The sequence below is a fragment of the Malania oleifera genome, chromosome 10 (assembly GCF_029873635.1).
Source record: "Malania oleifera isolate guangnan ecotype guangnan chromosome 10, ASM2987363v1, whole genome shotgun sequence".
NCBI lineage: Eukaryota > Viridiplantae > Streptophyta > Magnoliopsida > Santalales > Ximeniaceae > Malania > Malania oleifera.
In genome coordinates, this window is record NC_080426.1 from 5,591,976 (window position 1) to 5,650,739 (window position 58,764).

The 58,764-nt window shown below is 35.9% G+C and overlaps 3 protein-coding genes and 1 non-coding gene across 8 annotated transcripts; 1 reads left to right on the plus strand and 3 right to left on the minus strand.

Annotated features, from left to right (window-relative positions):
• Positions 1 to 3,867: 3,867 nt before the first annotated feature.
• Positions 3,868 to 6,917, minus strand: LOC131167013 (transcription factor DIVARICATA-like). Its single transcript, XM_058125734.1, has 2 exons — positions 5,629 to 6,917; positions 3,868 to 4,811 (listed from the first exon to the last, which is right to left on the minus strand). The coding sequence occupies exons 1-2, from the start codon at positions 6,000 to 6,002 to the stop codon at positions 4,316 to 4,318; spliced, it is 870 nt and encodes a 289-aa protein (XP_057981717.1). The 5' UTR covers positions 6,003 to 6,917; the 3' UTR covers positions 3,868 to 4,315.
• Positions 6,918 to 23,259: 16,342 nt separating this feature from the next.
• On the plus strand, positions 23,260 to 23,332 carry TRNAR-CCU (transfer RNA arginine (anticodon CCU)). Its single transcript has one exon. It is a non-coding gene; the product is annotated as a tRNA-Arg (tRNA).
• Positions 23,333 to 24,361: 1,029 nt separating this feature from the next.
• Positions 24,362 to 29,141, minus strand: LOC131167015 (laccase-4-like). 2 transcript variants are annotated; one of them, XM_058125737.1, is made up of 4 exons: positions 28,837 to 29,141; positions 28,507 to 28,635; positions 26,606 to 27,526; positions 24,362 to 24,650 (listed from the first exon to the last, which is right to left on the minus strand). In XM_058125737.1, the coding sequence occupies exons 1-4, from the start codon at positions 29,111 to 29,113 to the stop codon at positions 24,637 to 24,639; spliced, it is 1,341 nt and encodes a 446-aa protein (XP_057981720.1). In that variant the 5' UTR covers positions 29,114 to 29,141; the 3' UTR covers positions 24,362 to 24,636. The 2 variants fall into 2 exon arrangements, with proteins under 2 accessions (XP_057981720.1, XP_057981719.1); XM_058125736.1 differs by lacking the exon at positions 24,362 to 24,650 and adding an exon at positions 25,762 to 26,163.
• An 8,138-nt stretch (positions 29,142 to 37,279) lies between these two features.
• Positions 37,280 to 41,604, minus strand: LOC131167016 (sedoheptulose-1,7-bisphosphatase, chloroplastic). 4 transcript variants are annotated; one of them, XM_058125738.1, is made up of 9 exons: positions 41,145 to 41,604; positions 39,926 to 40,041; positions 39,637 to 39,759; positions 39,324 to 39,509; positions 38,999 to 39,080; positions 38,645 to 38,866; positions 38,337 to 38,437; positions 38,092 to 38,163; positions 37,280 to 37,733 (listed from the first exon to the last, which is right to left on the minus strand). In XM_058125738.1, exons 1-9 carry the CDS (start codon positions 41,290 to 41,292, stop codon positions 37,452 to 37,454), a joined length of 1,332 nt encoding a protein of 443 aa, XP_057981721.1. In that variant the 5' UTR covers positions 41,293 to 41,604; the 3' UTR covers positions 37,280 to 37,451. The 4 variants fall into 4 exon arrangements, with proteins under 4 accessions (XP_057981721.1, XP_057981724.1, XP_057981723.1 ...); XM_058125741.1 differs by having other exon boundaries at positions 41,149 to 41,285; XM_058125740.1 differs by having other exon boundaries at positions 41,135 to 41,271.
• Positions 41,605 to 58,764: the final 17,160 nt, after the last annotated feature.

Here is a 58,764-nt window from a genome sequence, read left to right on the forward strand (position 1 = left end):
CTGTGAGACGAGGTGACCTTGTGTAGTTGCGTACTAGTGTGACGACACTAACCGTATGTTATGGGTATCATATGTACTGAAATGGTTTTTGTGAAAATACTGGAACTGTATAGAACTGTATGTATATGTATGAAACTGTATGTAAATGTTTCGAACTGTATCGTATTTTATAGTGTTGTGAAGTATGTAAAATAACACTGGTATGCCACACACTGATATAACCTACTTTCTTCCTTACTGAGAGGTGTCTCACCCCGAATGTACATACAATGTTTTTCAGGTCCCTCAAGTAGCCATAAGTAGCATCCTAGCATCTGGGAGCAAGGGTGTCGTAGCTACTGCTAGTACCTACTAGGTACGAGTTTTGGTATCCAAGTTGTCGGGATAGTTTTGTGGACAACTGGGGTATGTGTTGTAATTATGGAAATGTATATCTTAGTTTGTATAGACTCTGGTATGATACTATTTATGTATAAAAGACCGTTTTCTACTGCATATCTGATGAGTATAGATTGGTATGTGTATGTATATAGGTGTACCCCACGGGGTCGGACCCTCTTATTTGTATTGTATCATGTACGTTTAAATTGATACAGAGACGTGTTAGGTTACTTAAATTCACTCCTAGGACCCACCTGCGGGTTCAGGGTGTGACAGAGAGAGAGAGAGATATATGACTTTTACCATATTATGACAGTGATTTTTATAAAGCTACAGTGTAACCGAGTTTATACAGAGTTTTATATAGATTTTATACAAAAATATAGTGTTTTATATAAAACTACAATACATAGTTTTATACAGGTATTTTATACAGCAATATAGTGTCCTATATAGAACTATAGTGTTCCTTAAGGAACTACAGTACAGATATTTATACAAAGACACAGCGTTACCTAAGTGGAACTACAACATTTCCTAAGTTGAACTACAACACAACTATTTTATACAAAGATACTGCATTCCTTATGGAACTACAATAAGTTATTTTTATACAAAGTTACAATGACTTTATATAGATATATAGTATGACAGTTTTAACAGAGACGTGTTTATGATATCATGTTATATATATTGTTTTGGAAATCAGATTATATGGTTTAAGAACCTTGATGGACCATAACTAGGCACGGTACCGCAGCCCCATAGTTGCCAATGCAGCCACACTTCTTTAAGAGGGTGTTGGTGGCATAGTCGATTCTGCCATTGAAGTGTAGAGTAACCCCTTGGAGTCTGGGCCAGTTGGGTAGGCGAATCGTACTCATAATTACAGATACATTTACAGATACAGACATAGTTGATCTAGTCTAATTAGGCCAACCAAGGCTAGGTCTAGCCTTCGGGCCGCACAACTCAGATCATGCGAGGTTAATTCATGACGTTACAGTATTATCCACCCAGGACAGTTCTCTTTTCATATATGCGCATTTACTTGTACAGAGATTCTTATTTTATACAAAATATGAATTGAGATGCTTATTTTATATACAGAGTATGAATTAAAATACAGATTTTTATACAGAGTATGATTTGAGATACTAGTTTATACAGAGAATGATTTGAGATATTATTTTACTCATAGCATGATTTGAAAGAAAGGTATGTAATATGAAAAGCATTTTTATGGGCATGTATACAGTTCTATATGAGTTCACAGAGTAGAAAAAAAAAAGATAAACTATTAAAGTGTATTTGAAACATTAAAACTCATGTTGCCACACACTGATAATAATATATTTTGTCTTATTGAGAAGTGTCTCACTTTTATAATTTCATCATTTCAGGAAACTCAGGTAGACAGGCTTAGAGTTCTTCAAAGCAAAGATTAAGAATACTGTTCATAGTAAGTAATGGTGAGACACTATGTTGTATAGGAAAGTATTGTGTATTTTTAAAATGGTTATGGATGAACAGACTTTGGAAAATTATGTATAGTTAGGGTGATGAATAGAACTCTGGTATTACTATTGGATGTGTATGTATACAGATGCTTCCACTGAGTTTTATGACTGTTTGATGACTGTTATACCTGGTGCCACTTTAGGAAACATAGGTTACTATAGTGCATTTGCTACATGAATTAAGTATAGAATTTACACAGGTTATTACAGTCTAGTATCAAAGTTGTCATGATGACAGTATTATTCTTGTATTAGAGCAGGTTTATTTTTTAAATATATATACAAATGGAAAAAAAAGGATAGAAAATCGGGGCATTACATAACGGATTAGTTTCAGAATGACTTACAAGAAGTGAGTACTAAGCTAAATGCAGTCGCCCAGATGTCTCAAAGGCCAATCCCCGATACTTGTGGGGGAACTCGGATTAAGGTGCCAAGACCTAAATGTTTTGGGGGTGCTCAAGATGCGAAGGAGTTAGACAACTTCGTCTTCAATCTAGAACACTACTTTAAGTGCTCAAAGATAGACTTAGAGGAGGACTGAGTTAACATTGCAACAATATATCTTATTGATGATGCAAAGTTATGGTGGAGAACCAAATGTGAAGACATGCAAAACAACCGGCATACCATCAATACTTAGGAAGAGTTGAAACATGCCTTGAAAGAACAATTTTACCCAGGAAATACATAGTACATGGTGCATTGCAAGGTATATGAGTTACAGCAGACAAGCTCGATAGGGAGTTATATACGGGAGTTCCAAGCCCTAATGTTCAACATTAAGGATATGGCGGATTCTGACAGAATTCCAATTCCTTCAAGGACTCAAAACATGGCCAAAGAATAAGCTACAAAGGCAGGGGATTCGTGACCTTCCCTCGACTATCACAACAGTTGAACGGTTGGAGGATTTCTCAGGCCAGACCCTTGCAACAAGTGGACAGTTAAATGACTACCTAAATGGTTCTTAGAAAAAGAAATACTCAACATCTGGCAATCATGAACAAAGATCTTGCCGAGTGTATAGATCTACAGGCAAGGGGAGCGACAAGGGATCTAATAGCTTCTTGAGCGATAGGGACCCAGAACAATGAGAGAGTGGAATGACAAAGATGAAAGGAACGGGGTGCATCGACCGCCACTTGCTTCTTTTCTATGCATGGGGCCCCATTGTGTAGCATAATGCCCTAAGCGGAAGGCCTTGAATGCCTCAAAAACAATCCAAGAGGGAATAGAAATCTTGAACACCGATGTGGGAGAAAAGAAGTGTATGGTGAAGATCCTTACAAATAGAGTCAACAACGATAAAGGTCGTTAACAACAACACTTGGTTAGGAGAAAAATGGTGATGACACAACAGAAGACTTTCAGCATCCCACACAGAAGGTCCAAAAACTCATGAACTTTAAGATAACAACAATAGGACCTGAAAATTGAAGACTCCTTACAATAGATTGACGAGGCTGTCGATAGAATGAGCAGGGGAGAATGTTAAGGGGTGACAATGTAATGGGGATTTAATGAGGGAGAGAGATGACTTTACATGTATTCTCCAAGGATTTGTAAATGAATATCAACTTACTTGTGTTATGACTTGTATAGTGTTCTCTCACTTGAATAAAATAAGTAGTCTCTATTTTATCATTGAACATGAATGTCTCTTGCCTTCTTGATCCATCTATGTCTATATTGATGATTCATGATTATGAATGGTTGCCGAGATTTATGTGATGCTCATGTGTGCATATTTGAACAGGTGATTATTGGCTAACTTTGTTGGGGAGAGCCTCAACGAGTGCCGCGCAGCCCCCTAGTTGAGTCTAATCTGGGGTCGTGACACAGCTTGAAAGTTCTGATTGCAGTGAAATAGAAACTAACGGTATGTCCTAGAAAACATTCCCAATACTTATATGTTGATAGTTTTGAGATCAAATCCTGAAAGGAATAGGAATAAGTATGGAAGGGGAGAAAGCAGATGAATAAAACAATGCAACTCTAAGATAATTGTTTACAATACGCATTTAGCTGAAGCTTCACAATGCTGCTAATAAAATGCACTGAGGTTTCACACTCCCACCACATACTTAAATTAGCCCATCTCGTTGATGAATTGTTTTATTCATCAAAGTGGCACTCTTTTCCCCTTGGTAAATCAAATCACTCCACTAAGGCTCGAAACAAAGCCAATCGAATCATCGGCGGAACAGGAGAAATAAAGAAATTTATGTGTTTCACTCAGTTTCCCAATTCATATGACACTCAAAAGCAAGTCTAATCCTACATTCCTTCATACTAAATTCAACTCCCAATTTCAGTCATATAAGCCACTAACCAAGCATATATCTTGCAATTCTACTCAACAAAATCGAATTGGCATCTCAAACCCATTTTGAACGACAAGAATCGGTCCCTCATCCACGAACTGGATGTCTTGTTGATTGGATTTGAAAATCCGAATCATAGGCTCCAATGTGATCTCCATGAAGAGTACCGCCATTTGGTTTTTTCCCCTGCATTTTAAGCCCATGTGAGGCAACCTCAAACTGAGATGGCACAAACAGGTTTCCATGAGCTGAATCAAAAACCATGAGTGCTTGATCATTAGACTGATCCCAGTTGAGTAGACCTTCCGGTGTACTGGTGGACCTCTGCTGTGGTGGAAGCACAGTGTGCTGGTATTGTAGGTGAGGCTTACTACTGTCCGATGGAGTAGTTTCTGCAAGATTAAGAGTCGTGATGTCGTGGATGCTGGGTCTCTTCTTGTCTTTCCCTCCTGAAGCCTGCTGCCTCAAGAAGTACTTCTGAGCATGGCTTGCAACTTGAGTTGGTGTCTTAGATATGACGAAATTGCGTGAGATGTTTCTCCAATCCCCTTTCCCATACTTCAAAAGACCCTTCAGGAAACGCCTGTATTTTGCCATTTAAGATTGAACCCTCGTCAAAAAAAAATCAAGAAAACAAAACAGGAAAAATTTTGAGTTGCAGGGTGCAAAAGTTAGAAAGGTATTAGAACAACAGGATCAAGACATGCAAATCAACAAAACATACTCTAAGACCATTCCTTACAGCCAACCTCCCCATAAATCATATTCCAAACTATCATGAAATCAAACTTCAGACTCCCATCAGGAACAAACTAGTCCGAAAAAAATAAATAATCCGCAGCAAATATACATATTCCTTAGTAAGTTTGCAAGTAAAACAGATTATGGAATTGAAATCTTAACAAATCATCCAATTGGGTTCTCTTATTGCAAATACGATCAATAGTGATAGGATTTGCAAATGAAGTCCATGATATGGAGATCAAACACATTTTTGATAGTGAATCATGTTTCAAAAGCGAGAACGCAGTTGAATTCTACAGTTCAACCACACAAACTCAGGCCTTGGATTTGGAATTGCATGAATTTGGATAAAATTCACACAATTTGTATTTCATTTTTCTTCTTTTAAAATCCATCCAAATTCAGTTTAAACTCCAGGCTCCAAACATGCGGTTAAAAACAAGAAACGGTTTCCATCAAAGAGCTATTTGCAATTTTTTTTTTCTCTTCAAAAAAACAATCTTTTTTTATTTGCATTCTAAACGAAGTACTAGATTCTGTTTTTACATGAGATGAACTAGCAGGAAAACACAGCCAAAATTGTACTAAACTACGAAGAAGCTGATGAAAATTGAAACTCAAGTAAGACACGATGATTTTAAAGAGGGACTTTATACCTGTGCTCATCTTCAGTCCACGGAACACCTTTCTTCCTTTCTTGGGTTGTCTTCTTTCTAAATGCATCGAAACTATGATTATCAATGAGTTCCATAGTGAAAGATGCAGTGAGGTCACCAGGAAAAGGGACCAGCCCTGCTTCTATATCACGAACATCGTCCTCAAGTACTTGGTACTGCTTCATCACATCAAACACGGACTTTCCAGGGATCATGTCTGCAATCTTAAACCATCGGTCCGGCGTGTTCTGATCATATATTGCAAGAGCACTCTCGAACTGCTTGTTCTCTTCTCTTGTCCATTCTGTGTTGATGCAATGATGGACCAACCAATTCGAGTTCGCCATATAGGAAGCTGAACGCAGAGTTTCCATCCCCACAAGCTAGTGTGAACAATATAAGTTAAGAAATCATAACTTTTAATGATTGAATTGAGCAGTGGAAGTAATAAAGGGAGAGAAATTTAGGACAGGGGTCACTGATAAGAAGGAAAGGAGAGTCTCCGTGCAGAGAATAGGAGGATTTACAATGAACAAAAGGAAATCGTTTTGCAGGGGAATCGGAATACTCTTTTCGCAATAGCATAACCTGAAGAATCTAGAAAAGACCCATGTCTCAGAATCGAAGAGAATCTTTACAAAAGGCTGACCTTTCCTGTTGCTAGCATAAACCCTAGACCCCCCCCCCCCCCCGGGTGGGTCCGCAGAAAGAAAGACAGAGATCGAGAAAACGCAAAAACCCAGATCAAATTTCGGGATTTGAAACTCGAACTGAAGAATTGAAGCCTAAACGTAACTAATTTAAGCTTGTTTTTGAAATTTGAACCACCCTCGGTTACAGCAGGAGACCTTACAGGACAACAGAACCGAAGTGGGAAAGAAAATCAAGAAAAGCAAAAGCACCACAACATGAAAATCGAAAGCTCCATAAGCTAGCGGATCGCAAAACGGCGGCAGCAGACCAAGACCCAGTTGAGAAAAGAAAAGATTCTTAAAGAATCAAGAAGGAAAAAGCGGAAAATATTTTCCTTTCTCCTACTCTGGAGGTCGGGAGAGAGAAAAGTGAACGAAAATGGAAAACACGAATAAAAAAGACGAATCTGAAGCAGCTCAGCTTTTACAAATCAGTCGTGGTCGTGGATAAATCCGAAGGACAGAAGAATAAGAGTGAGAAAAGCAGACATTTATGGGAAAAACTCTGGTGAGTGGATTGCAACTCGCTAATGGCGGTATGGTTTTTGCAGCACTGCCCACTAAACCTCAAGTATTATATAGGAAAATGAGAGACGTGGGGCTTAAGGTTTACGAAGATGGTTTATGGATTTAATTATTTGAATTAACCAGTGGATGTCACAGTCACTGAATAGATGCAATAAATTTATTGTTTTTTTTATTTAAAGATTAAGCGTACTTAAAATTGGTGAAGATAAGAAAGACTAGTGCGAATTTCGTTAAGTACCCAACATAAGAAAAATTAGTGCTCTTTATTTTATTTCTTTTGGTTGAAATAGCAAATTTTAAAATAAAGGTTAAAAGTATTTTTAAACAAGAAAAATAAGTTGACTTGGTATGGAAATTTTTCTTATATACGTTTTTATGATGGGATAAAGGTCTAAAAGTATTATAACTTTTTTTCTAACCTTCCAATCAGCAGAAAAACTTACAAGAAATTGAAGAAATAATTAATTTCCTTATAAAATTTGAAATTCATGATGTTTCATTAATTTTTAATGGTATGAGACATGTATTATTTTAATCGATATCAAAGCCCAATATGTCACTTTATACATTAAATTATTATATTAGAATTGAATTTAAATCATATAAATCTGTTTGAATCAAACCAACTCATTTAATAAGTTTCATTTCGATTCAATCTCAAACAGTAGTTTCAAAAATAAATTTTCTCTTATGCTAACTTGTTTATACTTTATAAGCATGACTAAGTTAATATAATTTAGTTTGTATAGATTAGATAAGATGGATACGACTTATATGAGATATGTTTAGTTGGTTTCCTTTTAATATTTGTATAGGTTTGTTTTCTTCTTTTATTTGGTTTGATGCGTGAGGTATTTTAATTGGTTATTATGTAAGTCATAAGTTTTCATGATATTTCTCTACAATAAGTGAAGGTTATTAATAAACTTGAGACATGGTCGCTATGTGAGTGGCTTCCGATTCTTTTCAAAAAAAAATATTAGTATAATTTAAATTATTTAATTTTGTTATGATTTAAAATTATTTCTTCTAATATTGTGAAAATTTTATTATATATATTTGTATTTCTTCATTCTTGTAGTGATTCACATTAGATAGAGAGGGAAGAGATTAATCAAAAGTAAAATGAAAATCTAGGAAAAAATTGATCCTTTTTTTTTTCTTTCTTTTTTATAGGAATGAAACGACATAAAAAATGTTATTTTTATAACACCTCAAAAAATTTATTGAAGTTCCTTTTCATATTTTCTTGTCCTTACAATAATTTACTTTAGATAGAAAGGGAAAAGATGAACCAAAAATAAAGTAAAAATCTAAGAAAAGATTAATCATTTCTTTTTTCACATTAATGGCATGATATAAAAATATATTTTATTTAGTGGTGATGGTATGATAGTAATTAGGTAGGATCAAGACTTTTAATTCAATCAAAAGTACTTTAAAATGGTTTTTTTTTTTTGGTAAAAATATTAAAATTTCAAAAGCATTTGCTACTATTGCGCATTAGCATGATATTAATTTAGACTAATCAATTGTGATAAAAATGAAAATTCATTTGGTAATAAAATCATTCTTTGTGCAAAATTTTCAAAATAACTGTATATAATTCATAATTATTGTCAACTAGTTTTCATATTGTGGAATAGTTTCATTAATTTGTTACAGTATTATTAAATACATTTTTCCTTTAATATGCATGACTAAATAATAATTGATTCAACTATCTCTCATTCATTATGCAAATGGGCTTTAAAACCTTTTATAACAAAATATATTATTTCTGTTGTATATTTTTTGCACTAACATAACGATTAAGATCAATCATAATTTCACAGGTAAATAAACTATTAGGTCAAACATTTCATAATCTCTACAAAACAAATGAAGCTTTTAAATTTCACATTAACCCTATAAATATAAATTTGAGGTTGAGCAAAGAAAAAAAAATATAGAACAAATATATGTTAAAGACAGTAGATTATATTAGTAGAGAGAATCTATTATGTCCAACAAGAATGCATTGACTTTTTATTATTTAAAAAGCTTGTTGCTCTAATCTACATTTGGAGAGTAACTCATTTCCCATTTCAATTTTTTTTTTTCTTTTTAAAATTTTAGTTTGAAATTTACAGCATAAAAAGGTTTAATACTTTAAATAAAATGTCTATATGATGATGATAAAGTCAAAATTTGGTTTATTTTTTGGGATAGCGTGCATAAATCTTTGACCAAGCAAATGAAACATTATATTATGACCACAAAAAGTACAATGATCAAATGTAACTCTGTTGGATGGCACGTGTCAGGCGTGCAGTGTTAGATAGAAATTGTTGTATCCACAAGTAGCATCGTAGCAGCTGCTGCCATGGTGCTATATATTCTTATTCTATGTGTAATAAGTCTATCGGGTTGGTAATTAAGCTATGTGTTGTGTTGGTTCCATCATCCATCCTAGATTCCAAATCACCGGCCCACTTCATCTGTTTCCTTTTGCTACTTTTCCCACTTTCATTTCTTTTATTAATATATATATATATGTTTTGGTGATCAAAATATATTTACAAATTGCTTCATAATGAAGAGAATTACTTTAAAATACTCTTTAGTCTGTATAATATTTAATATATATAAAACTGAAAGAGTTTAATAAAACAAAAGATAATACAAAATTCAAAGATATCTAATTTGTAATTGTTGTTACCAAATATCAAATAGCTTTTATTAAATCGTCCTTCGACCGTGATTACCTAAAAGGAAACAAAATAATAACGGCTTGGACAACTGGGGTGTACTCCAACGTATCACTTTGATGTCTAAGTTAGGGAATGAGAGGTTTAGATTGCAACAATAAATAAAGAGTGAGTGAGAATGAAATCCTTAACTCCTCTTAAGATTCCTTTTTATAGTGGCGGAGGCAAATCCTCATTCAGCTTGACATTTATGAGTGTATCATTTAGAGCTGGTAAAGTGGGTCCAGACCCAACGGGTCACCCGTGACTCTCCTGGTTAAAACAAGTCTAAGTCTATGAAAGTCAACCCGTTTATAAATGAGTCAACTCATGACCCATCCGTTTACAAACAAATCAACTCAAGTTCGGGTTGGGTCACCCGCTAGGTGACCCGTTTACTTGGCTCCTATTCAATAAAACCCAAACCCAAAAATGAGAAAACCCTAAACTATTCCTAATTCCTTGTCACGGCTGCCTCATCCATACTCTACTCCTCCTACTGCTCCAGCTCCTCGAGTCGTCGTCCCCTCCTCAATCTCTCCCTCCATGATGACCCTCGAAAGCTCAAAGATCTGCAGGAAGATTATTCCAACTTCAGTAAAGAACCCCAGTTGCCATATCAATTGAAAATTGAAATGGGTTCTGCTATAGAAATTACATAGTTTTGGTAAACTAGGGAAAAGTACCGAGCGCAAAGCACTAAACCAGGGGGGGTGGAGGGGAGGAGAAGAGGATGAGGGTGCCATTTCTAGGCTCATACCGACGCAGGTGGGGTTGTCCCACAACCTGCTCTTCCAAGATGACAATGTGAAAGGCCATCAAAATTCAAATCCTTAAAAATGGGGAATGGATTAACGTGCAGCCATCGCCAACCGAGAGAGACTAATTGAGAGATGAGAGATTCTTGATAATTTTTTTTTTTTTTGCTTTAAAATTTTAAAATAATTAATTTTTTTTAACGGATAACCTGTGACCCACTTGTTTAATAAACAGGTGGCTTAGGGTTTATAGGACTGTGACCCGTTTACGACGCAACCCATTTATGACATGCTCGGACCGGGCCCATGAACCCTTTTTGCCATCCCTTGTCACGGCCCAAAAATTTTGCTATATATATATTTTACATGCTGTTAAAAATTTAAAATTACTCTGATACCAATAATAACATCCACAATGTCATCCCGTACCCAAAGTGGGTACCAGGGATACCTATCCATGATTACATACTATCTATGCAGCGAAAAACATAATATACCTGAACCTCATATACAATACCAGAGTTCTACTATCTGTATAATTATACATGTAAATTCCCCCAAAATCCATAAAATGTCCTTAAGATTACACAAAAACATATCTCATAACTCAAACACTTACCCTGAAACTAGGGCAGTATCACAACCTCATCTACCTCGGAGCTCGCTCCGCCTGTCTGTCTTGATCTCTTGAAATGTTTAAATTCTTGGGGTGAGACACCTCTCAATAAGTGGGAATAGGTTATTATCAGTGTGTGACAATATGAGTTTTAGTGTTTCAAATATACAACTATTATTTACCTTCCATTTCACTGTGAAATCATGTAAAGTTGTATCAACACACACACACACACACACATATAAATATATATATATATTTCAAAATACATACTTCCATTTCACATCATACTTTGAATAAAATAATAACTCTCTATCAGTAAATGCGCATATATGCATAAAAGAATTACCCTAGATGGATAAACAATAACGTCATGTATTAACTCCACATGATCTGGGTAGGCTGGATGTAGAGACCTAAAAAATGTAATAATAAAATAAATTGGAAAAAAATGAATTTCTCGCTGAGAGAGGAAGAAACCAGCGACGGTTTTCTGGAGAGGATAGAAAATCGTCGACAATTATAGGAAATTACAGCGGGTCAATAACAGGTAAACAGTAACTTTTTGGGCCGGTTAAATAGAAAACCAGCGACAATTTTCTGATAACCCGAGAAAATCGACAATGGTTTTCTCGGTAATGCTAAAAATTATAAAGACCCGCGAGCTTCATTTGTTGCATAAATTATTTCTTTCCTCTCTCTCTCTCTATAAACCCACGAGCAACTTCTCCCTTCTCTCTATAATTCTACTCTGATTTAAGCCCGAATAGACGATCAGAAACCACCACGACGATCAGGGGTCGATTCTCTACAAGTTTACTAGAGTAGAATTTTGGTTTGAGAAGTTCAGACACCATCCAAACGCCATATCTCGGCTAAATACCGTGAGCGAGAGTGTCCGGCTCTATATCCAAGGGTGTGAAATATCACCTGTTTTTTTCGGTTGGTCACCGAAGGGTGTGAGTTGACACCGTATTAGCAACGATATCTTTGTGGGGCTTCGGCTAATGTCAGGTTATCAGGTGCTCGTACTAGAAGCGATATCAATGTGGGGCTTCGGCTAATGCCAGGTTATCGGGTGCTTCGTGTAATGCAGCCAGTTTCGGCTGAAGAGTGTGAAGATACTGACCATATGTTTTGTATCGTATGTACTGGAACTAAATTGTGAAAATACTGAAACTGTATCGTGTTATGCTTTATGTCGAAATAACACTTGTATGTCACACACTGATATAACATGTTTCTTCCTTACTGAGAGGTGTCTCACCCCGATTATGCAAATGTTTTTCAGGTCCTTCGAGTAGCCGAAACTAGCGTCCTAACATAACGGGAGCGTGGTTGTCGGTTAACTGCGTATAGTACTTGTGTAAGTATGGATTTTGTAACCGGATTGTCATTGTTGGGTTTTGTAGACACCTGGGGTACGTATGGTACTTTGGAGCGTAACCTCTAGCTATGTATAGACTCTGGTATGGTACGTTATATGTATTAGAAAGAACATTTCTGCTACGTATGTGATGTGTATGTATATGTATGTGAATGTGTATAGGGTATACGTGTATCCCACAGGATTAAACCCTCATTCAATGTACTATCATGTATATTTTAATTGATACAGAGACAAGTTAGGGTTACTAAATTCACCCCTGGGGCCCATCCGCGGGTTCGGGGCGTGACAATTACTATACAGTTATAGTAGTACAACCACACTTTCAGATAAAGTGTTGGTAAATCAATCGATTGGGCCATAGGAGAGTAGAGGATCCCCCTGGAGTCTAGACCAGGTTGGGTAGGCCAATTGTACTCAGAGTTACAGTTACAGATACAGACACGAATATAGTTTGACTTAACCTTAACTTGGTAGGCTAGCCACGGTTAAATCTAACCTACGGACTGCACAACTCGATCATGCGGGGTTAATTCATTATTATAGTTATCCATCCAAGGAAGTTTTCACAATTATATATATACATAGATTTACGAAAGCAGAATTATTTATCATAATTAAAAGTATGTTCAAATAGAAAATGTGTATCTTAAATTATATAGGTGTGAGTTATATTATATATATATATATATATATATATATATATATATATAGAGAGAGAGAGAGAGAGAGATGTCTTTTCGATTACAGTGGAATTTATAGCCATGTTTTGATTATAAAACTCATCTTCCACATAGTAATATTAACTTATTCCCACTTACTGAGAGGTGTCTCACCCAAGAATTCAAATATTTCAGGAGATCTAGACAGACAGGCGGAGCGAGCTCCAAGGTAGAGGAGGTTATGGTACTGCCCTAGTTTCAGGGTAAGTGTTTAAGCTGGAAGATATGTTTTGTGTAACCCTGAGGATGTTCTGTGACTTTTGGGGGTATATGTATAGTTATGTATTAATGGATGATTAGAACTCTGGTATTATATGTGAGATTCAAGTACTTTACGTTTTCCGCTGCATAGATAGTTTGTATTTAGGAAAGGCATATCACCGGTACCCCACTTTGGATTTGGATTGACTTTGTTGATATTTTATGGTATCAGAGTTTATTATGTAATAATAATAATAATAATAATAATATAGTAGAATTTTTGGGTCATGATACCTAAGAAACCCAAATCTAAAATCTGCTCCAATTAACTTACTAAGGATCGAAATTAGGACCTCGTGGTGATGTCTAATCATCAATTTGGCTAAATATTAGGGAGAGAGAGAGCTAGGGCGTGAGGAGAAAGAAAGAGATGAGAGAGACCGTCTTGGGAGTTGGGTCAATTGCAACAGCAATTCTAATCTTCCACTGGAAGATTTCTTTCCTTAGCTATATTTATGTTTATATATTATTACTTTATTATATTATATTTATATATATATATATATATATATATATATCTTATTCCAATAAGTTGTTTGTTGTTTTTTTTATCGTTATAATACTGTTCACTTTATTTGTGTATTTAATTAATTAATTTAATATAATATTTATTTATTTATAACACTTCCAGGCATATTATTTTTTAAGTCATTACATAAGCAATCAATGATATGATAAGAAATATGATTTTTAGGTGAGATGATATATTTTATAAAATTACAAATGATCAATAAATACCAAATAAAATTCTATAAAAATTTATATCAACGATTCTGATTTTCAAAGAAAAAAGAATCATATCAATTGGAGTAGTCGTTGAAGAGAAAATTTAAACACTACAGATATGTGAGATATTTTTGTAACAAATGTCAGAATCTATTGGCTGATTTGTACAACGCATAACAATTGAATATTTATTCAAATTAAGTGTGTCATATTGTTCTAAAATCCCCATAACGCCTACTTTTATATTAAAAAAAATAAAGAAATATTTTTAAATCTTAAACATTAGGATATGTCTAATTTACTACAGCATACTTATTTCTAATTCCGACTTTATGACAGTACAGAATGACCATATTGTTTTAATTATTAATCCTACATTATAACTCCAAAACGTCTACATAAAACTTTTTTAGAGAAAATGATGAGTCTAGTTTTATATGAAATAATATTATAATTTTTGGACTCATGTGGAATAAAATAGAATTTGATTCAGAAATAGTACAAAATTATAGTATGACTTTTTTTAAAAGACAGGAGTTGCACTTTTACAAAAACACTCATTTTAACTCTAGATATATACATGTTAAATTAAATGTTCTTGAAAAGTTTTATGAGTCAAATTTGGAACCTTCAATAAAAATAGAGTCATTTTATTGTATAATACTCAAGTTGGTAAACTGTTGCTCGCGTTTTCTTGCGAGCTGCCGTCGCTGGAAGTAATATCTGGTGCTCGCGTGACCTCGTTCGCCAGTCGTCGCGTCTGGATCTCCGGGAGATTGGGTGGGACTGCCTTGCGAGCCGTCGTTAACTCGTCGCTCGCGTTTCTGGCCTGCCGCCTTCATTCTTGGGAGCCGCCGTCACCGGACGTTTCTATCGCTCGCGTCTCCTGGCCTGCCGTCTTTGCCGGACAGTTGCTCGCGTTTCTTGCGAGCCGCCGTCGCCGGACGTATTCTCTGTCGCTCGCGTGGCCTCGTTCTCCAGTCGTCGCGTCTGGATCTCCGGGAGATTGGGTGGGACTGCCTAGCCGTCGCCAGTGGGCCTTGCAGCAGCGGCATCCCGCGACCATCTGTGGAGTGCCCGCGTCGGATTGGGCCTTGCAGCAGCGGCGTTCCGCAACGAAGTTCCAGGACGCAGTGGCAGCGTTTTCACCTCCGGCGTTGGCAACGATTGGCTCCGGCGTTGTTGCGAGGAGTGTTAGGGAAAAGACGTAGCCGGCGAATTTGCACAAGAAACATATGGGGACGGCAGACGTAGATCTACGGGACTGCAGGTTTGGTTTTTTATTTTTATTTTTTATTTGTTATTTTTTATTTATTTTTGTATTCGCTTTTCGGTGGTCAATATGGAAAACAAGAAACTTATTTTTTAGACATGACTGAACCATCTTCGGTAACTGTTACCGGAGGATTGAGGGGAGGTGTCGATGCTAGTATACGGGAGATAGGGAGTGGTTCGGGGGATGTTAAGATCGAAAAGGGGGAAGGTTTTGTTGGGGGAAAATCGTTTGCGGAAGCCTTGAAGAGGCCAATTCCATCTTCAAAATTCAAAATCCCATTGAGGAAACCGGAACTAATTAATGGAGAATTAGGTTTTATTTTCTCAGATGTGGAGATGGAAAAGGCTGCGGAGGATCTAAAGTTTGCATTGGTACTTAAATTTCTTTCTGCAAGGCCATCTATTGATGTCCTTCGAAGGCATATTATCCAATCCTGGGGTCTCTCTAAAGTCCCCATGATAAGTTTCATGGATAACTATCATGTTCTGTTGCATTTAGTAAACGAAAAGGACTACATTCATGCATGGGCACGAGAAGGAAGATGGGTGGCAAGGTGCCAATTTCGGCTTTTTAATTGATCCGTGAATTTTGATGTTAACAAGGAGCCATCAATCAATGGATTTTCGTACCAGGTCTACCTTTACATTTATATAAAATGGACTGTTTACAGAGTTTGGCCACAAGATTTGGTAGATTCTTGGGAACGGATAATGCCACGTTATATAGAACAAGAGCCACGGGTGCGAGATTATGTGTTGAAGTGGATTTGCAGAAGGATCCTGTGGAGGGTTTTCCGTTGGTGATAGGACAAAAACAGAATTGGCAAAGGGTAATATATGAGAAGAGGGGTTTCTATTGTAACAAATGTTGTAGACAAGGTCACACTAAAGTAGTATGCCGGTTTGGAGTTAAGTCTAAGGATAAAAGAAAGGTAGATATGAGAAAGGAGGTAGATGAGATGGTTTGGAAAAAAGTGAATAGAAAAGAGAATATGATAGTTGAAGAGGAAGATCTTATTTTGAAGAGTCAGGAACAACGGATGGAGGAGAAGAAGGATGGAAACGTGAATGGTCCGTCCAAGGTGATTGAGAAAAATAAAGAAATTGTGAATGAGGTTAATAATGTGGGTACTAAAAAAGTGGAGGAAGTTAATTTGGTAGAGAAAAATAGTGGAGAGAAAGTCGATCGTTGTAAAGACCAGAAGGCAGGGGTGCAGGTAGAACGGGGAGGTTGTTCTAAGTCTGTTCAGGAAATCGGAGTTGTTGATGAAGGCGGGAGGGGAAAAGTTGAAAAGGATAAGGATGAAGAGTTGATTTTAGTGGAGGAGGTGGATGAGAGAGAGGGTGAAGTGGAGGGTGGATTGTGGAGGGATAATTATGATGTGGTATCTGAGGGAGATTTGGAGGTTTGCATTGATACTCAAAAAGAATATTATTCTGATCCAGGTAATGTGACAATGAGTGAATCAGAAGGAAGAAAGAAAGATGATGGACAAGTGAGAAAGTCTAAGAGGTCTAAGGCAGTACCTCAAAAGTTGAACCTATGATTGAAAAAAATTATGTTTTGGAATATAAGAGGGTTGGGCACGTCGAGGAGAAGATTGAAACAAATCATGAAGGATCAGAAAGTTTCGATTTTGGCAGTCTCGAAACCTTTTCAAGATATAGAAAAGATACAAAGGTGGGCGACGTATTTGAATTTTACTAACTTTTGCTCTAATGTAGAGGAAGGTGGAAAGATTTGGTTGTTCTGGAAAGATGATGTTCAAGTGGATTGGGTGGGTACCTTAAATCAATGTGTGATAGTTTTGGTAACAGATGATAGAGACGCCTTGCTTCTTACTTTTGTATATGCTAAATGTTATCATATTGAGAGAAGAGATTTATGGGAACAGCTTCAGGGGATGTCGAGTGTTGACATGGCTTGGGTTGTTATGAGAGATTTTAATGTAATTCGGTCAGATGAGGAAAGGGTGGGAGGTAGACCTCGCTTGGGTTCGTCTATGGCTGAATTCAATGGTTGTATTAATAGTTGTGGGTTATTGGACCTCAAATTCGAAGGAAGTCAATTTTCATGGTGTAATGGCCAACAAGGTTTGAGAAGAAGTTGGGCGAAACTGGACAGGGTGTTAATTAATAATGTTTTTTCTATGAAATATGGTGAAGCTAAGACTTCTTTGTTGAAAAGAAATACTTCAGATCATTCACCTATCTTATTACAGCTATGTGCGAGTATGGAAAGGTATGGACCAGCGCCGTTTAGGTTTCAAAACATGTGGACGTCACATAGGGATTTTTTGGAAATGGTTGAATCATCTTGGAGAGAACACATTGTGGCAGATTCAGGATTGTGTAAATTGGCGGGTAAATTAAAAAGGCTAAAACAAAGGCTTAGGGTGTGGAACAAACATATCTTCGTTCATGTTGGTAGTTTTATTCGAGAGTTGGAGGAAAGGGTAGAAAATTATGAGAATTTACTGCAGACAGAATACTCGGAATCTGTTGAAGAAGAGTTCCTTGTGTCTAAAACTGAATTGGATGTTTGGTATGGAAGGGAAGAGGTTCGATTGGCGCAACAAGCAAAGGTGAAATGGTTGATAGACGGGGATCAAAATTCAAAGTTTGTCCATGCTGTGATGACGCAAAAGAGACGAAATTCTTTTGCAAATTCAATGACGCTTCCTGATGGTTCGGTATTAGAAAATATGCAGATGGTTCATGATGAGGCTGTGAAGTATTTTGAGCAATTCTTAGGGCAAAATAGTTCGGTGCAAAGGTCAAACCTGGAAGAGATTATCCAGTCGATAGTTTCTGAGGAGTCTATAGGTCAGCTAAGTGAAGACCCAACCGAGGAGGAGGTTTATGAAGCTGTTTCGTCTATTTCTGTGAATAGTAGCCCGGGACCTGATGGGTTTGGGTCTTCTTTTTATATTACCTGTTGGAAGATTATTAAAAATGATGTGATGGATGCGGTAAAAGAATTCTTCAGAGGTGATATGTTGCATCGGTATTTTTGTTCCTCTTACATAGTACTTATTCCTAAGGTAAAGGATCCTCAGTCTTTTGATAAATTTCAGCCGATAAGCCTGTGTAATGTAATCTATAAAATTTTCTCCAAAATCCTTGTTGGTAAGCTTTCGTTGGTGATGAGTGATTTAATTTCTTTAGAACAGGGTGCTTTTGTGAAAGGGAGGAGTATTTTTGAAAATATAACGCTTACTCAAGAGATGACAAAATTATTACATAGGCGGGTGAGAGGAGGTAATATAATGCTAAAGATTGATATGAGCAAAGCGTATGATCAAGTGGAGTGGCAGGTGGTAGATCAGATTTTTAAGGCTCTTGGTTTTCCAAACTGGTTTTGTAAGTTGATTCAGAATTGTATTTCCACTCCATGGTTTTCTGTCATGATGCATGGCACTTATAGAGGTTTCTTCAAGTCAAAAAGGGGTTTGAGGCAAGGGGATCCGTTGTTGCCGTATATTTTCATCATCATGCAAGAAATTCTTTCTAAATTAATTCAAAAAAAGCTGTCTGAGAAGCGGATTTTACCATTTGCACACCTGTGTGGTGCACCTATTATATCGCATTTAATGTACGCAGATGATGTTGTTGTTTTTGCTAATGCTGGAAAAAAATCTGTTAGTCAATTAATGGAGATGATTAAGGAGTATGAAAACTGGACTGGCCAAATGGTGAATAAAGATAAATCAGCTATTTTTTTCTCAAACAAGTTAGGTGTCCAGAGGAAAGGAGAAATTCTTCAAGAGACTAGTTTTATTGAGGGTAAATTTCCTTTTACGTATTTGGGTGTGCCAATAGTGGATGGTAAATTGAAAGGCTGTCATTTTGACCCTTTAATCCAAAAAATCAGTAAGAGAGTTGAGGGCTGGAAAAGTAGACTATTGTCTCAAGGAGGTCGTCTTGTTTTGTTGAGGCATGTGCTTTCAAGTATGTCATTGCATCTGTTAGCTGTTCTAAATGTACCGAAACTGGTGATCAAAAAGATTCAAGGTATGTTTGCTTCTTTTTTCTGGGGATTTAAGGATGGAAAAGAAAAAATGAAATGGAGGGCTTGGAAGAAATTGTGTGTTCCTGTGGAGGAAGGGGGCATTGGAGTAAGGGACATTTCGGAAGTGCAACGGTCGTTATTCATGAAGTTTGGTTGGCATTTATTAACGCAGAATTCTTTATGGGCTAGATTTTTTAAAGCTAAATATGTGAAAGGAGGACATATTGCTCTTTGCAGATCGCATGGATCAGATTCTTCCTTTTGGAGGAAAGTTCTGCAGGGTATGCCTGATCTGTTAAGTAAATCTAAGTGGAAGGTTAGAGAAGGAGATGTAAAATTGTGGTATGATAAGTTTCTAGATTCGGGACCTTTGTATGCAAATTGTCCAAATAATGCACAATCTCATATCAAATTAAAAGATTTGGTTATCAACAATGCGTGGGATGTGGAAAATTTGCAGAGGATTCTAGGGTATAATAAAGCGAATGAAGTGATGGAAAAGGTGGGAAATCTTAGAAATTTTTCGGACATTCTGATATGGCTCCCGGAAAAGGATGGCTGCTTTAATACAAAATCCGCATGGGATGTTATCAGAGTAAGAGCTCCAAAATTTGATTGGGCTAAGTGGGTTTGGAACAAATGGTTACCGAAGAAAATTTCTATTTGTATGTGGAAGGCTGCTTTTGAGTGCCTAAGTGTTGATGAAAAGGTGAGAAGGGTGGGGGTTTCTCTGGTTTCGGCATGTAATTGTTGTGAGATGAGGCAATCAGAAGATTTGGAGCATGTGTTAAATAAGGGGGACCTTGCTTCTGAGGTTTGGAGGAAGGTTTCGGTGGAGGTAGGTGTTCCTTTCCTTAGGCAACAAAGTTGGAAAGAAAGAGTCCAAATGTGGTTTAATAGGGCTTCTAGGTTCTCTCAATTGGGTTCATTGATGGGTTTGATTCCTTGTTTAGTAGTTTGGAGGCGGTGGAGAAGGAGATGTGTGGCTAGAATGGGAAGAAAATTAGAGAGTAATACTGATGTGTGGCTCTCCATTAAGTATTGGGTGGGGGTTTTGAGTAGGAACATGACAGAAATGGTTCAGTTAAAGGATGCTGATTTTCAGGTTTTGCAGAATCTGGAAGTGCAAATTGTGAATAAAAGAATTAAAACTATGCAAAGTGTAAGATGGTTAAAATCGAGGCAAGGGAGATTGAAACTAAACTTGGATGGGAGCAGCCTGGGGAACCCAGGGCCGGCGGGTGGTGGTGGCATCCTTAGATACCATACAGGTTCTTTTGTATTTGGTTTTTCAAAATATTTTGGTTCTTGTTCAAATAATGAAGCTGAATTGAGAGCTGTGTTGGAAGGAATAAAGATTTGCAAATAGTTGGGTCATACCTGTATCGATATTGAATGTGATTCAAATATTGTAGTTAATTGGATTAGAGTCAGGAAGTGCTCATTGTGGTATTTGTGGGATTTTTGGGAGAAGCTTATTGGTTTATTGGAAGGAGTGAATTTTTCAATAAATCATTCGTATAGAGAAGGGAACAAAGTAGCAGATGCCTTGACTCGACAAGGTGCTATGGGGAGGAATAGTTTGTTTACAAATAGTAGTCAACTCCCTAAAGTTAGCAATGGTTTGTATAAATTGGAGAAGATAGGTATGGCTTATATGAGGTATGTTTAGCTGATATTCTTTTGGTTTTTGCTCATGCTTTTTGCTATTTTTCTTTTGTTTGTTATGTTGTGTGAATTTTGTTTTGTAGGTCCTAATTTGTTTTGTTTTGTTTGGACTTGTAACCTGGTTTTGGTTGGATGTTGGTGTTGTTCTTTGGGAGATTTTTAACATTTGTCTTTTGTTATCTCTCATTGATTGTCTTGTAATCACGGTATTCCTCCGCCAAAAGTGAGGGGTTATCAATAAATAAATGGAGGTACCGCCCTTCTTTTAAAAAAAAATAATAATAATAATAATACTCAAGTTGGTACATTTGCTTTCTAATTAGGTATTAACATATTTAGTCTTAAATTCCAAAAATAATTTTCATATATAAATATAAAAGAAAATAACTATCACATAATAATTCATGGAATACAAATTCATAAAACACATGCACTACTTCTTACTTGTTTTGTTATCATCAAAATCAACATGAAACCTAGTGGGCTAACAAGAGATCACCCATGTTCACCAACCAATTTTTAGCAGCAATAGACACTTTTCAATCTACTTTTTTCTCCATATTATTATAAAAAAAATCTTATTTATAATTTAATAAAAATTTTACATAACATGTAATTAGTAAATTGAAAAAATTATAAATAACTAGCCCAAGACTCAAGTTCTCTAATTTTTAAAATCACTCTTTCTTACACCTATAAATCAAAAATTACAAAATAAGTAGGAGTTTATGTTTGCAACTAAATTTTCTCATCTTGGTGTTAGTCAAAACTCATTTACTTTGTTTATGATAGCAAGAACGGCAAAACAAGATAATAATAGAGCTAAAGTAATTGTGAAAATTATTTTACCACAAAATAAAAGTATAATAATTATAATAATTTCTTTCTAACACATGTTAATTCGGCGTGCACATCTCTCTCTCTCTTCTTTTCCTTTATTAAATCTCATAATTCAACTTAATATTCATCTTCTAAGTGCTGTTCGTGATTACATTAACTAAATTTTCTAGGTTTTTTTTTTCTTATTTTTCTCTATGATATTATATGCAAATATATATATATATATATATATATATATATATATATATATATATATATTAAAATGGATCTAAAGAGGAAGTGATGAAGGTAGAACCTCATGTATAATATAAATGCCAATTATTAATTTAATTGACCTTGAAATTGTTTTCAACTTTTTGGCTATGGGATGGGTAGGGGCTAGGAGCTTGACATAAAACAAAGGAATGATAACTAAAAACATTAGTGGCCTTCAATAAAGTTTCAGGGTCATATTAACGGGTGCTTTAAAGACACGTGTTCAAATACTCACAATTTATTATAGGGGAAAAAATACTATAATGTAAGTGACCCACTACATTAAATAAAAAATATTTCCTAAAATAACAACTTAACTTAATTGGAGTCACTAAGATTACTAGTTAAAAAAATACAAAAACACAAAACAATATAAATTTGGTCACTCTACCTATCTCAAATAATAATATTCTTAATCGATCAGTTTCCTGCACACCTAAATTTAGTTGTTATTCGGCAAATTATCATTTAAAAATTTTAAATTTTTTATGAATATAACTAAATTTATTAAAGCATTTATTGTAGATAATGATGTGTAGCTATTATTTAAAAGATGCTTGATACAATCCAAAAATATTACAAGAATATCACTAATAGAACAATTGATTACATTTATTTAGTGACTTAATTAGACTAAGTTAGGTTAAATCACTATGTACCTGTAAGACTAGCTAAGAGAGGATGTCATAACCCATTTACATGATATAAAGTTGGTCGATTAGCACTCCTCCTCAAATGGGTTAAGAATGATTGAGTAATATTGGTAGAAAAAGATATTAGATTACTCTTTTTTTTTTCTTTCCTTGTTATTTATTTTCATTTACTCTAACATTTGTGAATTTGGATTTTGAGTTTTGAATTTTGGTTTACATAAATTTGAATACAATGTATTGCAAAATTGTATTAACTTTTTATCCAATTAAATTCGTACAAATTCAAATCTAAAACCAAAAGGCCATAGTACCAAATATGAGATAATTTTGGATGATCAGTTTGTTAATATTTAACAATCTAAGTTTAAAACATGATTATTGTCGCGAGTTAGTCTAGTCTTGCCCTATACCGTCATATACTTTAGTCACAAGAGAGAAACGTACGCTTACTCCAGCAGCTTCGGTTACAAGTTTATAATATTTGAATGGACTCCTCTAAAAGCAAGGCAGCGCCTGTAGCTCAGTGGATAGAGCGTCTGTTTCCTAAGCAGAAAGTCGTAGGTTCGACCCCTACCTGGCGCGCATTGAGAACAATTTTTTTTCAAAAAAATTTGGCTCTATTTGAGAAGGCAAATTCTGATACTAGATACCAGTTTGAAAATTAATTTTCATTTTCCAGAATAATGTAATAGGTGAGAATTTTTTTACTGCAAATTATGCACCAGCATCAGAAATTTACTCTTATTACTTGACATCTTCATTTGTTGAATCAATGTCACATCCCTAATATTTCATTTTCATTTTTATTTTTATTTTTATTTTTGAGTTGACATGATAATCCTATCAAATCAATTAAAAATATTTTTGTGACATAAAAAATTTATTTTTTGAAAATAAAATTATTGAAATACGTTATTACAAGAAAACAAGGGAAATTAATTTTGTAAATAGAAATAAAAAATAGTAATTAGTGGGTTCATCATTTAATATAGAATTATAAGGGGTCTGTAACGTTTAAGCATTAAATGCTCTTTTTTAAGTGCCCATGTCACGTTTGGTTTAGAATTAAGATAAGATGAGTGGGTGCAACATTTAAGCATCAAATACTGCCTTTTACAATACTATTATGAACCAATGACAGCAATTTACTTTATCGTTTACACAAACAGAAAATTGCATCCACAAACAGCAGAAAATTTCACCCACAAATTGGAAAAGAAACCGATTAATGGGTTCATCATTATCTTTAGAAACTAGAATTATGATAAGATGAGTGGGTACAATGTTTAAGCAGCAAACACTGCCTTATGGAGTAGTGTTGTGAATTTATCTTTCTATTTTTAGAAATGTATAGTTAGTAAATCATAATTAACAAATTCCCCTATAGACAGAATGCCAACCTTGCACCACAGAAAAGAAGACGAACACAAAAGAAGAAAAAAGCATGTGTGAACTGAACTATAGAGATGGTGTTGGTGGCACCACTTGTGTTGCCATCACTGCTACTGATGCCAATTAATGTTGATCAGGATATGATATGAGTGGATGCAATTGTTTCTTACAATTTTCAGAAAAAAATTATTGCATTCTCTCACGATGAAGATGGGTAAGTTTTGCTTTCAAAAGCCATATAATTTCTTTTTTCATGAAAGCCGATGTCTAATAAGAACAATATACATCGATATCCTTTTGAACTCTAACAAGCATATATTTATACACTAATTAATCACATAAAACTAAGAACTACACAATGCAACAGCTTCCCAAGTTAACTTGAATCTGTTTGAGCAGCTTCTTTAATTCTATCTTCAAAATTACCAACACTTTCCCACCAATCCCTTTCATCAGCTCTTCTCCTTTGTAATGCTGCTTAAAACCCCTGTTTCTTATAATGCCCCCACTGAAAGTTAAGAATCAGTCGTCAAAATGGGATTTCAAGCTCGCTCAGATTGATTACTATCACTTTGGAAGATCATCTTGAGTTGGTAAAGTAGCTCATTTCAACTTTCATGCTTGGTAGTATAGATTTTGAACTTTGGATTTAGATTTGAGTAGGTTTGACTAAAATTCAATATAATTTTATTATATATCTTATCCAAATCAAATACAAATTCAAATCCAAACATTTCTCCAAACAGAAGATTAAGCTTGGATTTGGATTTACATTTGTTCAGCATCACTGGTACTAATGCCAAAACCAAGAAATTGGAGACTTGTGTTTTGCACGTGGGTCTCCGGTGATATTAAGTTTAGAGAGATTTAATATTGTTTTGCATTGTATTTTGTTTGAACTTGCATAAATCTAAACAAAAGGTCCAAGCTCCCCACCGTAGGATGAGAATGTTTTGAAAGAGGGCTACGCTCCTCCATGAAGGGCCATGGATATGATTGATTAGACACAGGATGCTGGGATTGAGTTTAAATAACTCATGTATGTATCAAAACAAACTGCACTGCTATTCAGATTTCATTGCAAAGTTCAGTGCTGATAGTCATAGGAGGTATTGCGATACCAGAGGGAGATTGTGGGGACGGTTGATAAGGATGTGAGTGGGTGTGATTTATTATAATTTTCAGATGAAATTAATTGCATTTTATCATAAAATAAGTAAGTAATTGTACACAAGAAAAAAAGATGATAATATGTGTGTGTGTGTGTAATTGCTGCTTGAGTTGCTTCCATAACCTATATAATTTCTACGAATTAGAACATTGCCTAATAAGAGTGGCATTTCGAAGAGGCCATGAAAATACTGTAATGCCTAGGCTAGAACTGGCTAATCTGATCCTTTCTAAGAGGCCAGCTTAAGTAGATATTCTGGATTGGACATACTATAAAGTTTAGATAATAATTTTGTGTATCTATTCAAATTAATCTAACGCATTTTCACCTGATAAGTGTGATTTTAATTCTAAAATATTGTACATGTAGCTTTAGTCAACACAAGCCCCAAAAGCTGGAACTAATTCATCAAGAACTCAGTTTCAAACGCAGTAATTAGCTGTGATCATTGCAAAGATATATGTGGTCTTATTTCCTTATAGAGTTCTAACAAGAACTTGATGTAATCTCAAATATTAAATTGTACAAAATAATGTGCAGCTTCCTCAATCCCCACTCCAAAATCAACCAACACATTCCACCCAATCCTTTTACTGGCTGTCTATTCTTTTTTTCTTCCTTACATTGCTTACATAAACCGCCTGTTTTCTTCTAATTCCCCTACTAATGTCGATGATCAATGACTTAAAATGCAACTTACAAGTTGTTCAAATCGATTACTAACACTTTGGAAGGTCACTTGGAGGTGGTATAAGTGACTCATTTGGACCGTTTCCATTCTCCACCAGAAATGCCATTTTCAGCCCCCAGGTTGTGTGAACTTCCAAATGGCAATGCAGTAACCAAACCCCTACAGATATCAAAATTAGAAATTCATGCAACGTATACATTGCAGAATGAAAATTGCAGCGATTGCTGAAACTCATAATAACTTCCAAGAATTTATGACTGCCAGTTATCCCTAAGAGCCTATTCTAAAAGGCACTGAGAATACTCTTCAATGGCCCCATTTGGAAAGTCACCCACAACCACTTGTTATTTTTGGGCATCACTCCAAGGGGATGCCGCAGGACAGTACATTCAGTTAATCTCTTATTTGCTAAGACACAATACATAGATGGCGCTATGTCCTTATCAGGAAAAAAGACATTTTAACGGTAAACTTCTTTTCTACATAGATATCATTCTTTTCAGAATTTACCTCCAAATCCAGCACAAAGAAAGGGTAACTAAACATTAGATTAAAGAACGGCAGCGAAAAATACTAAAAAGAAGTTATTATGCACCCTTACCTGGATTATCTGCTCTGAATCTGATTGCAGTCCACCCACTAGATGGCACCCCTATTGTGTTCCTCTCAATAGGATCGATGAGATTGAACTTCTTTGGATCTGTCACTAGATTAAAATTCCCCAGTCCCTTCCCAACTGAAAAAAAGTTATACCCATGCAAGTGGGTAGGATGGCTTTCTGGTGCTATTACTGCAGTCCCCTGAAGCACAACTTGAACCGTAGAATTGAAACCCACTCTATACAGCCTTGTCCCATTCATAGTCTGCACATTTTTTGGCTGGTCACCGGTATAATTAAACACAACCGGTGGATTCCCAGGAAAATCATCAGTGAAAACTCCACTTATATTGTAGTAATGTGCTTGAAGTAGATCAATGGTGGGCATCACAAAGCTAACATTATTGATATCAGCCACAAACTGTCTGCCATTAATGCATGTAGTACATGGGTTAATCCCAACACCTATGGTGAAGAACAGAGAATGATCAATGGCTAATGGGACTCTTGCAGGGTACTGTTTCGAGTTAAGGCTTCGAAGAGAGTCGATGAAGCTAAATGTTTTAGGGGTAGCATTTTGTGCAGGGATGCTGGTGAAGATGGTAGGGGAAGTTGGAAGAGTACCATTGTAGTACAATGTAGCAGTTGCAGCAGTATTATCAATGGGGATCGGAGCGTCCATGAATGGGGAGACAGATATTGAGTACTTCCCTGCAGCTCGATCAGCCTTTAGGAGGGCTGTCGTGGTTTGGCCTGGGGCAATGAAAACAGTTTCGGTCTGGAAGGGTTTAGTGTAGGTCGCATCCACTTCAACAATGGTGAGGTTGTGTTCTGCAACCTTGAAGAAGAGCTCATCGTTTATGGCCGCATTGATGATTCGCAGCAAGTAGGTCTTCCCACTTTGGACTTGCAAAGTGAAGCCATCTGTGCAGGAAGAATGCTGTTTAGCTACATTATGTGCATAATGAATTGCTTTCAATTAACCATTTTTAGCTTATTTAGCTTATTAAGCGTAACCTTCTTCTTTTTTTGTTGGGGTGGGTTTGTGTGGTCTGGGGGAGGCGGGGGGAGGATGCCATTTTGTGGATTACTTTGCTTGGACTGGTGTTTTATAGTAAGCTTATAGAAGTAGAAATTGTTGGGAAACTCACATTTTTAAAGAAACCAACTGGTTTTTGTCAATTCTTTTCAAGAAATAAGGTATTGCGGTACGATTAAAGAAACAAAATATAATAACGAGTCTGTTTATGTTAATGATTTATTGTTTCTGTTTTCAGTTGTTTTTGCAAAAAACTCAAAAACCATATTTTATGGTTTCAGTTGTTTTGTGCTTCCATTGTTTTAGGCATATTCCTTATTGTTATCTGATTCAAAGATAAAAATGAGCATATGCTCAATTAGGTTTTTAAATTGTTTTAGTTTTTGTAAACTAGTAACTAAACAAGTTACTGGTTTTCAATTTCAATACTTTTTTTTTCTTGTCAGTTCGAGGTTCCATAATTTTTAACAGTAATATTGAACTGCCTTTAAGTTAGATCTGCTCTGTCTGAATTGCATTGCAAAGATAGTTTTGGGTTTTCTATGTGTTTATTTGACTTGGGTTGAGATTAAATATCACTCAGAACTCTCCTTTGGCTGTGTTCGGTCTTTGCACTCTCTCTCCTCTCTTGTTCTTTTCTCTTTTGTTTTTGAGTTTGTGAGGGTGTTTTGGCCTCTCCCCCCCGTTTTCCTTTCTTAGTAATATATTTTTAATTACCCAAATATATATATATATATATATATCACTCAAGAACTTATGAATGAAACAGCAAGCAATGGGTAATTAGAAGTAAACACACGCAGAGTAGGACTATTGAGCAAGTTCACAGGAGATTAATTAGGTATACCCGGTTATCAGAAAGTACCCTGAGAGGAGCAGTTTGGGAATGGGCCTGGATAGCCATTAATGGTGTGGGCATCTGATACATTTGGGGGCAATCCAGATTGCGCAGCTTGGTTCACCACGCCCTCCACATCTGACTTCCACCACTCCCCTGCGCTTCAACACACACATCCCCATTACTCAATTGCATCATAAAAAAAAAATGCAAATCCAACCCCAAATACAACTTCAAGAGAAACAAAGAAAATGGACTTTCCTTTCTCGTTGTTTGGTTAAATATACGAAAGAAAATGACAGAAAACAAATCAAATTTAGGGTTGAAAATCAGATAAGATCAGATGAGATGAAGAACCTAATATAATGACAACTTCATCGTCTGGTTTGGGAAAGGGATAAGGAACGCCCCGCTTGGGCAAGATGACAAGACCGCCGTGCACCGTCGCCCTGAGCCAGGAGATGTGGGCGTGCCAAAGAAGGGTGCCTCTTTGGCGGCTGACGGTGAAGTTGTATATGTAGCTTTGCCCCGGCTGTATTGGACACTGCGTTATGTACGCCGGCCCGTCTGCCCACCCGGTTCGATATTGTCGGACTCCATGCCTGCTCCGAACACACACGAGTTTCATAGGCATTCATTTATAAAAGAAGTCACTTAACGAGGCTGCATGCCAATTGTACAAGGACGCATTTAAGAACGTCACTTGTATTATTCGACATAACGTAGAATAGAAAATAAATAGACATGTCTGCCATTAAATTTGAGATTAATTATTTTTTATTATAGATTTATAAAATGTTTTTATATTATTAGTTATTTTACAATAATAATATATGTTTATATAAATTATTAAAAAAAATATTATAATTAATCTATTCCTAAAAATAAATATTTTATAAATAACGTTAACATTAGTTTTGATTAACGTAATTAACAACTTTACTTGTATTCTACTCGAAAATTTAAAACTTCTCTAATCTAAGGACAAATAGTTCGTCTTAATTTCTTTCAAAGCTTTATCAATGTGATATTTTTTGGACTTTAATTCTGATAACTTAATTAGCTCCTTTTCCTTATAATAATAATAATTATTATTATTATTATAGTTTTCTAAACTTACCTTTGAATGTGATATATAGTTTTTCTAAATCCCGCTATGTGGGTAGCTTCCAACTCTTTCCAAATATATATATATATATATATATATATATATATATTATGTGTTTGTCACTTAGAACCCAACCTCTCATTTGAATTAGAGTTAAGGGACTTTAACTAATTAGATTAATACTGCATTTGGAAATATGAATTTTGAGTCTTAAATTTGAATTTATGAATTTATATAAAATTTAATATAATTTTATATTACATTTTATCTAAATTTATAAAAATTTAAATTCAAGATTTTCAAAAATAAATAAAAGCAATTTGACTCTAAAATTAGATTTGACTTGATTAACCCAAGGAAGTAATTTGACAATGAAATATGGCTATACACTCTGGGAACAAAGCAATTAATTCTGATGATTATCATAACAAAATCTATACTGTGTTTAATTTAAATGTGAGTACCAGTGGATAGTGATGTTGTATTGAACGTGGTTGATGACCCTTACAATGACCGCATCATCCTCCCTTGCGTAGAGAGTAGGCCCCGGAAACTCCCCGTTCACTGTCACTATAGACTTGCTTGCGCAAAGCCTCGTTGTGTTCTTCATCACCACCTACATACATATATATATATATATATCATAAATACACAAATAATTAACCATGCATCAGAACAGAGAACAGGCGCACGTGCTAATGGATGAGAACACCATCAAGTGTAAAGCAGGCCTCCATTTCCAAACGATGAATATATATAACACATATGACATATGCTGTAGTAATTGTAGTAGTAATGAGCTCTTCTGTTAGTACGTACATGCAGTATATATGTAATATTATACTTACACTGAACTTGTAGTGACGAACCATGGACTCCACCATTAACGCGGGAAGCAGGAATATTGCCACCAGCACCGGTGCCCCAGCCCAACATGCCATCCTCTCTCTCTCTCTCTCTCTCTCTCTCTCTCTCTCTCTCTAGCTGTGTAGGTTTAGCTAGCTCTGGCTTTTCTGTTTATAAATAGGGGTAGCAAGTATGCCTATCTCTCTCTCTCTCTATGTGTGCGCTTTTTTGTTGTAGGCCCTTTGTGGCGCAGCAGGAGGAGTGACAGGGCACCCTAGCTAGGTAGCTCGCATTATATATAAGAATGAATTAATAAATCTCTGCTGACACGTCGTTTTTGCCCGTTAGGTGACTTCAAGTATGGATGCATATATATATATGTGGACATAGGCTGCCATGTATTCATTCCCAAAGCTTTCTTGCATGTTACATAAAGTAGTCTGGATCCCCTCCGCCTCCACACACAAACACCCCCCCCCCCCCCCCCGCCCCTCTTCTCCTCCCCAATAATAAATATGATCACCAATCGGCAAACAAGCTAAGCTACTCCCATATATATTCTATATAGGATATAGCTAGTCTTCTCTGTCCTCCCATTTTCAATTGACTACTAAAGCCACTGCCAGAATCAGGGATGCTTGAAAAATACAGCCCATCTACAATATGCACCTCTCTCTCTCTCTCTCTCTCTCTGATTTAAATGGGTGATAGTTGCTCTGGCTGTCTCTGTTTTAAATGGGTGACAATTGCTCAAAACAGGAAACAAAATTAATTACAAAATAAACGGAAATTACAGAACAGGGGATGCATGCTACAAGATCATTTATTTATAAGAAAACTCAAAATGTCTAGACTTGTGGAAATTTTAAACAGAAAATTTTCAATTGACTTTTGTGAGAACGTTTATTATTAGAGAGCTAATATGTTATTAAAACCTCTCTCAAGGCTTATGAGTTATGAAAATAAGATTTTTGTGTACATGAGACAGCTCTGGATCCAAGGGTCCTCACAAGCATTAAAGCATGCATAGATCATGAGAACCTAAGCTCGAGTAAGGGATCCCAGTATTATATTAATTAGCCCCTATACATACCCAGTCAACGTCCTCATGAGATATCACCTGGCCCGGGGAAGGCTAGCATTTTGGCTCAAGTAAATAGCACATAAACGTATAGTAGATAATAATTATGCACATGCATATTAAAAAGAATTAATTACATATGGCTGAAGTGCAAATTAAATGGCGGGGGCCGTAGGACAAGTAGGCCCTAAGAAGATGAGAAATGCCCATTCCAACTGCTGCGCCTGTGATGGATCTTCTCATAATAGCTGGTTAATTACCCTGTGCCCCGGCCTGTGGGGACAAAGCCAAAATGGGAAGGGATCTGGAAGGGCAAAAATATTCATTATACATGTGCAGGGTAGCCAAGCTAGTTAGCAAGCCTTTTGTGCGTTACGTGCCACCCTTCATCAGGCCTGCCATCATCGTCAATTTCAGCCCATCACATTACCTTGGCCCATATACAAAGCCCTTTTACTTCATGGGACACCATATACACGCATGCTTGCTGCCCTTCCGGATATCTGTATGCTTATGTATTCTTAATTATTGCATAAGGGAGAGAGAAAGAGTGATTGCGATGGAGCGGAAAACGGACCCAATGGTCCACAGATGTATGATCAGATGAGCAGTGAACGATTACAGAAGTTTATGGTTGCGAAATGGTTTTCATGGATTAGGAAGCCTGCCCCCTTTTGGTCAGTTTTTGCTCTACGATTTGAAAGATCGATGTGAAAAATAAAATATATATTTATATCGGTAAGCTGGAGGGGAATTTGGAGTTGCAAGTAACAGCTCATCTCTCTACCAAACCTCAATTTCCACATTCTTCTTTCCTGTTGATTTCTCCTCCACTCTATCACCATCTCTCTCTCTCTCTCTCTCTCTCTCTCTCTCTCTCTCTCTATGTCCAAAGAGTTGCTATGAAAATAACTTTGGGCTTTGAGAATGATGCTGCCACATTTTTTAAGAAAATTAAAATGGTGTTTGGGTGCATAAAGTTTAAGTGATGAATTAAAAATTGTGTTGATTTGAAAAGATTTAATATGGAAGACATTAAATTTGATGGAGTTTCATAGAATTTCAAATTCAACATTAGAATTTGGTGTATGATTATTAACTTATAGGTATGGTTGATTAGGTAGTTGTTACAGTGTGGTTTTGGTATGTTGCTGTGCCATTTTGAATGGTTTAAATGTTAGGAAATTCTAATTTGTTATTAGGGGCTCACATATTTAAGAACAATTATTTTACTGAACTATTTTAACATTTATTGTGTATGAACTTTGTAATGTATAGAAGCTCAGCACTAAGTTAATTTAAGACTGATGTACTTCTAAATTAACCTAATATATAAAAAAAGATAATAGAATTATGGTCTCCAAGTCAAATCAGAAATAATTTTCACGTTCTTTCTTTTACCCTTCTAGAAAGAAGAATACAAGTGAAACACTTAGAGATTTGACTGTGGAAGATCAAAACTCTCCGCTAAAAGTTGTTGGACAATCAAATCAAACATAATTATGGATCCAAGTATTTATTCCGCATTCAGTATAGATTAAGGTATTTATTCCACGTTTATTTTTCTTAATTGAATAACATGATGATCTTGGTTGATTAAATTTTATGGATTGAAGATATTCCCAACAAGTGGTATCAAAGCCTAATCATGTTGTTGATTATAAAATTATGCATGATCTGATTTAAGAATGATATTAATTTTATTAAAATTCTGGATTTAGATTTTGCATGATAAAGTTTAAAGGAAATTTAGATTTGATGTGTTTTTGGGCAATTGATTTTTGGAGGAATTGGGTTTGGAAATTTTTACTTGTATTTATCAAATAAAAAAAAATTGGGCAAGAACCCGTACGCCGATGCTGGGAGAAAAATAATGTATGTTTGCCTTGCCGGCACCATGGGCAATGTCTCAAGAATGCAATATGATTGCCATATGCATATGCAGAAGAAGAAAAAAATTATGAAGAAGTTGGAAGTGTCCATTATGAAGATTTCTGGCATCCTCGTAAACTGTGTCTTTGATTTATGTTTTACCCGTTGTACTCCTTTTTTGGGCGGGTTCAAACAATTTGGGACCATTTGTGTGAGCCAATGAATACTTTTTCTGATGTAATTATGAACTTCAAGTTTATTTCTAAAGGTGGAGGTCCTGGAGGATGAAAAATCCATGAGCCTTCACAAAATAAAAATAATAATAAAAAAATTCAATGCAGATGCAATTTGTGTATGCAAATTGCATACTATTTTGTGTATGCCTACTGTCTCAATATAAGTATATTGAAATAATAAGTTGCTAAAGTAACTTTTATTATATAGATGCATTTATATTGAAACATTAGGGACATATATGTGTTATTTGTGCGAGCAATGATCGGCTCAAATGAAGGCCATTGTTAAGCCAAATAACTTGCATACTTGCAGTGATAAATACGTTACAATTGTTAGGTTATCCATGTGAATAATAAGTTGGTCCAAAAAAAAGATTGTTGTACGTTTGACAGAACTTATTGTAAGCATTTGATCATTGCATGAATGATACCACTAATAAGTTAATATTTCAATCCAAAAATAGAATATTAATGTTGTACTAAGTATCTTCATATGGTTGTCAAAGACTTCAATCAGAAAAGGGGATTGATTTTGAGGAGATATTCTCACTAGTAGTGAAAATATCTTCAATCCGTGTTGTTTTGGGCTTAGTAGCTAGTCTTGATATATAGGTTGAGCAAATGGATATGACATCTTCTTCCTTCATGGTGATTTGGAGGAGGAAATTTATATGGAGTAGCTTGAGGGTTTTAAGATAAAGGAAAAGAGAACTATGTTTTGAGACTAAAGGAGAGCTTATACGACCTCAAACAAGCTTCTAGACAATGGTACAAGAAGTTTGAGTCCGTTATGATTCAACAATGCTACAGAAAGAGACTTTATTATTTTGTTGCTTTATGTTGATGATATGTCTATTGTTGGTCACAATTCTTCCCAGGTTGATAGGTTGAAAAAAGATCCTTCTAAATTTTTTTGCAATGAAAGATTTAGGACCAACAAATCAAATCCTTGGAATTAGGATTACTTGTGACAGAAAGAATAAGAAGTGAATAAGAAGTTGTGTCTCTCTTAGGAGAAGTACATTGAGAAGGTACTTCAATGCTTTTGAATGGAAAAAGCTAAAGTAGTAAGCACACCTCTTGCTACGCACTTTAGGTTAAGCAGTAAACAATCTCCTTTTAGTAATGAAGAGAATAGAGACAAGCAAAATGTTCCTTATGCATCTGTAGTTGGAAGCTTAATGTGTGCTATGGTTTTGCACAAGGTCAGATTTAGTTCATGTAGTTAATTGGTACAGTTAGTCGATTTCTCTCTAATCCAAGTAGAGAGCATTGAAATGTTGTGAAGTGGATTATAAGATATTTTCATGGCACTACTAATTTGAAACTTTTTTTTGGGTCTGGAAAGCCTGTGCTTGTTGGCTATATAGATTCAAACATGGCTAGGGATTTGGAATCAAGGAAATTTACTTCAGTCTATTTGATTAGCTTTGCAGGGGGAGTTGTGGTTTGGCAATCCAGGTTACAAAAATGTGTTTTTTTGTCTACTACAGAAGCTGAGTTCATTGCAGCTACCAAGGCATGCAAAGAGTTATTGTAGATGAAGAAATTTGTGCATGAACTTAGATTCACTTAGAAGAGGTATGTGTTATTTTGTAATAATCAAAGTACTATTCATCCTAGTAAGAATCCAACCTTTCATGGTGGATGGAAGCTATTGATGTGAGATATCATTTGACAAATATAGTACCTCACGAGAAACTTGAGCTGTGTGCTGAGATGATCGACATAAAATTTCAGTGATAAGCTTGTTAAATGTGTCTCCTTCCTCTCATGGGTTGGAAGGGGAGATTTGTAGGCTATAGCCCAAACTTTAAAAAAAAAAAAGGGGGGGGGGGGGGAGGAGGTGAGGGGAGGGGGGCAAGTTTTTTTTTAAAACCCATTAGGGCTGAATTTATAAAGCTTATGATGCACAACTAAAGAGGAGGAGAGGCAAATGGTGGCTATGGCAATTTTGAAAAAAAAAATTGCAAAATTTCATATTTTCAGTCAATGCAGTTTTTTATTAAGTGATTGATCGGAGGGTCATTTGTGGTCCTATTTTTCTGAAATTTTGACAGCACGTTCAGGACTAACCCCCGTTCATCTTCAGCACAAGAGCCCTTGATCAGTGAGCTATTATGTCACACTATGGGAGCTGGTCATGCCCAAAAGTCGTTACCTTAATCACAAGGAGAATGAATCATTCTTTCTATGGAGGTCAATCTTTGCCTGCTAGGCAAGAGGATAGCAAGTTACAAATTCTAATGGGATGTACTAATACATTACAAAACTTCGATGTAGCCAATAATCCAATCAAAGAAATCATTGGACTCGTCGATTTCGATATGAACAGTGGTGATCTGTTTTGGATCTCTAGAGACCCAGTTCTAGTGGCCAGAACAACGACTGAGTTTTGGGTGATCTCTTGCTATTTATTTAAGATTCTTATATATATATATGTGTGTGTGTGTGTGTATGTTTGGGAATTTGTTTTTGCCCTAAGTTTGTGAGCATTTTGTGATGTTTGAGCTACTGTAAATTTGTCCCTTAAATTATAGTGGATTTTTATTGGGTCTCATAGGTCCCATGGTTTTACACTTCACATTGGAGGGTTTTTTCATATTAAAAATTGTGTGTGTCTATTGGGTGTGTTATTCGTGTGTTTCTAGCAGATTCTCAATTGAATTTTTGCTGAGATTATTGGTTTTTATTGTTGGATATTTTTGCTTTTCATTGATTTATTGATAGGGAAAGATTTATCTGTTGCGTTTGTTGTCTTATTTCTTTCCCAACAAATACTAGTAAAATGCAAGTTATTTCCTTTATTGTTCGAGTCTAAATTCCTTAAGAATGAACTTAGATGATTCAAGGGTGGGTTAAATACTGAGTGTTTCTTTGGATAAAGATGAATAAGATTGGACTCGACTTAGTTTTGCCACCGGCATAACTCCTTGACAATTCAGAAAGATTTTGAAAAGTCTGATTCCTTTTTTACTATTGTGAACTCCTTCATGACACATAGCAAGCGTTTTAGTGGCCTGCCTTGCAATGGGCTTGACTTTAAGAAAAAAATAATAGACCTTTGTTTCTGAGATGTGATCATGGCGAAAGGATAGATGTTTTTGTGGTGGTTTGTATTGTTTAGGGACAGACATGGCATCCCACAGACAGCATCAGAGCATCACCCTTTATAAATGAACAGAGACGCTGCTCGGGCAGCCAAGATTTTTAAAGCCAAATGAAGGAAAATTTGATAAGAGGAAAACGTATGAGAGAAAACAACAAAGCTTGTTTGTCATTTGGGCTTTACAGCCAGGTATGGACCAATGCCTTGGAAATGTTCTCGTGGAGCAAACCATCTTACCAATCAGCAAATTTTTAGAAGTTCACGAGGGAAATGAAAGAAAAATATGCCACTATTCCTTGTTATTATCAAGAAAAATGAAAAGGTAAAGAAATATATAATAAATCAATGAAGATAATTTTTTTTTTACATGCGCTTCACCTCTGGTTGTTCTTAATTTTCAATCATGTTCAAACGTATAGCTTCTTTCTTAATCATAACAGGGATAGGGAGAAAATATAATGAAAAACTGATTCAAAACTTTTCTTTATTTTTTTCTTCTCTTGCAAAATCCTCAATCCAAACGAAATTGTTAATGATCGGACATGTTCTTGCTTGATCTACCCTTTACTCAAATTCAACTTCATAATTCCCAGTCTTTCCATAACTAGAATAATATATGCACTATCATACAAACTTGTATATGCAATAGCCCAAGTTTGTCGAAGATGAAGAAAAAAAAAATTAAAATAAGAGCAATAAAAACAAATGGTGAATTTAAACTTAAGCAGCAGCTCCAACAGGCACACCAGCCTTGAGCCTGGAAGACCCATATAGTGTTTCTTCGAACCGGATAATCTCATTCTTCGATCCGTAAGCCACTTGAGTTCTTTCATCAATATTCTTGATCACCTTGTGCAGCACAGACTGGGTTCCGTCACTGCTGTAGCCTCCGGCTTTCTCAATCAAGAACCCCAAAGGAGCTACCTCAAATAACAGTCTGAGCTTGGCTTTGGTAGATGGGGAAGTCACATTTGTGAAGACACCTTTCTCTTTTACTATGATCTGCAGAGAAAATTATAAGCCTCAGTATTGAAAAACTAACAGTAGCATTTGTCAATGTGTGTTAAAGCTTGATATACATTGTTGGCCCACAACCTAATAGCTTAAGCTTTTAGGTAAAGTGGTAATCTAATATGGTATCAGAGCTAGTTATTATGGGTGTTATTTATCATGTGTTTATCTCTTCACGTGCTGTCAGGCTGCACGTGCACAACTTAAGTTTTTAGGTAAAGTGGTAATCTAACAATGTGGCCAATGAGTTGAATTAAGGACTGTATCAGCTTTTGGGAAACCACCTATATATATTGAAGTTATGAAAAAAGAGATTTGTGAACAAAAGCTAAAAAAAAGAAGGGCAGACCTGGTTAACATCTGGTACCATTCCTCCTGTGTATCTCAATGTGTATTTCTCCCTTACATAGTAGTTGATCAGCTGTTGGGTCACAAATGGAAAAACTAAAAATTAGTATATGTTTCATAACAGAAGCACAACCTCCGCTCCCAAAAAAAATCCAAAAAAGGTAAAAAAAAAAAAGAAAGAAGAAAGATGGCAAGAAATGAAAACAACAAAAGTAGAAAACAGAATGTGGGACTGAGAGGCAAGACCTTGTTATAGTCAGGGTTGTCAAATGTGGCTCTCAAATTTCCAGGCGAGAATAATTTGCCTTCACCAATTTCTGTTGTGTCCTTAACATGTTGCCACTTTCCTGATAATTTCATCCAAGAAAAGAATAAACTTGATATATGCGAGAAAGATTGAGACGTTTGAGCACCCTTTAGTTGTTATAACGGGGAAAACCTAGTTTTAGCACTTATAGAGGTCACCAGCTTATCAGAAATAAAGGCCACAATAATAGCAGAGGATTGCTTCTTATAGTAGAGTTGAAAACTTGACTACAATGTGCTAAACAAACCTTCGTCAAGGAGGATGAACTCATGGGTGCCAGGGATGTCTTTAAGAGCAAGAACATAAGTAGTTCGGGGACCATAAATCCCCATGGCTGCTGCAACTTGATCACTTCCTCTTACCCCAGTTAACTTATCCCCTGGCCACACCCCAAAGATGGTTCCCACAGTGAAATTTGTGTCTACAATGCTTGACCCATCAAGTGGATCAAAGGCAACACTGAACCCACCTGTTCATATTTTGATAACCAGAATGGATCATTAGCAATCTTCTAAATCATCTTCTCTAGTGATCCTGAGATCTAAAGATTAAGATTGATAGCTAGATTGTTGACTTCAAATAGAAAATGATATAACCTAACCTTCAACAGGACCTCCCATGTCTTGGAGCTCAGGGACTTCTTCAGAGCAAGCATATTTGCAGAAGTGCGAATAAGTCAAGGCCTAAGCATTGAATTTCCAAGGTATATTAATCAAAAGGAGGATTTTCTTCTTAAGGATGTGTTAAAAGTACACTGGGTGTAGAAATGACTTTGATTTGATTCTACAAAAATATTATGACTTGTGCTATGGAACTTCAAATATTATGCAGTAGTTTAATCAGATAAGATGAATCTATGAGTTCTGTTGAAGAAAGCAGGAGAAAGAACCTACAGGGTAAAAAAAATTGGGTACGTAAAATCTAACCTCAAACAGGAGCTTGTTTGCAAGCATGTCAACAGCAAGCTGTTCATCTCCAAAAGAATTCACACAAGCTGTTCCTCCACAAGAAGCTGTTCTCACTTTGAATGCAATGGTCCTCAGTGCTTCTCCCATGCACATCATTAACCTTATCAGTCCTTTATCTGGGGTTGCCTTTGTAAGGAACTCCTCCTACAATCACAACCTCATTGATTAAACCAAAATCCACACAACCCTTTTTATTAACTAGTACAAGTAATCCAAATCTGTATAGCCAGTGCAATGAAATGGTACTGGTTTTATTTGTTTAAAGACTTACCAGGCTATCCCCAATCTCACATCTGGTCACAAGGGAAGAGTAGTTCTTAGTCTTTGAAACCTTGAGCGATGATTTTGGCACTGTTCGCAGCGATTCTCCAAACAATGAACTTGCCTTCAAACTCTGCAATGCATTTTGTGCTTTCTTTCAAAATTTTGATCATTCATTCAATTCTTTTTCGATCATTTTTTTTGCTTTGATTCTTGTTGTACAAGTTAATGAAAGAAAATACAAGTAAAATACCCATAAACCACAATATACAACCAGATATTGAAACTATGGTGCATACCCTGGAGCTGAGGGATGGAGAGATGGAGGGGTGGGGCATTACTGCTGTAGAATGCTGAGATGATACTCTAGGCAGGAAGCCACCACGTGCATAGCACGTGATACCAGTCTCCATTGCTGCAAATTATGGAGAGGGAGATCAAATTTTGATGGAAAGAGAAGAATGATGCAGGGAAGAGGTAGCTTGAGATTTTGAGTTCTTTGAATTAAGACTCTTGGCTCTTGGGTATGGTTAGCAAGCTAGCGAGGTGGTAGCAGTGCTTAGATCAGTTTGTTCCAAAGTCTGGTAAGGGTGTGGGCATGGAAACAAAAGCATGAGGTGTGGATAGCACTGGTAGCAGATAAGCAATTAGCTGCGTACTGCCACGTGGCTGCTTCTAAACAGATAACAGCTCTGATGATAAAGTGGCAATTACCATCACCCAAATGTATGTGGCTGGTGCTCAAAAAGAGATTTTAGTATCTTGTAAGGCTAAAGGGTGTATGAACATTAATGTGCATGTGAACTTCGTAGAGGTGACCATTTTGCCATCATTCATTCTTCATTCTTGGTCATTAGACGTTGCTTTTGGGTATTTTGGGTATACCACTAATTGCATAGAGAGGCTTTTTGGTACTCCAATAAAAAAGTCACGTAGACCGTAAAACGGACACGTGCATACTCAGTGTGTATTCCAAAAAAAAAAAAGTTATGAAAATAAAAACTAAAAATTTAAAGAAATATTAAAAATTAAAAACAAGCTGGATAATATTTTCAATATTAGATCATATTAAAACTTGATTAAATAAATATTTTTTTTTCCTTTAGTCAAATAACAATTAAAAATAACAACGGTATAAGATAATACAAGTTAAAAATACTATAATAAAAGTAAAAAGTATTATAATTATTTATTATATTTCAAAGTTCATTTTATAAGAACAATTTTATAGTGCATGACAATTGAAAAATAATAAAAATATTTTATAAATGATTTTAATTATTTTTTTATTTTTCTTTAAATTTTATATATATTTTTATCTTAATTATATCTTATATTCCTATGGTCATTTAATTCCAATTTTAATTAAAAATATACATATATAATGAATAATAAATTTGTCAAAATAACTAAAATTTATAAAATTTTCAATTTTCAATTTTTTTTTTTTACTAAAATTGATAAAATAAAGATAAATAAATTGGCAATAAACAAATGCATTTTCATACGATTCAATACATGCCCTTGTTTTTCCCTTGGATTGCCGGAGCCGGAGGTTGGTTTCAGGGGCTTTGACGAGGTTCTTGCAGCAGAGGGGTCTAGCGCTGCAGGGGGAGGGAGTAGGGCGGCGGCTCAAGGATTGTCGTGTTCGCAGCGCCCTCATCATCGAGCGGACGGCACCACTCTCTCTCTCTCTCTACAATGTCGACGTCTACCTTGTAACCTTGTTCCAGTCGTCCCCTTTCTCTTTTCCCTCAAAACCCTAGAATCATAGCCAATCATTCACCCATCTTTGCCTCGACTTCACCCGACCCCACACCCTCCGCCGCCATACTTCAGGAGCGATGACGTTCTCAGCGCTTTGAGTTTGAGAGGAACTCCAATCTCTTAATTCTGGGTGAGCGTTTTGTCAAACAGCTTCTAGGCATGACTATTTGTGGGGGAAGCACTGCGGTCTGCGGGATTAGCCATACGTGCGGTTTCCATTGACAAGGCAATTTATGGGAGTTTTTTTCCGTTTTTTATTAATTTAAAATAAAATATTAAATAATATGAAAAAAAATTCTATTATGTAGTTTGGTGCTGCGTGCAGCGTTTCTAATGGTGACACATGGCGAGATGGGTAAAGCAAATCTCGCAGGACAAAGTTGCGAAATTTATTTCGGAGATGACATGTGAGCTAATGCGTGGTAAATTTTACAATTTAATCTTACGAGATTTGCTTCGCCCATTCAGTTGTCATTTCTCCTTCAAATAAATCTCGCAGATTATTCTGCGAGATTTACCATATATATATATATATATATATATATATATATATTTCAAATTAAAAATGCATTATACCCAATTAAAAAAATAAAGTATTCTAATTCGAAGTTAATAACTCAAAATGTGTTTTAATTTATAATTGTAAAAAAAGTATAAAATATTTTTTCATCTAATTGAATGAATGAATTATTAATCTAATTTAATGTCCAAACATATAGAACTAAACAAAAATCATATGGATGAAATTTTTTAGTTTCTTCTTCTTTAACAAGTATCATACTTTAGGGTTTTTTTTTTTTTCCTCTACTTATAATGCTTCGTAAAACAATATGAACGAATTAAATGTTATTCATTGCAATAGTCAAATTTAAAATTTTTATTTTTTATGAGAATGCACATATATATTGTAGACACCAAATTTTATTTGTAGATCTAAGGTCTTGGATTAGTCATGTTCTCTCCCATACTTTTTGTGTACATTTCACATCTCACTCTGACATACATATTTTACACGTGAAAGTGCGAAAATATCTTATAAACAAGAGTTCATAAAAGTCCACTAATACAGATTATCTTATAAACAAGAGTTCATAAAAGTCCACTAATACAGATAATTTCAAATTTACGTACATTCAAATTGCATCACAATGTAAGGATTGGTAACTTAAGATAAATATAAGTAGACATCATAGAACATGTAATGGTGCAAATATTTTTTTTTTATATATAAATTTCAACATGAAATAAACAATAAACAACTTTTTAAATTCCATAATGAAAATGTAGTGCTTATGTTGGATAAAATCATATAAGTTTTTTTTGTTTTTTTCAAAGTTTACATTTCTTAAATGTCATTCTTGATAATATTATGTGAAGTGTGCACAAGACACATGGCTATACAAAGGAAATGAAAATAATCAAATGTTATACAAATGAAATAAAAATAATCAATGATATACAAATGAAATAAAAATAATCAATGTTATACAAATGAAATAAAAATAATCAATGATATACAAATGAAATTAAAATAATGTTATGTTACTCAGTGTCGTAGTGAGGTCGTCTCTGGGGTCGTGGTAGCTGTCGTTTGCGTCTACCCTCTTCCTACTGGTCATCTACATCAGGTCTCCTGCCCCGTCGTCCTAGATGGATCATCTCTGCTAAGAGGTACTGCATAATCATCATCCATGTGAAGCGCACGCGGTGAGAACTAATATGATGTCTCTGGACGAGAACAATGCGACATAGCGGGTGCATCGACCTCATCCCCACTGAAAATGTCATCCAATAAAAATGACATCGATGGGGTGGCAATAGAGTCAGATGGGGCGTCAGCCGGTCTACCGCAATATCAGCTGCACTGGAAGGCGCATACGGTGCTGACGGACCGAACACGTACTCCGCCTGTACAACCGATTGCGAAGAGATGAGACTCACTGGATGACTAGAGGAGGCATGTCGTCCTCCTTGTACTGGAGCTAGTCGACCTCCTCGTGCTGGTACATCAGGTCAAGCAGTTGGGATCTGTCGACCGTCCTCGTGGACAAGGTCCAATGTAGCACTCATCAATCGGTGGATAGCAAGATCTAGCGAGATCTGATTTGCCTTATATACTATGTCATCTTGCAGGATACGAAAAAATTTGGTTAACCCATGCAGATCACAATGTACACATAACAAAAGGAAGTGTGGGTTAAAGTCTTCTTACGAGGTTCAAATATACATCAGCAGTCCTGTCGACGAAGTAGTGTGTGATGGACATATACCAGGGGAAATATGGGTCATCCGGACGCATCGGACCGTCCTCCGCCACTTCTGGTGTGATGTACTCTCACTGATGCTCCCACGCAATCACGAATATTGCGTGTGTAGTCGCCCAATCCATGACCCCTCGACCGCGCCCATCCATGTTGTGGAGGTCATCCCTAATTACATCTACCCTGACGTCAGAAAGCGGTTGGGAATGCCTTGTCGATACCTGAACTACCGCATGACTCGGTCAGCGAGATACCACTCGATAATACGAAAGCAGATGAGTGGCACTCGGGCTACCCAGAGGTCACTCCCAACTACATAATGGGGAGGTAGGTCAGCTAGAATCTCAACCGTGTAAGGCCTCTAAAGGAACTGCACTTAAACATAAACAAAAGTTAAGCGAACTATACGTAACTGAAAGAAAGAAAGAGAATATTATGTGCTACACTTTAATTGGACTATACCTCATGCTCCCGGTGCATGTCCAACTCGAATTTGTATCAGGGCAATGTGTGTTGCGCAACCGTCAGCGCCCTCAAGTTGTCCCTCCATCTGTATAAGATGAAACATAAGTTTACAAATGTAATGACTAGTACTATAAATTAGTATCTGTAGTACTTATAGAATGAACAAGGAGGGATAAATGAAGTTGGTACTAATCGGTATATGAGTGGGAGTGAGTCAATCGGACGACCGTCCTGGCCCTTCTAAATATGTAGGAAACCTCGCCGTGTAACGTCCCTCAATTTCTTAACATAAAATGCCACATAATAAATAAAAATGGTCAACCCGAACCCGTGGGTAGCGGGGACACCTATCAAACACAGCGGAAAACCTAGCAGCAGTAAATATAAAATCTCAAACATCCAATCATAAAACATAATACCAGAGCATTCTATACATCCTCACATACATCCAAATATCTCTAGGGTCAAACACAAAATAACTCTGACGCTATTACAAAATCTTACCCTTCTCACAGGGTAATCTCACTAGCTCAACGGCGGCCCTAACCCGCCAATCTCTCAGGAGCTCCTAAAAAATTAATTAAGTTTGGGGGTGAGACACTTCTCAGTAAGGGAAAATAAACTAAATACAGCTGTGTGGCAACATGAATATTTAATGCATTTGTACGTATACAGTACACTTCAGAATTCTATAAACATAATTATATCGTACTGGGTAAACATATATTTTCACATCTGTTAATAAATCATATCATACATAAAATCATCTGTTATAACTGTAGTACTGAAAACAAACCTAGGATGACTAATTAGCTGGTGTCATGTATTGTAATAACCCAAGAAAAAAAAAAAAAAAAACGAATAATAATAATAATAGTTAGTATTTAAAAAAGAAAGTGTTTCTCTGTTAGGATCCTTGATTCAATGTTTGATGCCTAAGAAAGACCTTGTCTAAGCGAGTGCTCAAAGACCATTGCGGCTCAGTCGCTCCCTGGAGGTCGGCCTGGTCAAAATGGAATTTCATAGGATAAACAGGGTAGACACTGTTTATATACGTAAATATGTACATAAAATAATGTTTTGACTGACATAATTTGTAGAAATATATGATAAAATAATAATAATGTAAGTATCATATGCGGGGCCCACAAGACTGTGCGGGGCCCACATGAGTCCCGAAGCCGTATGGAGGTTTACACGAGTCTCGAAGCTATTTAGGATGCATAAAATCGTATAAGAATTATTCGAGTTACGTAGGATCCATTCGGGTCTCGAAGTTGTGTGGGGCCCACAAGACCGTATGGGGCCCACATGAGTTTTCAAAATTCAAATTAAATTCTTGTTCAAAAATAAATAATAAAATAATTAATTAACTAATTGATTAATTAATTAGGTAAGTAATTAATTAAGAATTTATTTAATGGGAATGGTGGCAAGCACTCCCACATGGCCTCCATCCCCATCCCATACTCAACCCATACCTTGCCCATCCCTTGCCCATTCTTTAATTTTTAAAATTATAATTTCACCCATCTCCCCACACTTTTACAAATTCCATTTCTTCCCCAAAATTTTCCTATAAATAGGGAGCTCTCAACCTTCATTTTTCACAATAATTTTTCAAGGAAGAGAAGGATTAGTGAGTGAAAGAATTTGTGGTGGAGAGAGAATTTTTGAATAAATTCTCAATCACCCACTTTTTCCGATCTCATTTCTTAAAGATAATTATTGTGTTCGTAGCACACGGTAAAAGAAGAAGGTAAGTAAATTTTGATTATGTTAGTTTCTTTTTATTTTAAATTCATACCCGAGCTTATTTTGTACGTAAATTTTAATTATGTTACTTAGTTCCACAAAATTTTCATGAGTTTATTTTTACGCATATTTAATTATACCAGTTCTATATTTAATATACTTGCATCTATTTTTGGGTTAAGAAATGTTCCAATTCTCTCGGGTAAATTTTCAGCATTTCTTTCTATTCAAAAATAAAATTATATATATTTATAACACAAAAATTGTGTGGCATGAGTTTATTTTACGTTACATTTTTTATGTAAATATGAGTAAAGATGAGATTTTCACGATATTATTTTTAAATTTGCATAAATTATAATAAGATGATTTTAAAACCCCTTATGGCAACGGAAGTTCAAAGTTACAGATGCTCGGTACCGCAGCTTAAAGTTTATACGGATCAGAGTGCACTCACACTGTTTACAGAGTGGTTATTTATGTTAGTGGATTTCTCCTGAGTGCACACCTGGTTTAAGTCCAGGACTTAATAAGGAAAATCTCACTTAAAGTTTACGTACGTTGATTTAGTTTGGTCGGCCAGCCAGCTAAGTCCAGTCTTCGGACCGCACAACCCAGTCATGGGGGTAAACATGACTTACGGCAAACAGGCCTAAGGGTGGTTTTTACAATATATGTTTATACATATTTAATTACGTGTACAAAGTTACTGATAATTTGAAAGAAAAGTGTAAGTTTACGTGAAAAGGATCATTTTGGTGCTTATATGACGATCTAAGGAAAACGTATAAGGAAAAGTATATGTATGTTTATCATTAAATATTTTTACAGTTTTAAAGTTAAAAGTTTAATAGCAGTTATAGTATATGATTTAAAAATTTACTGTTGAAATTGATGACAAAAGTTTTATGCAGAAATTTTTAAATTTATGTTTATTCTAAAAGAAATCTTGAAGTTATAGTATTCATTATTGTTTTACGAAATTCTTTAAAAACTCATTTTGGCCACACACTAATAATAATCTTATTTACTTACTGAGCGTCGTCTCATCCCAATCATATTTTATTTCAGATAACTCTGAAGGACATGTCGGGAATCAGGCTTAGCAAGCATGCGGGTGGGGATTAGAAAAATAAAGATTGATTAGAAATATTAGTATGGTTTCAGATATTTATGTTTGTGTAATTTTCCTTCTTTTGAAATAAATGATTGTAATATGGAATATTAGTGCTCTGGTTTAATAAAAATTGAGTTTATTTGCTTCCGCTGTAAATTAGTAGTAAAAAGTTAATATCCCAGGCCCCTCGGGGTCGGGGTGTTACATGTATTACCTCCCATGACGGGTTGTGCAGCCCGAAGGCGGGACCCGACAATGGCTGGCCGACCACTACCGAATCAAATATGTCTGTAAGTACGATGAGCCCGCCACACCCTGGTCCGGACTGCCAGGTGGACGTCCACACTCTACTGAAAGCCACATCGACTATCCATCTCTCATCCCCTCGTGGGACGGTAGCACAAATAAGGCCTCGTGCCAAAATTAACCCATAACTACAGTACCGAGCTCCTGGTCTGAATTAAACTAACATCCTGGTTGTGAAAACATATAATACATGATCATACGTAACATCATTACGGCCTCGTGCCGAAAACATAGATACAGCCTCGCGCCGAAATTATACATATGGCCTCGCGCCAAAATCATAGTAAATATGGCCTCGCGCCAATAATATAAATACGGTCTCGTGCCGATAGCATAAATACGGCCTCGTGCCGATAACATAAATACATGGCCTCGCGCCAATAACATAAATACGGCCTCGTGCCGATAACATAAATATATGGCATCGCGCCAAAAACATAAATATGGTCTCGTGCCGATAACATAAATATATGGCCTCGTGCCAAAATTGTTTCAGGTATATATATACCGAAAATACATCATTTATCACATAATCGTCAAAACCATCACAACATAACTCATATTTTCATAATACTTGAAATCATGCCTTGTTCGTAAAATCTTTCACATCATAATACATTTCACATAAAATAATATCCATGCCACACAAATGCTGTTAAAAGTCATACTTCATATTCTAAAATCGTGAATTACTTACATCTCATACATACATATACATTTTAATCATCATAGCAGTATTTTTCCCAATCGTACATTTCATTCGTAATACACAATATAACATATGCTTTTCTGAAAATAAATTTACTCATAATCAATAATAATTTGTATGAAAAATTACTGTTTTAGTTTATTCCCTTACCTGCCTACTGAGAAATTCCTTAGGACCCAAAATTTCACGCCCTTGGCGCTCGAAATGTAATTCTTGCAATTTACATTTTCCCCAGATTAATTAATCTATTTATCCAAAATAATACTAATCTAGCCTTCTTTAGGCTCCATATACCTCAAATTAATATTTAAACTATTATTTAATATCCCTACTTAATTTTCCAAATTTTACCTGCGGGTCCCAAAATTACACCCGCGGCACTCACCCGAGCCCTAAATTTCAGAAATCCTACTTTAGTCCTAGATGCTTAATATTTTAGCATTTCAAAATTAATGCTAATTAATTAAAAATAAGTCCCTTAATAATCGCCGCACCCCAAATTTGGAGTTTTGGCCCGACACCCCCACGAGAATTTCGTCCCACTAGACTTGTAGAGAATCATCCCTAGATTCTCGTGGTGGTGTCCGTTCGTCAATCGGGTTTATATTTTGCAAGAAATTAAAGAAAAAGGGAAAAATGACTTACCCTAAGGAATACGTTTACGTCGCTCCTACCACCGATCCGCTCCGGTAGAAATGACGGCAGCAGCGAATGGAGTCCAGTGGTATCTTCGGATTTTCGATCGGGCGAAAATCCGTCACGAAATCAAGGAGAGAGGAAGAGAGAACGTGAGGAGAGAGAGAAATTACAGAGAGTTGCAGAGAAGATAAAAGAAAAGAAAAGAAAAGAAAAGAAAAGAAGAAGAAGAAGATGATATGGGGGGGGGAAAGGAAGTTAAGCTTCAGGTAATTTAATAATAATAATAATAATAATAATATATTTAATTAATAATAATAATATATTTTATTAATAAAAATAAAAATTAATTTTAATTAATTAATTAATTTTTTTCCTTTTTCTTTTAAATCCGATTAAATAAATAAATAATTAATTAATAATAATAATTATTATTATTATATTAATAATAATATATTTTATTAATAAAATAAAAATAAATTTTAATTAATTATATTTTTTTCTTTTTCTTTTAAAATCTGATTAATTAATTAATAATATTTTATTATTATTATTATTATTTATTTATTATTATTATTATTTATTTATTTTTTTTGGAAATCAATCTGCTAATCTTTTATATATCTTTTTGGGGTTTTTACACGCCGTGTAGGAGCTAAGGACAAAAATCTCTCCTAGGCCCAAACTTGTAGTAGATGAAGTGGGCAAGCAATCTGTGTCTTCGAGTAGTGAGCAGCGCGACATATCTCTCTATAAAGCCACAGCAAAGTAGCGAATCCCCAACTGTACGTGCGACTCGCTCCCAAGTCCGCAAGGAGTGGAAGGAACATCGGATATGCATAGCTGCCTGAAACGTCACAAAATAACACCGCACATATCAAACGCAACAAGTGGGCTCGTGCGTGGCACGCTATAGTCTGTGCATCTGCATCTACTGGGAGCTGACGAAACACATCCCCCTCGAGGAACCACATATGGATACATGCACCAACTAACTCGCTGTCAGGTAGCACAACTCCTAACAAACACTCGCACAAAGTACGCAGGGCGAGTCATCCCTGACAGTCTGTAGGTCCCTCTACTGGCCCGATAGTACTACCAGTGATGGGTCGCCCATCAATCGGCAGTCCAAACAAAACGGTGACGTCCTGGAGTGTGACGGTTGCCTCCCCGTGAGGTAGGTGAAACGTGTGCGTCTTGGGTCTCCATCGCTCCACCAAATCTGTCATGAGATGCCAATCCAGTTAGATATGGGCAATCCGATAAATACCATAAAATCCTACATCGCATATCCAGTGAACGATGCGATTGTCTGCCTCCAACCAGCGCTCTACAAACTGCATGCCCCCTCAGCAGACCAAGGGGTCGGCGTGCCCATCAACACATGCTCGGCTAGCTCAGTGATCATCACCCATCGTCAAAACGCTCAGATCAGACGGCCTTGGATCGATCTTGCAAAATGCACCATCGCAATACAATAAATATATACAAAAGAAGAAGTGTACTAAAAGTCCTATAAGTGCGTACAAAGTCAATGTGACGGTTCAGCTGCATCCCCGGGTTGGGTCATTCCTAGACACCTTGTGCGGTTATGTCCTTCCTGATGACATATGCTGCACGTGCTCCTCTTTCTACCTTCCCTTGCGTTCATCTCATTGGATATATGGGAGCTCCTAGGCCAACCTTTATGTCGAGCATATGCAGGATTTGCCTGTATAATCGGCAACGAGGATGCTGGCCAGTACACCTCGTGCATGATTGAATGAAAATCCGCAGCATATGTCACATAGTGCTCGGCAGTGCTCCAACATGACTCAACGTACTACATAGCATTTAGTCGTGTCTTTGCACATGCAGTGAGAAGGTGGGAGTATGGAAAGTGTAACGCTTGCCACTTCCCACATGAGCATTCACGTCTATCCTGAATGCTCAAAGTTTGGACATTATTTCCTTTATGGGACCCCAATAGTGCGGTTGTGATGCTAAAAGTACCCCTAGACCGGTTGAACGTCGTGACTCGATGTCTAGTCGCCTTCAACTTTCTTCTTTCCATCGCTAACAATGTATGGGGAGTGAATGCATTTCCTCCCGATATTGCGTTACGAGCAGCCTCCCGTCGGCTATTGAAATAATGTGCAATGCGATAAAATGTCAGTTGCATAAGAGCCGTGATTGGGAGGCTACGAGCGCCTTTCAGAATGGCATTGAAACATTCCACGAGGTTAGTGGTCATGTTCTCATACCTTTAGCCACCGTTGTGGCACTGAGTCCACATATGAGGAGAGATCTGATAAAAAAATAACTTCGCTGGTTTCCCACCTCATCGAATATTTTCTCCATCCACATGTTAAATTTTCTTACCTAATGTTCCCTTCCCGCTCGCTTAATCATACGCTGAATATTGTCATTGTGTACTTTCGTGCTAAAGTTGCTGACCACGTGTCGAAGGCAAAAGTGGTGGTGGGCACGTGGTGGTTGCCAATCGAGATTACATTGCACTACAATGAGAATTCCTGGATGCTGATATGATATAAGGCAAATGTTATTCCAATCAGTAATAGAATGAAGACAACACAAAAACCAATTCCATGTGTCCATACTTTCCTTTTGAACAATAGCGAATGCAAGGGGAAATATTTGCATATTTGCATCCGGGCACATCGCAATTAGGAGTTTACCCTTGTACTTACCATACAAGTGTGTCCCATCCACATAAATAATGGGAGGGCAGTGACGAAAACCCTGAATAGATGCTGCGAATGATCAAAATACATATCCAAATTTTGCGGTGTGCTCGCTAACTAAAATAAGAGTCCACTTCTACTTCACAACAGTATCAGGATTGTATGCACACATCGCTTCCATCCACTTAGGAAAAGTTCAATAAGACATCTCCCAATCGTCGAATACTTGGGCAATTGTCTTCTGTTTTTCCAACTAAACCTTCTTATACGAGATTGAATAGCTGAAGCGACGATCTATGAACTCTTTCAATGTAGCGATTGATGTCGATGCATCACCCCTGATCATATTCACGATCTCCCTAACAATGAGGGATGACATGATTTGGTTATGGTCCTGCAAGAGAAGTTTGTTCAAACATGTGTGCAGACCACCATATTGGGTGATTTCGAATAATCAGTGTTTCATCTGATACATTACACGCACTCTTCATCCACAATCAAAGTCTTTACACCTAGCAACCTATAACAATGGGGTAGACTGCACGACATGGAAGTCATGGTGCGTTCGAGCGTGGTATATTCGCACTGCGACTATCAGCTGATCCTTTGACCCAAATAGCATCCCCTTACTCAACTTCGACGATTCATTCCAACGAGTCACCCGTATAGGAAACTCCTCGTCACGTGACAAATCCGTAGCATCTACGTCAATTAGACTGTACATGGGAGGTTCTTCCATAAATTGGGCGTTGTACATGGCATCATTCGTTTCACAGGGGGGTGGGTTGACATCATCGGGGAACTCATTCGTCCCTTCACCCGTTTCCTACTCGTACCGTCATCTTGTAAATTAACATCATTCATAATGTTCATCCCCTCGTCTAACGCGTTGTTCGCAATGGCAAACAACGATCCTAGACATTCTGCTAGAACTTCTTCACAAACTACATGATCATCCCTATGAATAATAGGTATTTCGTACGTATGTGGTTCGAACGACGATCCCGGACATTCATTCAAATCCACAACAGGCATCCTACCAACATCCGCACTCGTGTATAGTTCAATACCTTCTTCCTCCGCTTCAACCACATGCTCAGCAGACGTTCTCATCTACCTATCCGCGGCGACACCCATGTAAGGAATGGTTTCTACATATAACTACATAGTTAAATATATCGTACCTACACAGTGTGCATCCAACACAATGCACAGACCGTAATTGTCAGTTACGGGAATAGCCTCATGGAGGACTGTATCACTATGCCCTCGCATATGGTATCTTGCGGTCACCTACAATGCATATTGATTTAGATCAATATGCAAATATTTGTATCTCTTTGTATACAATTTAGTTAATTTACACTTATGGCCAATTTAAATTGGTCAAACTGGCAGAATACTATAACTAACACCAGCTGGTCCAGTTATAATGTCCTCCCTATATACAACAATACCGTTACCGGAGTACTGTTTGAGCTTCTTGCCATTTAGATCGACGCTCGGGAAAGAAAAAAGACCTACGCAAAACAAAATTGTATGTATAAGTGATATGTGTTACTTATAGTAATCAAGAATTAATTTCACTACGTTCATGAGCATGCAATCTTCCCTAAATGTTTAACTCGTCATTTCAAAAATATTTTTGCATGCATTTAATACTTTTTTGGGAAAAGTTCTACCGAAATTTCGGCAGCATGCCGTTTGTAATTTGAACATTTTTCCATTTTTACCATGTCCTTGAAACGTTTGCAAAAAATGTAATAATTCAGTCTGAACATGCGAGAACTTATAATATCTACCAGTATGCAATTCACATTACTGCATTAGCCATGCATGAGGCATTCAGATCAAATTATCACCCAGTTTACAATTATTTGGACACATAACATACAATTATTAATTTTTTTTTTAAATTACGTTTTTCTTTTTCAAATTTATTATTAATTTTTTTGTTGGATTAAGAATTAAATAAGTTATGTTAAAAATAAGTTGCTTGAATTTTTAATTTTTAAATGAAAGCTCTAAACTAAAAAACTAATTTTGACCCCTTCACTTTATAACCTAAGTACCAACAATCTTGATACATAACTTAATATTGTGTTATAAAATAGAATATCCAAGCAATTTTTTTTGGTTATTTTTTAAATTGTTTTCTCACCCTGCTACTATGTTTGAATTTATCGCTAGTGACATGGTAGAATATAACATTTCATTAATTTTTAATGAAAAATAAATTAATTCAACAAACTATTAATATTAGTATATAATATAAAATGTATTTATTTTTAATATGAAGGTAATTTTTACTTGTACAATTTAGAAGGTTGCATCAATTAAATAGTTAATTACTCTTCTAATTATTTTGTCCTTTGGGTCAAGCATAATTTAAATTTTTGAGCAATATGCATTAAGCATTTTCAAAAATATTACGTTTAAATATTAAAATATTAATATTTTCGCATAATAATGATGGTTTTCTACGTCTTTTAATCTACCATAGGATTAAATAACTCAATTGAATTAAAAAATTTATATATATATTTAAATTTAAATTTCCAATACACTTATAATAAATATTGCAATAGGAAAATTAATAATATAAACTTTTGACTTCCAAAAGTAGTATTAATGGTAAAAAAAATCAATACTTTTGGATTAAATATCCTCTAAATAAGACTCATGTGATGCACATAATATCTAATAATTTAACATTTGAAGATAAATAAACTAGTGATTTTTTTATTACGATGTTAATTGGTTATCCATATCTTGAATGAAAAATATAAACTTAAATAGGTTAATACAACAAAGAGATTGTTTCTATTTTAAAAGATACAATTTATAAATATATATATATATATATATATATGCCGAATAATGTCATTAGGGATGTCATTCTTGCATACTAAGTTTCAATAGCTTACATTTTGAACATTTTTCATATTAATGAAACTACAAATAACCAAATTTCAGAAAAGAATTTATTTGAACAGCAAATGAAATGGAAAACTAAAAGGAATTAAAATACATACCTCCTCAAATTTGGGCGTTTCCAAATAATACCTTCAATCAGCAAATTGAAGGTGATACGGACTAATTTATGCATACACCCACGATTTTATGAGCCACGCTAACAAATCTACCAATAAAAAAATACGTATTTTCAATTCAAAAATTAATGAGCTTAGGGTTTTTAAAGAACTTACCCCATCTCCCCCTTTTATAAGCTTCCTCCTTAAGCAACTCGCTGCTAGCAACGTTCATGAGCAACGGTAAGCCAGCAACGTTCATGAGCAACGGTAACCTGCAAGTGTCCAACCCCTTCTGCTCTGCTACACACGTCGTGATCTCTACTCTGGCTGCTCTGCAATGCGAAGAAAATTGAAGGAGAAAGAGCAGCTGAATGGGAGAAGCAAATCTCACAGGACCAAGCTGCAAGATTTGCCACGCGTCAGCTCACGTGTCATCTCCGAAGCAAATCTCACAGTTTGATCCTGCAAGATTTGCTTCACCCACCTTGCTACGCATCACCACCAGAAACGTTGCACGTTTAAATCTCGCAACATCAAATTGCGAGATTACGTAAGCACTAGACTAATAAATTTTTTCCCAAATAGAGTATTATTTAATATTTTATTTTAAATTAATAATAAAACGGGAAAGAACTCCAATTTATGGTCTAAAGAACTCAAATGGGATTGTTGAGGGAGGTGACTGATGAAGAATTGATGGATGCAATGTTGTGATCCAAATAAATAAATGAAAAAATAATAATAATAATAATAATAAATAAATAAATAAAATAAAATAAAATAAAATTTAAAAATTAAATTAAATAATCAACTAAATTAAATAATGAAAATTATTAATTAAATTATATAATAAAATATATTAATATAATATATAAATAAGTAAAGATCCTGAAGCTTCCAGCTTTAGGATTCATTTGGTTTCAAAACAATTTCATGCCCCCCATGAGAGTTCTTCCTGCGGCCAACGCTCCTTCCGTCTCCGTCTCTCTCCCTCTCTCAATTTCTCGATGGATTTGCGGCATATCGAGAAACGGAAGGTGCCGTTGAATTTCTAATTCTACTACCGACATTTCTACTAGAGCGGATTTGTCGTGGAAACGGCTTAGGCCCTATTCCTAAGGTAAGGTAATTTTTTTCCTAATTTCTCAATTTCGCTTTAAATCTAACGTTAAATTGACAATCGGGCACTACCACGTGATTCTAGTCGCGATTGTCGTCATTTTGACGTAGGTAAATTTTTAATTGGAGTTTTCTAGGCCTCACTCCAAAGTGAGAGTGAGATTTGGGAAAATAAGTAAATTGACTATATTTTGGGGTATAATTATTGATTTGGAATTTATGGAAATATAAAAATATTATTTTATTTATGATTAATTTAATGGAACTAGAAATTTTATTTCACGGTCTCGGTGAGCGCTGCAGGTATTTTCTGGGATCCTGCCGGTGTAGTTTAAGGATTCAGGTAAGGGAAAAAATATATATTAAACCAAATTTTTTATGAATTTAATGAAAAAATAAATTGTGTTATATATACGTATATATGTTTCGGTATGAATTTAAAAATGCCAACCATTTAAATTACGTTTTCCGAGCTTATGGCTGTTTATTAGATACGTATATGCGAAAATGAATTGATGAAAGTGAAAGATATTTTCATGATAATTATGTAAGAAATGAAAGGTATATTTTCAGCATATAAATGTTAAATGTGGTAGGTTGACTTATTTTATAATAAATATATATATGAATTTTACTGCTAAATTGTGTGGCATGAGTAAAATAAAATTTTTTATGGAATTATATTATATATATGAGATGCAAGATATACAGAAAATGAATTGAGTATGAAAATTATATATGAAATATTGTACATGTGAGTGTTAATGCAATCATGGAAACAAGCACAACTGAAACGATGTCGAACAACTACGGTTGAAAAGATGCCGAACAACCACGACTGAAAAGATGCAAAGACTAACCAACAATGGCTAAAAAGGTGTCAGGAATGTTATGAAATGAAATGAAAATGAAATGGAAAAGAACGAAATGGAAATAAAATGTGATATGTGAACAATGCAAAATGGGAAAAAGTCATATAAAGTGAAACGCTATGAAATGCCAAAGCTGAGAACATGAACAGATGTGAATTATAGAATAATAACAGACAAAATAATGTATTATGATATTATTTGTAGTAACCGGGAAAAAAAATAATAAAATAAAATTTAATTTAAAAAAAATATAATAATAATAAAATAATAAAATAAAATTAATTAATTAAATTAACAAGTAAAATGAATAGTATGAGAAGGAAAATATATATATATATATATAGAAAGTGGAAAGCTTCTTCAAGAAGCTTACTTGGATATTTTTTGAAAGCTCTCTCTCTCTCTCTCTCTCTCTCTCTCTTCTCTCTCTCTCCTACGACTCTCTCTCTCTTCGATTCCAGGCTAGTTTTACGCCGGATCGACAAACCGAAGCCACCACGACGCTCCTGGCGAAGTTCTCTACAAGTCTGCCGGAGCGGATCGTCAGGGAAACGAAGTTGGATTTCATCCCAAATCTAAGGTAAGGCTTTATATTCAATATTTGGATTTTTGACAGTTGAAGAAAGTGATATACGTGTAAAAATACTGAACTTTAATACTGAAAATTTTCAGTTCCAGGGTGTTGATTGTGAATGTTGGGAATCATCCCTAAGTTGAGGTAAGACTTTTTAAGTCGAATTTGACTTAGTGGTAGTTATAGAAAATGTTGTATGTACGAAAATACTAAACTTTATTCTACGAGTTTTCATTTTCAGGGTGTTGAGTTGAGAACCTTGTGGGTACGGGGAAGATTTTCGTAGGGGCTTTTCAGGAATCAGGTAAGGGGATAAACTAAGTTAGTTTTGTTTTGAGAAAATGTATGTATATATATGTAGCATTTGGTTTCAGGAAAAATAAATATATTTATATATATGATTTATATTTGGAAAATACTTGTTTAAATGATGATATGTTGAATACGTAGAAAATTTGTTTAGTGTGGCATGAGTATAAAAATGTTGTGAAATACTATTTTTTTTGGAATGGGGACGATATGGATTTCTATGATGGAAAATCGGCGTACAAGCCGAGATATTTTTATATGTATATGTGATTTGCCGGCGTACGGGCCGTGTTATGTGATTTGCCAGCGTACGGGCTGTGCTATGTGATTTGCCGGCGTACGAGCCGTGCTATGTGATTTGCCAGCGTACGGCCTGTGCTATGTGATTTGCCGGCGTACGGGCCGTGCTATGTGGTTTGCCAGCGTACGGCCTGTGCTATGTGATTTGCCGGCGTACGGGCCGTGCTATGATAAAATGTGTAATACCGGTGTACGGGCCGATGATTTTCATGATACACGTATATATGTGAAATGATATGATTGATTTGAAAATAAATGATATGAGATATTTATGTATCACGGTTTTAGTATATGTATATGATATCAGAACCTAGTTGGCTTGGTCTAGGCTAGCACTTGCACGGTACCGTTGCTATGTGTCCATGGTCCTCGTGATCATGATATCTGTGTTAACGCCACTGTACGGAGTGGTGTGAGATTAGATGGTCGATGTGGTTATTTTCAAGAAGTGTGCTGTTATCGCCCCTGGTGTACGGACCAGTCTGGGTAGACCCATCAGACCTACAGACTACTATTTGACTTGGCAGTGGTCGGCCAACCATTGTCAGGTCCCGCCTTCGGGCCACACAACCCAGTCATGTGAGGGTAATACATGACAACAGCTAGCTAACCTACCAGGATTGTTTTTATGTTATTATTATTATGATGTGAGATGAGAAGTGTTTATGAAAATGCAGTATGTTCAGCCATGTTTTGATATGCATATGTTTTCCCAGATTTGATAAACAGTATTGAATATCTTATGTATAGTATATGTAGAACACAGAATACTCATGTTGCCACACACTGGTATTAGTTTATTTCCCTTACTGAGAGGTGTCTCACCCCTAAATCTTATACATTTTTCAGGAGCCCCTAATAGGAGAGCGGGAAAAGCCCCGCTGATCTAGATCAGTTGTTTGCCATCTTTGGAAGGGTAAGTTTTTGGTAGGGACAGTTAGGTTTTGTGGGGATTATCCCTAGATTTCATTTTTGAGATGTATATACTGTGAGATAGTAATTGTAGTGACTCTGGTATGTGTTATGCACATTATGATGAGATGTATATGATTTTATACTTTCTGTTGCGTAGGCTTCTGCTGTATGTTTTGTTATATCCCTGGTGCCCACGGGCCCAGGTGGATTGTGACTTGCTGAGTTGGAACGTATGATGTGATGATAATTTATTTATATAAAAAAAAAATATATGTGAAAAAGGAGCAGGTCATTACATTATTAGTATTTATACT

What these genes read in the sequence shown, in the direction of transcription:
- LOC131167016 (XM_058125738.1), bottom strand. Translation starts at nt 41,292, where the DNA reads ATGATGAGGGCGCTGCGAACACGACAATCCTTGAGCCGCCGCCCTACT. An exon ending in GTGAGATTGGGGATAGCCTG is followed by an intron (nt 39,510 to 39,636) that starts GTAAGTCTTTAA and finishes TTGTGATTGTAG; the next exon opens with GAGGAGTTCCTTACAAAGGC. An exon ending in ACAACCCTGACTATAACAAG is followed by an intron (nt 38,164 to 38,336) that starts GTCTTGCCTCTC and finishes GTGACCCAACAG; the next exon opens with CTGATCAACTACTATGTAAG.
- LOC131167015 (XM_058125736.1), bottom strand. Translation starts at nt 29,113, where the DNA reads ATGCCTATGAAACTCGTGTGTGTTCGGAGCAGGCATGGAGTCCGACAA. An exon ending in TGAAGTTGTCATTATATTAG is followed by an intron (nt 28,636 to 28,836) that starts GTTCTTCATCTC and finishes GTTGAAGCGCAG; the next exon opens with GGGAGTGGTGGAAGTCAGAT. An exon ending in ATTCAGAGCAGATAATCCAG is followed by an intron (nt 26,164 to 26,605) that starts GTAAGGGTGCAT and finishes TGATATCTGTAG; the next exon opens with GGGTTTGGTTACTGCATTGC.
- LOC131167013 (XM_058125734.1), bottom strand. Translation starts at nt 6,002, where the DNA reads ATGGAAACTCTGCGTTCAGCTTCCTATATGGCGAACTCGAATTGGTTG. An exon ending in TGGACTGAAGATGAGCACAG is followed by an intron (nt 4,812 to 5,628) that starts GTATAAAGTCCC and finishes GGCAAAATACAG; the next exon opens with GCGTTTCCTGAAGGGTCTTT.